The 72,089-nt window shown below is 40.4% G+C and overlaps 1 protein-coding gene across 2 annotated transcripts; it reads left to right on the top strand.

Moving 5' to 3' along the window:
• The first annotated feature begins 36,678 nt into the window (after positions 1-36,678).
• On the top strand, positions 36,679-42,286 carry LOC115421148 (scavenger receptor cysteine-rich type 1 protein M130-like). 2 transcript variants are annotated; one of them, XM_030136875.1, is made up of 5 exons: positions 36,679-37,122; positions 37,192-37,494; positions 38,911-39,231; positions 41,788-41,873; positions 41,973-42,286. In XM_030136875.1, exons 1-5 carry the CDS (start codon positions 36,789-36,791, stop codon positions 42,045-42,047), a joined length of 1,119 nt encoding a protein of 372 aa, XP_029992735.1. In that variant the 5' UTR covers positions 36,679-36,788; the 3' UTR covers positions 42,048-42,286. The 2 variants fall into 2 exon arrangements, with proteins under 2 accessions (XP_029992735.1, XP_029992734.1); XM_030136874.1 differs by having other exon boundaries at positions 41,788-42,286.
• Positions 42,287-72,089: the final 29,803 nt, after the last annotated feature.

Below are 72,089 nucleotides of genomic sequence, written 5' to 3'. Positions count from 1 at the left end.
CACTGGCCGAAACAGCTGTTTTTTGTTTTTGTTTTTTTATACCTCCTTTAGTCAGGTATCTTGTAAAGTAAGAGAGGCCTTCAGGGTCATCACAGACAATGTTAACTCACTTCTCACAGTCAAGAGTCATTCTGTACAAGTGCATGGTACATGAATGAAATTTTTTACTCTGGTCTCAGTAAAAAAGGCAATGTATATTATTGGTAGTAACAGCTGCAGTACTAGTATATTGTGACGGCCCTAGGGCCTCTGTGCTGCCTGTCTGTGTCTCTGTGGATGTGCTACCTATCCTTGCAGTAGCTGCATTGCGTCAGTGTGCGTGAGGCGGAGCCTGGGAATCGGAAACACCTGCGGCTGTGGTTCCCAGTCTATAAAGGATGGCTGTCCAGACCGCTCTCTCTCTCTCTGCCACCAGCTGGATGCTCAGCCCGAGCCACCTTTTATTTTATTGTATTTTGTGTTCTGGTTATGGTTTAGTTGGTACTTATTCATTACTTTGTAAAATAAACCACGTTTAGCATTGGTCCTCCGTCCTCCGTTTGATATTTTTGTTGTGGTCCTCGAGCCAGACCATAACAATATCTACTGTTAGTACCTGTATTTGGAGTACTAAACAGTTATGGGTATTTGTTCTAGTTATCTGGTAGTTATTCTAACAACAGCTGTTGTAGTTTTTAACAGTTGTAGTGTAGTTTGCTGTGCATCATTGTGTCTCCCCCCAATTTCCCCCCTCTTCTCCCACCCTCCCCCCAATCTCTCTGTCTCTCTTTGTGTGCCAGTGCAAGTGAGAGACAACTGGAGTACTTGGAAAAAGCATCATCAGTTTTTTTTTTGTTTTATCACTGAGGTCTCAGACTCACCTTGATTCTTAGTGGAAGGCATGTTCCTCAAAGTTGACAGATTGTTTTCTTTGAAGTCTTTGAAGTTACTGCTTAAAACAGCTATGACATGACATCAGGTGCTTACAAAGATCTGTATATATTCTACTGTCACTGGTTTGATGACCTTAATGACGTCTCTGCAGCCTACAGCATCTCCATTTTGAAGTGTTCATATCTAATACAACAAAAACAATGTAAAGAAGGGTTACCTATGTTTTACTTTCACTGCTGTATCACTACTTATACGTTTACTAGAGTAATTTTTAAAATAGTGGCCCTCATCTCTGTGCTCCTACTAGAGTAAAGTCACTGTTGCTACCTCTGATTAAAGCATGAAGTAAACTAGAAGGGAACTTGTGGTTCACCATCCTCTTGGAATTAATTAACTAATTCATCAACATTTATAGTCTTTTACATTTAACTCTTGTAATCCCTTCAGTTGGTTGTATTATTTATTGAATTTTTGTTCTCAACAGTGAAAATATATGTACCTTTTATAGAGGACAACAAGAAAATACAGCATGTGCATGACCATAGCCTGCTTTTCACTTTGGGAGTAAAAAAAGAAACCTCGGACAGAAATGGATATGTCTTCTTTACTGTTTAAACATCAGTGGTTTGACTCAGTCTTCTTATTGTGGTGAGGAAAAAAAGAAACTAAATTATTCTTTTTTCCTCTCTTTTCTTGGTGAGTGCACCAAAGGAAATGCAACCATTTGTAAAAGTTCCCCTTTGTGAATGTTTCCCAAAGTGACAATAAATGTCTGAACTATGTGAACAGGCATCAAATCCAGCTTCCACCCTGTGACTTTCTTATCCCTTGATTTCATCACATATCGTCACGACATCACCATCACAAAGAGCTCCTGTACTCGTAGTCTATATATCCCAAGGCCTCTAAAACTGTAAGTAGTGTTTCTGCATTACTTCTATTCAGTTCAAGAGTGCAGTTTGTCTTTTTTGAGGCGGTGAATCTTTACCATGTTTCTATAAATTTCAGTTCTCAAAGGACATGTTGTGTTTTTATGCATTTCTATGTTCTTCATCTCCTTTTATTACTTTGATTCCCTCTGGCCTTTTCAGTGCAGATCTTTCTTCCTTTGGCGACTCACACCAGGTGTCTGAAAGGATTCGATATGGTACGACTTCCATTGAAAAGATTCTTTGTATATTGTGCTCTTTCCAGTCTTGTACTAACTCTTCTCACATGCAAAGCTAAGCAGTAAGAAACATCTTTCCTGAGGAAATTATTCACAGTGTGATTTTTAACCAAATTTTTTCTGTTTTCAGAAAAAAATAATCATTACACCAAAACCTACTTCACTGGATAGTTGAAGATGTTAGGTATCAGGGCTGGACTGAGACTCATTTTCAGCCCTGGAGTTTCATACCTCAGACCGGCCCACTTTAGATCACAACCGATTATTATTAAAATCATGGAATTATAACCTTACATGTTAGGTCTACACACTGTTCTGCAAAGCCTTGCAATTCAGTGTATTTTCTAAAATATTTCCAATTCAGCGCAAGTAAAGGTTGCTTCACAATGTGGATTTATTTCAACAGTGAGTGCACATCGACATCTCCAACATTATTATTCCTCACAACACAACAATAACAGAATCTATATTTTTGTTCTTGTAAGTGTTAACATTTTTCAAACCTTGAAAATGTTTGAAATGAAATGAAAGAATACATAAAAATATGAAATAAAAAAATAATTTAAAAAAAAATAAAGCTTGCTGCACTTTCTAATAACTTATTTTTGTATCCTCTGCAACAAAAGATTTCCATCACAACTTACTTGCAGTTTGTTCCATCGTTGCTATTGAAAACTTTTGGTATAGTGATATTAGGGGTTTGATGAGGATGGTAAGAAAAAAATGTATGTATATTCTGTGACTGAGGGCGAGCAAAGCAATCAAAGCTAACAACAGACTCATCTTCATCTGTCTCATTTCTGACTAGTGGTTCAGGGTTGTGCTGCTGAGCTGCTCCTCTGTCATCAGTAGACTCTGCTCTCCCTTTCACACTTCCTCCAGTTTCCCTAGACTCGCCTGCACCTGGATCATAATAAAAAAATATCTACAGACATTTTGACTTACTTAACTAATTAAGATATTTACATTGGTAAAATATGCAGGCTTATTTAATATTATTTTATGCTATTGCCTTTCAGTTGTGGGCTTTGTGTATTTACTGTCTCACTTCTAATAATAAAAAATAAAATAGGTCAGGACTATCGTCTGGGTATAGAAAGTGGTTTTACTGGAACTAATGCTTGTTCACACAGGCTGTTCCAACAGCTCACCTTTTCCTTCCATCCTGACAGGAGCAATCCCTTCATCACTACTGGCTCCTGGCTCTGCTTCTGACACTAAAGCACATTTTCAAAATGGTCATAATTCTCAGCACAAATTTTCTATTTTCAAAGCCTTGGTGGCAGTTTTATTCATGTAGTGCTGAATCCTGGAGCATCTCAGAGCACCTTTCATATTGAACAGGCCTACACCATACTCTTCATTGGAGCCTATTTATTCTAATAATCTTCCCTCTCTGAGCAGTCCTACCTGCCCACTCTGGACTTGTGGGCTCATGGCTGGTGTCTGCTGCTGGATCTGCTTTCTGACTCTGAGGAGCTACAAGACAAAGTTTCCCAGTTATGTGGCGTCGCATCATACTATTATTTAAATTGCATAACGTTATGTTACACGCCACAATGCCACACAATTCATTGACTCGATAATTATATAGTTTGAAAGGTGGTTTACCCGTTTCATCATCCTCATTAGTTGTTTCCAACCGGGAGGTCGTTTTTGTGAAAAAGTTGCCGATTTTGGCACATTTGGCTGCGTTTGATTCAAGAGCTTTCCTCTTTTTAATTCTTGCCTTCTCTGTGCCACCCTTGCTCTTTCTATTATCCATGTTTCAAACAGCAAACACAGCTGACCATCAACATAGCCTACAGAGCACAGATCGTATCTGCTCCACAGCGACAGTACAGAGCTACTAACCGTATGCAAGGACATGTTAGGCCAGGTCACAGTGTGTCCGCAAAAAAACAGGAAGAAAACACACAGTTTGCTAGTAGAGGGGGCGGGGCCCAGGAACAGCGGCTGCAGATTACGTGATCAACTCAGTGCTATGACTGAACACCGGCCCCCCAAAAATAAATAAATAAAATATTAAATACATATTTAAAGTGAACTCCAGCCCTCGCAGCCTAAATATCATACCGGCCCACCGCAAATTGTCCCGGTCCTCCCGATTAGCCAGTCCGGTGTAGCAGTCAGTTTTTACCCCCCTCCCATTCTTACCCCGGGGTAAAAACCAACTAGTTGGTTCTTACCCCTTTGGTTGGTTTCTAGCCCCGGAGGTAAAAATCAACTAGTTGGTTCTTACCCCTCCCTCTAGAAACTGCCACTTAAATGAAAATATATGAAAAGCAGTCTAAAAGTCTATCGTTTGGATTTTGTGAGGAAAATATAGATTGTTTACGGGTTGGATGTGATAAAGCAATGTTTTAGGGAAATTTTACATATGCCTTCCTAGATATGTTTTGAAATAGCTTAGCAATGTATTGCATCCCTATATTTATTGCACCTTGTTTTATTGCTTTATTATGCTATATTGATTTACATTCACATTGAAGGTCAAAGTCAATCAACATCATTTTCAACACAAAATTCGAGGTTGACTAGGTGCATGTTTCCTGCAATTTTGAAATTTCTAGCTTAAATACGTGATGAGTTATATCCCAATGCAAGGAATTAAGAAAATTCTCGATTTTAAGACATTTTCCCAGAAATGACCTTGAAATTCAACATCAACATTATATTTGATACAGATGTACAGGTCTTTAAGCCACATATTTGGCGCAAATTTGATGAACCTAGCTTAAAAATTGAGCGTTTAAGAGCCAAAATTGTGAAAAATAGGTGTGTGGGAAAATTTTTAATTATGCGCATACTTGATGAGCTGCAAAGCTGAATAACGAACTCAGCCTTTGTTTTTAGTTAAGTAACTCATATTCTAAATATGAAATGGATCGGTCAAATACTTTCTAAGTTATCGCTCGGAAAAAATATCCACAGACAGACGAACAGACATGCAGGCTCGTAGCGTAATGCTAAGTGTTTTAACTCACAACAGTTTAATTTCTAATAAGAATGCCTGAGCTTACCTCTTTGTCATCAAACATCAGGATGCCATTGGCCACGTGGTAGGGCTTGGCGGTGTGGCGGAAGTTGGCTTTGGCATTGGCACATTGTTGGGGTGGTAGGTCGTAGATGGCGTCAGGATATCGCCGATCAGTAGCCGAGAAGAAGTTAAGAAGCTGAGTATACAGATCGTCGTCCATGATGGAATGAATGAAGATTATCCAATTTACCTATATATAGGTAAATTGGATAATCTTCACCGGACAGTATATATTTATATATACATACATATATATATATATATATATATATATATGTACTGTCTGGTGAATCCCGGTGAATACGTAAAGGTGTTGTTGTGATCGGATAGCACCTTACTCGAATGAGACTTGATCAAGAAATTTCGTTTGTTTTGAAGAATTTGTGTACTCCATGTATCACTGGATTTGAGCAATATGTGTTGTTGTGAAGTGAGCAAAATTTTTTATTTGCATTCGCATAATTTTAATTTTGGTAAATTTTTTATGTGTTCACATTTTGCACAAACTATTATGTAAACAAAGCCAACTCATTTCCATTACATCGAATTAAAGTTCAAATAAAATATTTCACAAAAAGCCACGTCATTTCACATTCTTTTTTTTACTTATTAAAATCAAAGAGAGTCATATTTCATATAGAGCGCTTGCAATGAAAAAATGAAATATAACCTTGTTTTCTTGTTGTATATTTAAAGTGGTTGTATGTTGGGGGGGGTAAAAACCAACCAGAGGGGGGGTAAAAATCAACTAGTTGGTTTTTATCCCGGGGTAAAAATCAACTGGGGGGTAAAAATCAGCTGTTACACTGGGCCTGTTAGGTATAATAGTACATTGGAATCGTTCAACATGTTGTCATACTTGTGCTGTGAATGTGTGAAACTGGTTAAAATATCTCCAGGCTTCAACATGTTGTGGCTCATATATATATATATATATATATATATATATATATATATATATATATGTGTGTGTGTGTGTGTGTGTGTGTGTGTGTGTGTATAATGGGTGATTCTCTGAATTCAGTGCCCTTTGTGTCCAACAGGCTTACGTTTAGATAAGGTTTTCATATAAACCACAAAATGCATTTCAAAACAAGAAATGGAAATATCCGTGTGTCTTTCCACTATAACTACTACTACTACTACTATTGGGGCTCCTGCGATGGGACGGGTGTCTCGTCCCGGTGTGTTGAGCCGACCAGGTGAACCAGTGTTTTCCATCGCTGGCGGTCTTGTGCCAGCTGCTCTGCGTCCTCCATGGTAACTCCATGTTGTTGGAGGTTGAGCCATCGGGTGCAGGGCTTGCCTCTTGGTCGTTTCCAGTCTGTGGCCTTCGGGTCAAACTGAAGGATGGCTCTCGTTGGATGGTCAGGAGGGAGGCGGAGAACATGACCGAAACAGCGGGTTCAACGTTGCGCGGCCAGGCTGGATGCTTTGGGCTAGCACGTGCGGGCTCGAAGCACCTCATTGGAAACCCGCTAGGGCCACCTGATTTTTTCAATAGTTCTGAGAGCCCTGCTATCAAAGCCATCTATTCTGGCAGCCAGAGTCTTGTTTAAGGGCCATGTTTCTGAGCCATAGAGCAGGATGGAGAGGATGTCAGAGTTGTAAATCCGAAGCTCCAAATTCCATCATAACACACAACCATATTTTAAAAATTATGTTTTGAATAATTTTATGGGTTGCTGAGGCATAGAGGTCAGCCAAATTAGCATGTCCCCACTGACAAAGATACTTTTGAATGGAATATAAAACAAATAAAAACAGTCAGTGACCGCAAGTTTTTTTCAGCTGATATAATCATTTGTCTAACTTAAATAAAAGAAATATGAGAAAAACACATGAATTATTTATAAAATAGCACTATTTATTCATGTCCCCCTGCTTTTTCAACCCCATAACAGCATACCAATCCCCCCTTTTTAAAAAATAATGGTTCAGTCCAACTTCCTCAGCACCCGGGAAGTGACATCACTCAACTTTTCCCACTCATACTGTAAAGAGAGTTAAGAGTTAGCATACTTTCTTACCTATATTTCATTGTTACAGGGTTGAAGGTTTTTACCCACATGGACCCAAACAACTCAATAAGGGCCAATATGTGTGGGGCCACAATAACATTAAAATCCTATTTCTTTTTTTTTTTTTTTTTTTACGTTGGCAGATAGCTCTCAAAAAATGACTTAAGGCCACAAAGTATCAGGAGAATTTTTTTTTTTTTTTTCCCTTTTATCGCTTTTGCTCAACTGAAAGCTTGAAATGACAAACTACACACAGCAGTTAAGCCAGCCAGTCCCTTTTCTCTGAATGTTATGTCATGTTTATTTTCAGATATCAGATGCAGAGAGGCAAAGAGAGTACAGGGCGAGAAGAAATGCAAATTCACAGAGAAAGGCAGAATACTTTAGGAAAGAGTGTGAGCAATAGAAAAGAGATACAGAAGCAGGGAAAAAGAAATCAATCAATGATCTGAGTAAAAGAGAGCTCAAAGACATAAGCGGAAGGAGTGAAAGAAGGCTAAAGAAAGACAGAAAAGGACAGCTGAGGTTGAAAACAGTAGGCCTACCTCTCTAACCCCTCCACATACTCCTGACAGTGAGGTTCAAGATGCAGTGCTAGCCAGACCAGGGTCCTCACGGTGAGGGAAATATGTGGTTAGAAATAGTGCTTGGTTTTAATTATGATAGCTTGTTTAAAAAACACCCATACTGGTTTACATGTTTCATTGTAATCATCACTTGTGGGGATACCCTTTGTAGAGGTTCTACAAGTGTAAAAAAATGTAGGTAAAGTAGTCACTGGTTAGTGAGCCTAAACACACCTTCAAACTTTTGAAAAGTCGATATACAGGTTTCTCCATACTTTATGGGAAATTCCACTAAAACAAGTTAACGTGTTCACAGGGAACAACAATTTTCAGAAATTTGCATACTTCACAATGATTTATACTTTACTAGTAGGGACTTATTTTTATATTTAAATAAAAAATAATGTGGTAAATTCTCCAACCTATTGCACTTAGGATGAGATGAAACCTTATTACAAAGATGGAGTTAAACCACAACACATGTTGAGTTTCACATCTACTGTAGCTGTCTTCTTCTTCGTGTTTTACGGTGGTTGGCATCCAGCTTATTGGTGCATTACCACCACCTTTTGCTCCAGAGTGTGGGTCAGACAATAGATAAACATTCTTTATCCATATAATATAAATAATAAATGATAAAAACAAAACAAGAAAAAAACCCTGCATCTATTCACCTATACTCTTATGCACTCAACCCTCCTTCTGTTTTCCACAGTATAGCCCCAGTGTCCCTCAAATCCTATCATATACCCCTGTGCTCTTTAAAAATTCCATAAGTACCCTAACCTGTGCTCTCTCACCCATTTTTAATACCCCCTTCAGTGTAAATTCATTTACCCCTAACTCTATTATCCTCCTCCTCATCTACTCTCTCTGTGTGTCATATTTACTGCACCTAAGTGTAACATGCTCCACAGACTCCTCCTGACATCCCTAACACAAACCTGTTTGGTGTTTCCCTATTATTTTCATTGTTTTATTTAATGTGCAGTGCCCCAGCCTTAATCGCGTCACTGTAGCTTTCACATCTCTGTCTCTCTTCCCTGTCACTCACTCAGTCAGCCACACCCACCTCATCAGCTCAGCTCTGTTCACCTGCAAACACAGCTGCAGCTCATCAGACTGCCAGTATATACTGACTTCGTATATATCGACTCCTCTGCTCTCAGTTCTTTGCCAATCCAAGAATTGTCAGTCAAAGGAAAGAAATAATTTTCATGTAGGTACCAGCACATGTAGGGATCACAGGAAATGAAAAGGCAGACAGAGCGGCAAAAGAGACTGTTAGGAGACCAGCTGTGGACATTAACATAAAACTTTAAAAATCAGAAGGGAAACACATAATCTGGAGGGAAACCATCAAATAGAGGCAACAGCACTGGAACAACTCAATAAAAGGAAGACATCTATGTTAGGGCTGCACAATATTGTAAAAAACTGTCATTGCAGTTTGTTTTTTTTAACCCCGCGATATATTGCTATATGAAAAAATACTCAGGAGGACATAATAGCTGTGTGGTGCTGACGTAAATGCTCAAACTAATTAGTTGTGTTTCCTCTTGTGTTAATAGGTAGAAGGCACTGTCGACACAGAATCCATGTTTCAGTATCATCCTTCCTGTAGCTGAAATAATTGAAGATAACTGACGTTGCTTTTCTTTTTGGCACCAAGTCTTTATTTACAGTGATTTTCGTGTGTTTGTTGCTCATTTTTCAGTGTTGGTACCAGCAACATACTCTAAACTGATTAAGAACGATTGTAATTGGTGGATTGCTGTGTGGAGTGTGTGTCAGGTACCCAGGATGAAATTAGATGAGAACACATCCAGTTCATTTGTATCCTACTTTGCAGGACCTGCGATGTGACTATTGCGCACATGTACATTGCAATGATGATGCTCAAACGATATATTGTGCAACTATAATCTATATGGAATTGAGGAAAACTAGGATTGATAAAACATCATGGACCGGATCTATTAAAGGTTTGCATGTATTAAAACGTGTGCAAACTCATTGCACACACAACAAAATTTACAAACTGATTTACTAACAGTGCACAATAAGGGTTGCGTCTTTCAAAGGTGCAAAATAGCGTGTCTGCATCCACTTAGTACATTTGACACAACGAATATGCAATATGGGGCGTTTACACACAATTGTGTGTGTGCTGGGAGGAGAAAATGTAAATACATTAATTTAGCACAAGCAAAGTGACTTATCAAACCTGAAAGCAATTCTGCTCATAGAAACTGTGTCTACATTTAACACGTCTCAAAAGAAGGTGCAAATGATTTGGATGCACAATTGCACACACATGGAAGTGGTTAGGAGACATTGAAATGATGAAACGAGATGCAGAGAACGCATTTTTCACTCTGGCATGAACAAACAAGATGGCAACGGTGAGGTTGGGTGCCGTCGTACCTGCTCCGACCTTCTGTTTGTATTTAGTTGTTTTACTTTTTATTTTTAACTTATTAACCTTGCCTGTGCTGTGTCGTTTCACATACGACAAGCAGACACTCCTGAACATAGGAATACAGCACTCCAGTGGTGTTCCTACGAACTTTTCTCCAGACCCAGCCTGGCCCCAGGACATTCTGCGGGGGGGCGACAACAATAACAAAGGAGGATGAGCTGGCTCCAGGTCGCACAAAAGGCCCCGAGGGAAACCAGCGTCTCACCGAGACGTGGCTGACCCCCATGAGGCCGGACCACGCCGTTCAACCAGCGGAGTTCTTTACGGTTCATCGCACGGACAGAACGACTGAGTCTGGCAAAACAAGGGGAGGTGGAGTGTGTCTTCTGGTGCACAGCAAGTGGTGTGACAAGGAGAACATTGTTCCTCTGAGTCACTCTTGTTCCCTTCTTGAGGCTATTACCAGCTACCAGGCTAACCACCGGGATGCAGCCCTCATTGTGGCCGGGGACTTTAACAGCGCTAACCTGAGGAAAGTGATGCCGGAGTTTAAACAACACATCACCTGCCCCATCAGAGGAGAGAGAACTTTAGACCACTGCTACTCTCCTCTCAAGGACAGTTACAAAGCCACACCTCTGCCCCCGTTTGGTAAATCGGACCATGCCGCCATCCTTCTAATGCCAAAATATAAACAACGGCTCAAGCAGGCAGCGCCTGCAGTCAAAGAAGTGACGCGGTGGAGAAGACAATCAGAGGCCGCTCTGCAGGGTGCGTTGGATTCAGCCGACTGGGACATGTTCCAGGACAGCTCGGGCAGTGACATCAACGTGTTTCCAGAAGCCGTTGTGGGATTTATTGGGAAAGTAGTGGAGGATACCACACCTAAAGTGAACATCAGGATGTTTCCCAACCAGAAGCCGTGGGTGGATGCAACCATCTGCGACGCCCTTAGATCCCACACTGCTACCTACAACACAGGGCTTGCAACTGGGGACATGGAGGCATATAAGGCTGCTTCCTACAACGTCCGCAGAGCAGTGAAGGAGGCAAAACAGCGCTGTGGTAAGAAATTGGAGTCACAATTACAGCAGTGTGATTCCAAGGGACTGTGGCAGGGACTACGCACCATTACAGACTATAAAATGCCACACACACCCATGGTGAGGGCTGATGACTCTCTGGCTGATGGACTTAATAACTTTTTTGCGCGTTTTGACTCTGACAACAGGCAAACTGCTGCACTCCCAGCTGGAGGGGCGGAGACACTCACTCTGATGGAGCATGACGTGAGGAGGACGTTTAAGAGTGTAAACACAAGGAAGGCAGCTGGACCAGATGGCATCAGTGGACGTGTCCTTAAGGCCTGCGCTGAACAACTGGCACCTGTGTTTACTACAATATTGAATATCTCCCTCACTCAATGTATGATTCCCAGTTGTTTTAAAAAGTCTGTTATAGTGCCCGTCCCCAAGAAAACTCAGCCCAGTAGTCCCAGAGACTATCACCCCATAGCCCTCACATCCAGGGTGATGAAATGTTTTGAAAAACTAACTAAAACCTTCATCTCCTCCTCCCTACCTGCCACCCTGGACCCATTCCAGTTTGCATATTGCCCAGGTGGATCAACAGATGATGTCATAGCCCTCATGCTCCACAAGACTCTTTCCCACATGGACAATGGGAGAGGGAACTATGTAAGAGTGCTGTTCGTGGATTACAGTGCAGCATTCAACACCATAGTGCCCTCCAGGCTGGTCACTAAGCTGTGTGACCTTGGACTGAACACCTCCTTGTGTAGGTGGGTCCACAGCTTTCTAACTGACAGGTGGTACGTGTGGGTAACCACACATCATCCCCCATCACTCAGCACTGGATCTCCTCAGGGCTGCATGCTGAGCCCTTTGCTGTGCTCACTGTACACAAATGACTGCGTATCCACATCAGACAGTAACATCATTATTAAGTTTGCTGACGACACAGCCGTTGTGGAGCTCTTCTCCCACAATGATGAGCAGGCCTACAGGACGGAGGTCATCCACCTGGAGAACTGGTGCCAGGAGAATAATCTCCTGTTGAATGTCAGCAAAACTTAAGAACTAATTGTGGATATCAGCAGGAAAAAGCAGAGGGTCTTCCATCCACTCCGCATCAGTGGGTCTGAGGTGGAAAGAGTGGACAGTTTTAAATATCTTGGTGTGACAATCACACAAGACCTGTCTTGGTCACTTCACATTCAGACCATTGTGAAGAAGGCCAGACAGCGTCTCTACCACCTCAGATGCCTGAGACTTCAAGCTCCCCTTAACAGTGCTCAGGAACTTTTACACTTGCACCACTGAGAGCATCCTGTGCGGGAGCATCACCATCTGGATGGGCAGCTGTATTAAGCAGGACTTCTCTGCCCTCAAAAGGGTGGTCCATTCAGCTGAGCGGACCATTAGATCCACCCTCCCCAACCTGCAGGACATTTACATCCAGAGATGCAGGTCAAGGGCTGAGAAGATCTTGAAGCAGCCTAGCCATCCTGGAAACTCTTTATTCTCCCTGTTGCCGTCAGGCCGACGCTATCGCTGCATAAAGACTGCAACTGAGAGGATGAGAGAGTTTCTTCCCTCAGGCCATCCGTTTACTCAACTCCAAGCTTTAAACTCTAAACTAGACATTGCACTACACACTGGCACCTTTTTACACATGCACCTTGTATAATGTATAACAGTGTTCCTTCTGCTTATTGGACTGATTATGTATATGTACACATATTTCAGAACCTTATTTTTGTATTGAACCTTCATTTTTATTTTATTTTTTTTTAATTGAACCTTTATTTTTAAATTTTTTCTATTGAAACTGAATGCAGGTACAAAACACATTTCGCTGCGCATTGGACTGTGTATAATTGTGTATGTGACAAATAAAGATTATCTTATCTATTTTTGGAATGACGGAAGAACACACACACACAGAAATACTTTACAGGACTGTTTTCCACTCGTGATGAGGGTGATAAAAAAAATATGCAACGACATTAGGCTACACTGCATGAAAAGTGGGGTTTTAGTCAGTTAACGTCACTGTAAATTGCTTTGGAACTTCAAATTACCACCCATTAGCAGGAATTTACTGTCGGCACTGAAAATTCTCTCCAACTGCCGGGAATTGCTGTGAATTCCCAACCTCTGGTCAGAGAGCCTTGGCAACACCCCCCCCCAACCCCCCAGCTCCTTGGACCGTGTAAGGTTTTCATATGTAAATGAATCTGCTCTGAGGTATACAAATGCAAATTGTGTGCGTGTGTACGTGTGTGGTCACAGATAGAGTAGTTTTCTGTTTGTCATTGATTGTCATCAAGGTGATTTAAAACTAGCTGTAAAATTAATAATTTCTAATTTAATTTTAAATTTGTAATTTAAAACTAGTTTTAAATTATTTTATAGAATCACCATATATGAAAAATATCCAGACTCTTAAAAACCCTTCAAATATACACTTAAATTGTTAAACTTCGCTGTGAAAAGTAAGAAATATACAGCATGTATACCCATTTTTTTTTACCCGCTATTCCAACTTTATATGGTTGTATGATCAACAAGATCCTTGCTAAATTCCACTACAAGTCCACTGTTTATCGTTAACTATGAATAAAATATGAACACAAGAAAAATCTGTTTAAATCTTTAATAATATGAAACAGTTTAAAACAACTAAAACTTTAAAACAATCTGAATAAAACAGGTAGTACTGGTTTATGTGTATCAGTGAAAAAAACAACTGTTTATGAACAAAGGGTTCAGATTATCTGAGAAGAATGCTCAGTTAAAAATATTTACATTCAAGTACAGCTGTGGTAGTTCACCAAAAAATTTCAATTTCTATTCTATAAAGATAAACAAATCTGAATGGTGGTTTTAGTCCATTTCCCTGGACTAGGACACAACACTTATGTCGCGTTTCCTCTGTGTGGTACCGGCTTGACTCGACTCGGCTCAGCCTTTTTGCATTTCCATTATGAAAAAGGACCTGGAATCTGGTACCCGGTACTAGTTTTTTGGTATCACCTCCGCCGAGGTTCCAAGCGATACTAAACTGTGACGTATAACACTGCAGACCACTGATTGGTCAGACAGTTTTCTCTGTGACCCACCATTTTACAAAAACAGATGCGGAAGTTGACAGTACATATAACAGTACATTAATCCACATGATAACAGCCAAAAACTACACCATGGTCAGTCAAGGAGATTCAGTCTTTGGTGGCCAACATAAAAATTCAGATGAGACAACACGCGACGAGCGAGTTTATCAGCAACTCTCTGAACAGACAACATGGAAATAACGTGCCGCATCGCTATGACATCCAGGTACTGTAAAGTCAGTAGTATCCTTCATGGAAACGGTCTCCAGGAATACTGGGTCGAGCCGGTTCCACGTAGTGGAAACATGGCATTACAAACTTTGATCCTAAATTTCAGCCAGTGTACAAAGTGGCATGACTACAGTTACCCTCTCCTGACTGTTGCGTAACTGCACAGCGGTTGTGTTGACTGCACATCTTCCAGCGATGTGCTCAACAGGGAGAAACAATGCTGGATGTGAGATGTCTCATCCCTGCAAACTCCAGACTTCTACTGGTTTTCCATAAAAAAGTCTGTCTGGATGGGGATGAAGCCAGGAAACTTTTGCACCCACATGTTTAAATGCCGTAACTTTTGACATGATGTTTACAATTAAGAACTGCTTAATAATGGCTGGTCTTGGATAGGGGGTCAATGATTGGCACCTCAAAACTGTTAGTGTGTGCACACCACTTAGCATATACCCCTCTGCTCTAGATCCTTCTATGGAGTAAGTTACATTCAGATGTGTCACCCTTTTGCATACTATACCAAAACAGTCAACCTCAATGATACAGTTTTCTGGATAGATCTGATGATACATTTTCAGCATTGCATGTCTGTCCTTCTCATCCAGAATAATTGGGTGGAATGGGGGGAGTGGCACTACAACACAGTTTTCCAAGATGAGCCTTTCTGCTGACCTCAAATGATTGTACTTCACATAAAGCTCATCAGTTGTATTATCGCATGACAAAGTCCCAACCGTTTGTCCTCCCAAGATATTGGCAAATTCAGTTCCATATTCACATGTCCATGGCAAGCTAACCTGTTGACCCTGCTGAAATTGCCTCATAATTTAGATTTCAATAGACCTATTGTTTTTATGAAATTTCCCAAGTATTCCATTGAAATGTTCAAATGAAAAACACCAGAAAGAATAAACTGGTCCATAATCCAAAATACACTCCTTTAAATGAAGATGGAGATACATGTTGGGGGTGCAGTGCAATGTGCCAAACAGTTCAACAAATTTTGCAAGAAACATCTGTAGGTATCTATCAGCTTCTTCCAGTTTCTGAATGGATATGACTGGAGCAGAGTATGATACAGGCCTGCGCAAAGTCAAACCACATGTCATAGTGTCTTTTGCTGATGAGCCCCTTAAGATGAAACAAGGAGTAAATGGTAGTCCAGTTTTTCCATTGATATGCTGTAAAACCAGTAAAGCCAGATGAAATTCGTAAGGGAATTCTTACAACGTCATATGGTACTTTGATGTTTTCCACCCTAGCTTGAAGTTCATCCAGGCTTGTTGTGGTTAAAATCCCACATTCTGTCCAAAGTCGGAATATGTGTCTTGCTGTTCCAAGAAGAAGATTGTGCATTGGATCTATGACGACAAATCTGATAGCATCATAGTAACTCAAGCGGAAAAGTTCAGACCATCTTGCTCCATGCTTGTTCTATTTTTTTGTTTTTCTGCCTTTGTTTTTGCCTGTTTGGATAATCCAGCATAGTGTATGTGGTCTTTCAATGTGTGTGGCTTCCATGAAGACCGGTCACAGCCAGAATAATCTGTTTTGGCTCCGAACTCTTTCTTGCGGAACGTCTTCAGACACTTGTGGCACCCTGTAAGAAAAAAGAAAATTAGTGTCATACAGTCACACTTATTTTGTGTAATCATTCAAGGAAACAGATCAAATTGTGTTGCTTAATTTTTATATTTGCATTTATTAATTTTCAACCTAGTTCTACTAAAAACTGATTAGAGCTAATATTGAATAAGAATATTTATTTCCTTGTTGGTGCAACTCAGCCCTTGTATCCAAACTGTTAGAGCTCCAATAAAAATCTTAGAACAGATATACAAAAAGGCCATGAATACTGTAATTACCAAAATAATATAAAAAAAAAAAACCCATTTTTTTCCATTAAATTATGAAATGCTCTAGTTGAAATTATGACCTTTGTGTTGTTAGTGTTGGTGTTGACCCAGTTATAAAAAATAACATTATAAAGCAATAATTAGAGCCCAAACTGAAACCATAAGTGCACTGTGAGCCAACACACTGACAGCCAGCTCCTCTCCCAATCATGAGCTTTAGGGGATTCTCATTTTGCCTTGTTATTCAGTATACCTGCACAAAACAAAACTAGAAAAGCACTCGGAGAGCGCAGACCTCCGCCAAGTGCAAAAATTCCCCACATAATCGGTGATACAAATCCTACATTTATTTTTTTAAATTATGTATGGTTTCTACTCCATGAAAAAAGCTTGCTATGTGGCCCCCCCCTGGGAGGGAGGGGGTTCTGTCATTGTCAATTACAGTACAGTTACGGTTTGCTTCCTAACTGTTTATTCAATGAAAATGCCAGGCCTTTATAGCTGAGCGCTAAGAAATAATATATTAGACCATGTACATGATCTCATTTGGAAATAAAATGAAAGCGTTGCATCCTACATTTATGGCATTATATTCAAAACAGTAACTGGTATCAGCTCTGAGAAATTCTAGAATAATTGAAATGGTGAGAGAGTGTATGAAAATGTCAGAGATTTACAATTCATTATTTTGCTGACATCACCAGGATTCATGAGGGAGTTACATCAGAAACGTGACAGGAGTCTTTACCATGTTTACCCTGTTTATACAAGTAGTGTTACTTGTTTTTTCTTCATGGTTCTTGATGCCATATCTAGTATTGTAATCGAGTTCATTGACTCTTGTATTTATTTGTTGCCTTTTTTTCTAAATATTGCTTTGTGTTGGTGCATCATCATGTACACAAGTTATTACAGCGATGCTGAACAGCGATGCTGAACATTGGGGTAGGCTGTTTACGCGTATTGTGTTTGTGTAAATTGCACTGAGCAATGTGTCGAATAATGTAACTAGTTCAGAATGTTCTATATGTCCTCAATTGACATATTTATAAAATATTTATAAGTAGATGAAAACATGTTACAAAAGCAAAACAAAACAAAACAAAACAGAATGTAGACAAAAGGAAGTATAAAATATAAATAGATGCATTTATTGCATAAAACAAAATTAATTTCAAATGATGACAATATTATTTTCTCAAAGGAAAACAAAACGATACATGTATTGTATATGCATAAGTAAATACATGTGTATTATTACAATGACAAGTTACAAGATCATTGTAAATATTTACTTTTTTCAAAATTAAACAAGTTACTTTATGTGGAAGAAACTGAAAACTGACATGTGTAAGTGCATACATATTTACTAAATAGTAATATACAGCTTGCCTAGAATTAACTGTGTGAAAAAATAACTACGAACATATATAAATGATAAATCCCTTTGGCAGAGGTAAAATGAACACATTTTCAAACAAACTAACAAGTTGAGAAAACCTTATTTTTGGCAATAGACTACCAGTAAACACAGGCTTATTTACAGTTACAACATAAATATTTACTTTTTCAAAAGTACACAAGATACATTAATGTTAAAGAAACAGAAAACTGACATACGTATGTGCAACATATTTACTAAATAGTAAGTTAAAAATAACTAGATAAATACCAGGTATTAATGCAGACTTATTTACAAGTAGATGCAGACTGTATCGTGGTCGGAGAAATAGCAATCTGCAACTCTGATATCTGTCTGCTGATTGCTCGGTGCATAAACATGGTCCAAAAGAGTGCCGTTATCAGTAGTTGGTCCTGTAACCTGTTGTTGCAAGCCTAATTGTTGCATGAGAGTCAATATTTGGTGTTGTGGGGACTCGAGGAGGTCGATATTGAAGTCTCCCAATATCAGAGATGGAACATTTCTTGGTAGCGATCTCAAAAGTGTCTTCAGTTTGGGGATAAATGCAGCCAGTGCCATGGATGGCGGTCTGTAAACAGTGACCACATTTATCAGAGTTGAGGGTGTCTTGACAGCAACAGCAATACATTCCAGGCCAGACACATTGAGTTCCTGTCGCTGAGGCACCAGATGATTCCTGGCAAGAATCATGACGCCTCCTCCACGCCCAAGTGCAGCTGGCCTGTCCGCTCTAAATACTTTTGAATCGGGGAGAATGGAGACGACTTGTCGTTTTTTCAGAAAAGTTTCAACAAGACAGAAGACATCAACTTCATGAAGAGTAGCATCTGCCTGCATGTCCACCTCGTGTTCTACGTATGATCTTACATTCAGCAGTCTGATTTGCAACTTTCCAGGAGGAGGAGATACAGATGCACTTGACGCGGCAGCAGTCGCTGCTTGTTGTCTCAGACGCTCCATTTCTTGAACAACTGCAGGATTAACACGGATGGCAGTGGCGTCGAAACCCAGCAGGAACAGGCCTTCTAATTTTTTTACTCGGCTCAAGGCTACATAGGCCTCTCCAGGCATGAATGAGCCTTTCCCTTCCATGCAGATGACAATTAGATCCATTGTCTTTCCTTGCACCTTATGGATGGTGCATCCCCATGCTAGTGAGAGTGGAAATTGTGAGCGCTTTGCCTCAACAGATCATCTTCCTCTTCCGGCAAAAAACTGCACATCTTGTCTCTTGATAGGCACTGCCTCAGGATAGGACTGCTTGTATTGGCTGTCAGCTATGGCCTGCTTACCCACACGAGTGCTGTCAAATTTGACAAAAATTATGTGCACGGTACTTCCTGTGTTCTCTATCCCCACCACTGTGCCACAGACTCCATTCTCAAGGCCATCAGAAACGTCAATATTAACAGTCACCATGACTCTGGCACCAACTGCCACTGATATTACTTCCCTCAGGCCTCCAGTGTCAGACGGTTTGGTAGAAATTACCACATCTATGAGGCCTGTCTGGACGTCTTTTTTCTGATCAACAGCTTTGATGTCAAAAACCGGGTTGGGTAGTTTCTTAAGATGTTCCGCATTATGCTGATCAACTTCTTTGTTTGTCTTGAAGACATGTAGGGCATTTGCTGGGTAACTGTTATCACTTTTTTTGACGACTCGCGTCTTGAGGAGAGTTATATCACCCTGTGTGCAGGTCGCCGTCCTTACCCTCATCAAAAGTTGTGCAAAGTGCTGGTCATCTCTTTGCCTCATGCTTTCCGTCAGCTCCATTAATCTGAAATTTTCCTCCCACAGGGAGCCATGGAGGCGAGCGTAGCTGTCTGAAGGCAGGCCAAAGACATGATTTTGGCCAACAGGCTGCAGCTGGTACAAATCACCGACAGCCAAAACACTCACTCCTCCAAAACGGGAGTCTGGGTCTGAGGTCTCACAGATGTCTTGAAGTCGCCGGTGGACATGGTAGAGGAGGTCCGCCCCGACCATAGAGACCTCGTCTATAATGAGCAGTTTTAGCTTACTCAACTGTGATCGGAGGGTGTTGAGCTTTTCGCTGCCTGCAGGTTGGTACTCCTTTTTGTTCTTTGGTCCAGAAGTAAATCCAAGAGATGAATGAAGTGTCATGCCCTCAATGCCGAATGCAGCTGTCCCAGTGAAGGCAGTGAGCAGGACTGTAAGCTCATCTGGTTCAAAGTGTCCGGATAGAGGTTTGAGAAGCCTCATGGTGGCATAGTGGACCAGCTTAATGATGTGGCTCTTCCCTACCCCTCCGGGACCGGAGAGATACACTTTGAACTGTGGCATGGGGCGGTCATGTTTCATGGCGAAGATCGCATCCTTACACCACTTTCGGTGAAACATGACTACTTCCTGTTGTTTGCTGTTTAGAGACCTCATCATGGCCCTGTACTCCTGAGGGCTCATCAGGACCTTGTTCAGGTCAGCTGTAAAACGAGCATGAAGATCAGAGCGGTTGCTCGATGATGCTTCTGGAGCAAGGTCGACATTCTGTAGTCGGTCTTCATCAGGAAGCTGTCTTTCTTCGACCATTCCTTCATCTTGTTGCTGTGCTTGCTGAAATTCAGCATTGGGAGCCAGGTCATCCCACGCATCTTCTGGAGGTCCCATCCTCTGCAGATCCTCAAAGGCTCTGTCCAGCTCATTAGCATTGACGCTGAATTTAGCCTCATTAACCTGGACAGTGTCCTTGACGTTTTCATAGTGCTCTGCAAAGGAGGCAAAGTCACCTTTCAGATCTGCCACTTCATCCTGCCAAGGAAAGTACAGCATGAGGAGGTTCCTGTACAGATCTTCACCCTCTTTTTTTTCGTTGTGGAACCTTATCACACATTCACGTTTGCGCTTTTTCATGAAACCTAGGCCATTGCGCAAAGTAATGGTTGCTGGCAGTGCATTGGAATGGCCCTCATCGTCTGATACGCTTTCTTCATTGTCATTACTGCCCTCTAGCACATCTGGAATGTGGTCAGCTGAATCACCTGGACCATCTGCATATCCTGTTGTATAGGTGGCAGAAAACTCTGCTAGACACATGGTTTCCAGCTGATCCGGCCTGGCAGCATAACGATCTAATGGCGACGTGCAAAAAATGTCCTCGTCATCATTATCCATTTCTTGCAGGACCCTTTGCGGTTTCAACATAGACACTCTTTTGTCTCTGGGTGCTGTGTTTGCAAACACCACCTTTCTGCTGGCCCTCTTCAGTGGCAATGAGAGAATGTGGTAAGCGGCTTCCTGGGCACTGACCTCCCTGTTGTTCAGGAAAGCAGACCCCACCTTCCTCAGTTTAGATCTCAGGTCTTCTCCCCTGCTTTCTTCTGCCATTTTCTTCAGGAGTTCGCTCATGGCCCTCTCACTTTTCATCATGTAACTGGTGATATACATGATGCAGGAGTAAGGGTCCATGATGAACTGGAGGTCCATGTTTGCGCGCCATGTCTTGAGGATCTTGGGGTTATACTAATTGATCCATCTTTCACGGGGTTGACGTTTCAGCACAACTTGTTTCCCAGATTTCATGATTTTGACCAGCTCCTGGTATACCTCTGGATGTACCTCGGCTTTGTTCAGGAGATCGTCGATAGAGATATCCTCAGGAATATCTTTGTTTTCCATGACTTTGGATATTCGTTTGAACATTTCTCCTTTGGTCTTGATGAGACACTCAAAATCATCTGCATCAGGCTGCCGAGCGATGACAGTTTCAACCGAGGGATAGTGTGGAAAGCGAAACCTGCAGGATCCTCCTCTTCTGCATGTCGCATTGTGCACATGTTTCTGGAGAGAAAGGACAAGTTCCCGCAAGTTGCTGTCTTCTTCTGGTATGGCACACGTCTGGTGCTGGTCAATGAATAGAGCAATTTCCTCATCAGTGTTTACATCCAGTTTTGGGGCATCCTTAATCCACAAGATAGTGTGGGCGTGTGGTGAACCTCTTGCCTCAAACTCAATTCGGATCATGTAGTCCACCAGCTCACCAATGGGATGTGCCTTTCCGCCAATGAATTCTTTGAAGAAGATGTCCAAACGGTGTTTGAACTGGCGAGCAGCAGTTACCGGATTGGACCTAAGCCACTTGCACTTTTCTTCCCATGGCATGGACTTGACGTCATCAGCTGTCAGATGTTTTCCATACTGATGGGCTATGCTCTTGATCACTTCTGGCCACTGCATGTCGGCAGCAGATAGAGTGAGGAACCACGTTGGAATTCCCAGCTGCCGAACCATGGCCAGCAGGTCTAGCAAAACCGTATTCCAGTATGCTGGCGAGCCGCGGATATTTTTCATGAACTTGAAGGCAATATCAGTCCGTAGCATGGCCTGAAGGTTGTCAGAAGTTTTCATGAGGCCAGCATTGATCCTGCGGTTTTGAAAGGTTTGACCTCTGGTCTGCCTCAAAGAAATTTGAAGGTCGTCACTGACCTGCTTGGCTTCCACTGCATATTGAGCTGCCAGCAGGTAATCTATGTCACTGGCAAATCTGCCGTCTGCATTCAGCAGCCTCTGGTTGAAGTATTTTCTTGGTGTAATTTTCTTATCCCTCTCCTCTGACAGACCTCCTCGGCCAAAGGGATATTTTGAAGGATTTGCAAGTTCTTCAAAGCTCTTGTCTGTCAGGAATGGGCAGGGTTTCTGATGCTCCCCTGGTGCCAAGGAAAACGTGCCATCATCATCTGCTACCTGTTCTGGCTGCAGCAATGTGTCATAAGGGATGCCACGCAGCTTACTTGTCTGTTCAAAATGGATTCTGTCTTCTTCGTCCTCAAGAGCTTGCCTTTTCTCTCTGGCCTCAGCTTCCTGCCTGCTTTCATTGCCAGCATTGTCCAGCGCCACATAGTGAACCTGGCCCATCAGCCCAATTGTTATGGTGCATTCACTGCTACGTTGTCGCAGTTGAACATTGTGTGGCCATTCTGGGGTTATTGTGTTGAGAACTTCACTGTTCAGATTGAGCATATCTGCAACCCCTTGAACTGCAAGGTTATCTGCCCAGGCACCATTTCTCAACCCATCTATGTATAGGTCATAATGTCTTCTTTGCTGCTGGATGACATTTTCACGTAGTGGTGACTGATGTGGGCTGTTGTCAATTTCGAGGAAGTTGATATAGTAACTCTTTGAGGGTGTGGTCTCCAGATGATCAATTAACTTCTGCCGTATATCAGGGCCACTGATGTTCTGCACTCCAACAGAAGCTAGGGAAGATGACACAGCATGGAAAAAGCAGTCTCCATTCCCAGGAACGTCCTTGATCTTCATGCTGTGCTTTCTTGCCAAATAAGCCAGGAGGAGGTAATCATTTCCTGTGGGCATGGGTGATGCAGGAGCTGGTGGGGCCACCTCGTCAACTTCCATGTCTTCTGGAAAGGCTTTGGAAATTGCTTCCCACAACTCCGGATCATCATCTTCCCACCTGTTTGTAAATAACATATTTTTAAAAATATACATGGAAAGACATGCTACCTGTTTTTTTTTGTATAATGGGAGTCATAAATTTAAGGTAATAAGTGGGGAAAAATATACCAGTGGGGTATTACGTGTATTATGAGATTTGAAATGTCATCTATGAAGAGGCGATTGTAAACCATTTTTGTGTGAAGCTTTTAAAACACTACAGCTAAATATATGTTAAGATACTCAGAATATTTGAAATATATACAGACGCAAATAATCTCAAAACAAATATTACGAATAATATGTATAAGCACATGATCATAAAGCCTGAGATAACACACAAAATATTTCCAATTCTTTTAAACGTGATAACAGATAGTCGTCAAACAATTTTTGGTGGAATGTATTGTGTCCATGTCTAACAAAACTAATGTACTTAGATATATTAATAGATAAAAAATAAATAACTTTTCATGGTACTCACCTGTTTTCCCAGTCCGAACATATATGGATATCCTTATAAAGAGGGTTGTTCTGCTTCAGCCATGTGAGCACCTCCATCACTCTTTTTGGCCGAATGTACTCGTGCATGTAGTGTCCTCTGTAACTCAGCTTCCACTTCAGTTTGAGAGCAACAACTTCTGCTGTCTCTGGAAGTCTTGGCAGCAAGGACACCACTGGTTGGAGCTTAGATGGCACGTTTACTGCGCTTCCATGAATGGCCTTTTGGTAAGCCCACAAGCTTCATAAAAGGTATCCTCTGGCTGATCAGTCTCAGCTCTAGAGGCCTCAGATCAACTAATGCTCCTGGTATGTCATCAAGAGCCAAATCATTGACCCATGACTGGGTGGGTATTTTCCTGCGCTTCATTGATCCATGACATATGTTGCACACCCAGGATTTGTTGTGGGTTACAAACTGCCTGCCTGCAGTGATGATTTTTTCAATGTCTTGGTTTTTCTTGTATTTCTCAGCCTTCATTTCTACCACTGAAGACCGGTAATGTAGTCTATGGCAAGAAGAGCAGGCATAAATTGGTCCTTCCTCTATCTTTGACATAAAGACAACAGCACATTCGTCTATAGTCATGTTTGTTTTCTGTGCTCTATGAACCTGGCTCCTCTTTTTCTCTTTCTGGCGCCTTGTGTCTGCAGCCTGTGGGCTCTCAACATCTCTATGCTGCCTCATACCGTCTCGGACTTTAGCACGGCGATCAGCAGCAGCCTCTGGGCTCTCATTGTCTCTGTGCTGCCGAGTACTGTCTCTGTCTTTAGCACGGCAACCAGCAGCAGCCTGTGCGCTCTCCTCATCTCTATGCTGCCTCATACTGTCTCGGACTTTAGCACGGCGTGTCTCAGCAGCTCCTGGACTCTGATCCTTTCTCTGTTGTTGTTTAGCTGCTCTATCAGCAGCATGGCGAATGGCAGCAGCCCCAGGACTCTCATCTTTTCTCTCTTGCTGTTTAGATCTTCTGTTGGAAGCACGACAAGCTTCAACAGCATCTGGAGACAATCCCTCTCTATGCCGCTGCATTCCTTCTCTTGCTGCAGCACGTCGGGCCTCAGCAGCATCTATGTCATCTCCCTGCCTGTTCTTTCTCATGCGGTCGGCATTCTGTTTTCTCCTCTCTTCCACACTTTTAGACTTTGAGCGAGGCATCACTGGCAACCTTGAGTAGATCCTCTTTTAAATATAAGAAAAATAAATATTTGTCCCATATTTATTTTACCTATATTTTAAGATTCCTTGACCATGAAAACATACCATTAGCAACTGGATTCATAATTATATCCTTATTAGTTCAGTAGTTATTCACGAAAATCACATTTCTCGTAATGGCGGTTTTCTTCTGGATCTAGCTCCTTAAGTATTAAAGCTACATGAAATCCGGTGGCATACTCCCGATGTGGAACTGACTGAGCTACACGATGGTGCTTGTCAGAAATTTCTACCTTTAATATTAAAGGCACAGTAGGCCAAAAAGTAAGGGCACCCCCATTTTTTATATAAATTGAGATAAAATCCACCTTCTGGATCAGATCCGGATCAGCCTTTGAAATGTGATAGAGGACCCCATTGTCAATTCCTGAGTTAAATTTCATGAGTTTTGGTCAATAATTAAGCGAGATATTGGGAAACGAAAATTTTGGCCCCATTTACCACAATGTTAACGAAAATTTCAAAGTGATCCTGCCTAACAAGGTAACCAAGAGATGAGAAACAAATGGGATGATAGATAATTGTTTTTAGTGTATTTTGCAACTGATTTAAGACATGGGTCAAAACCGAACTGTTAACATGAGAGATGGTAACAGAAAGCTAACACAAGAGGAAGGTTAAAGGAAGAAAGAACCAAAAGTAGCTAGAACTAGAAGCACTCGGAGAGCGCAGACCTCCGCCAAGGCTGATCAGTGCCCCCACCCCCCCCCCCCCCCCGTGGCCCCCCCACCCCCGATCACCACCAAAATTTAATCATTTCTTCCTTATCCCATTTCCAACAAACCCTGAAAATTTCATCCAAATCTGTCCATAACTTTTTGAGTTATGTTGCACACTAACAGACAGACAAACAAACAAACAAACAGACAAACAAACAAACAAACAAACCCTGGCAAAAACATAACCTCCTTGGCGGAGGTAACAACAGATCAGATAAGAAAAGAGATCATCCATCCATCCTTATTAGTTCAGACTTTAGTAAACACTCAATTCCCATATTTTAGAGCAGACAGCAATGTACTTTTGTTTTTGTTTTTTTTTACTGCTGATACTGCAGATGACAGATTCATTCTATTAACGTCTGTGAAGAACATATGAAATGATTTTAATGTTAACGTTTATGCCTAATAACGTTTCTTTCCTCTTGTTTTTTTCTTTTTTTTAATGAATTAATTAAAGTACATTTTTTCATAATAATAACAAATATTAGACAAATGTTTGTTGAACTGTATGCAAAGTTTAGAGGACAAGTAGAAAATATATGAAAGCCTAATCTAATGTTTATATTAAAGTATATTGTCATGATTTATGAAAATGACTTGGACAATTAGTTGCCATGTCCTAGGTGACAGCCAAATTAGCATTATTTAGAATCAAATAAAGTATACAGTACTTACAAAACGGTATTTTACACAAGGGACAAGTGATTACCAAGGCAATGGAAGAATTATTTTGAATACGTTTTCGAATTATACTCATACAGGAATCAAATTGACTCATTATGAAGTTGAATTTAAACAACCTCAGTGACAAAGAAATTCTTAATAATGTTTGGGATTTCATGCCTAAGGTGGGAAAATATATTTTCTCAAAGATTCAAATAGTCCTTTATCAGATGCATTGTTCAGAAACACATTTTTTGTGGTATAACACTCTCTGGAAAAAAGTTAAAATGGCAATTTGTACAAAATATTCTTGACAGATATTATCAATATGATAAGTAAAAGAAATGTAGATAAATAAGTGTGCAAAAAATATTGCTGTGTGTAATTATAAACATGTGGATATAAGGTGGACTTAAACAGTCTGATGGGTACAGGCAGTAATGATTTCCTGTGTGGCTGCAATAATTTTGCAGTAATCTCTGACATCTCTGTCTGTGAACAGTCACTGTCATCACACAGTGCTTTTTGGTTAACAATTCTGAACCCGATAGTTTGTTTTCACAGGCTGAGGAAGTGCCTAATCCCTTACTCTCAGTAAAGGTTCCATGAAAATGATAATGTACCTCTCAGTCTGACAGATGCTGGAAGACACTGACTAATGAAACACGTGAAGAGATGCTTATTAAAAAAAAATTGATTAAGACCATTGGTTCCAAGTTTTGATGAACCATGAACCCTTGTGACTCCTGAACAAAAGGATATGACATAGCACGAGCTTACCCGTGTGCAAGCAAGTGATCAGCACAAGTGTTATAGTTGGAAAGACATTGAAATCAGCCTGTGTTGATGTGGTGGGTGATGCTGTGATATCCTGTCATCATAGAAGTCAGTCAGGGTAAGTGGAGAGCAGATAAAACCTCCAGACTGTCCTCAAACCAGTCAGGCTTCCTACTATAATGCACGTTCTGTGTCTGGGGTCCGTCCGATCAATGTCCCAATGTTACAGCACAGGAGGGTGTACGGGTCCCATGCCGCTGTTTCACCACGGGAGGGCGCTATCGTACAATGGCACCACGGGTACAATGTTTTTAACTTGTTGTTTGTTGTTTGCTTGTTGTAGCTTGTATTTCATCAACTTGAGCCACAAACAAACATATCAAATACTCAAAAGCGGTCATACTTTCAAACTTAAAATGCAATGTTTGTAAAGTAAACAAACCATCTCTTTAATCAAAAAAAAAAAAAAAAAAGTTTTTTGTTCGTTTATTTTTTCAATATACTACAAAAAGATACATGCTCTTCAGCCATCCATGAAATTAGATGTGGTGTGCCCCAAGGCTCAATCTTAGGTCTCATACTTTTTAAAGTATATATGCTTCCACTCAGGAATATCATAAGGAGACATCAATTTTCACAGCTATGCTGATGACACACAGCTGTACATGGACATTTCTCCTGAAGACACTCGGCCAATTGACGCCCTTTTTAACCATTTTAAATATTAAAACCTGGATGGCAGAAAACTTCCTGCAGCTCAACCAGGGCAAAACTGAAGTTTTAGTTATCGGTCCTGAAGCTACGACAGAGAAATACTTGCCAAAGCTACAAGCGTATTCTTTTAACCCATCAAAACAAGTAAAAAACCTGGGCGTTATCTTTGACTCTGAGCCCACTTTGATCCCACATATTAGATCCATTGTAAAAACAGGTTTTTATCATCTTAAGAATATAGCTAGAGTCCATCCAGTTCTCTCTCGAGCAAACACAGAGATGCTAATGCATGCTTTTATCTCCAACAAAACTGATGACTGTAATGCCCTGTTTTCTGGTCTTCCCAAAGATAGAATTTCACAACTTCAACTTCCCCAGAACTCAGACACTCCAGTACTGAGGAAAACCAGAAGGCGGGCTCACATTACAGCGGTTTGAAAGTCACTGCATTGGCTCCCCTTGTGTTTCAGGATTGATTTTAAGGTCCTTTTAATGGTTTTTAAATGTCTAAATGGTCTTGCTCCTTCTTATCTTTTAGATCTGCTTTTACCATATGAACCCTGGCGGACCCTGAGGTCCTCTGGCACCGGCCTTTGAACTGTTCCAAAAGCTAACACAAAAACTTACAGTGAGGCAGCTTTCCATCCATTCCTCTTTTACTGTGGATCAGCATTTAAATGACTTTTATCAGATTTGATGGTTTAGTCAAAGAGTTTCTCATACCCAAAAAAATGTTACACTTTTCTTTCACAAATGTGGGAACGGTGGTCTGAAATTGCATAAAAATGTACTAAACAGTGAAATTTCTCCTGCCTGGCCAGCCAGCCCTCTGGGTGCTAAGCACCCCTAAATCTCTGATCCTAGAATTGCCCCTGCTGTGTTGCATTATGGTCTGGACGTTTACTGAACACGCTGGAACATCAGAGATGAATGAATTATTTTGTTTGTTTTTTTTTACCTCCACCAAGAACAGCTGGAGGTTCTGTTTTCATCAGGGTTTGTCTGTTAGCAAGATACCTCAAAAGTTATGGTCGGATTTGGATGAAAATTTCAGGAAATGTTGATACTGGCACAAGGAACAAATGATTACATTTTGGTGGTGATGGGGGGGTACTGATCTGCCTCTGCGAAGGTCAGTGCTCTCTGAGTGCTTTTCTAGTTTCTTGATCCTATTCTAGTGTCTTTCACCCATTTCAATGTTCAGAGACAGTCAGTGATGTGGACCAGGAAACAGGATATGGTCTTCCATCTCTATGCTAACCACACACCACCCAGTTCCTCCTTCTGTCGCCTTTAAAAGCACACAGTGGGTCCAGATGAGCTGTCAGTCAACTTGGGCGGCTCAGAGAAGAGTGTACATGGACCACACACCATATGTCCTGGTTTTCCTTTCCATGTCCATTCAAGGTAGGTGGAATGATGGACGGACACAGAGCTGAATATAGACAGAAATTTGTTTCTTTATTCATCAATTAAAAAGAATGGATTTGCAATCAAAAAAGAGATTTGAGAGCAAAAGACAGTAAGTGGCAATCAAAAAAACATCATTTTGTTTATAAATCAGTCCTCTTTGCTTGTGAGTTAAAAACTTTTGGTTGACACTTCAAAAGTTTTGCTTGCGAATTTAACTGCATTTAATGGGCGGGGCCTATGCTGATGGATGACAGAAGAGTTTCTATAGAGGGTATGCACGTGACTTCACTGCCAGCGGAAGTCACTGTGGTTCCGCCCACTGAGTGGCAGAAAGAGGGAGATGAGTGACAGCTTTGGCTTCAATACTGTCTAAACTTAAGAACAGTATTTAATAAAAAATGAGGAAGAGCTGTTGTGCAATTGATTGTATGAACATGTTTGAAAAGCAGTTGGAGCTATTGTTTAACAGACACCGAAAGACAAACAGCAGTTAACCCTTTCTTCCATGGAGAGACATTTGTTTCTTTATTCATCAATTAAAAAGAATTTATTTGCAACTAAAAAAGAGGTCTAGGTTGGTCCAGTTGGTTCAGGTCTAGGTTCAACAGTTAAACCTGAATAAACTGAAGGACCAGGTTCTTCCATCAGTGGGTTTGTCCTTCCATGAAGACACAGGCATGTTCCAAGAGTCCAGACCTGAACCCCTGAGTCCAGACCTGAACCCCACTGAAGGCTTTGGCCAGTGCTCAGACTCCCTCTTCTTCGATCCCAGATGTGGGTGAAACCTGAATGCAACAGTGGATGAACATGAACCTGGTGACTTTACAGAAGTTCATGGAAACAAAGACACAGTGAATGTGGGGTGTAATCAAAGCTAAAGGTGGTCCAACCAAATACTAGAGTGGGTCAACCTTTTATTCTGGTCTGTCAGTGGATGAGTTTAATAACTACAGATCAGTTCTGGTTTAATGTTTTTTTAATTCAACCATTAAACATAAACTGAACAATAATCAGTTTAAGTCTGGGTTGATTTCAGTCGATTCATTAATGATTCCTCCAGTTTGACTGATACTGATCAACCTAAATGTGTCAGTTTCATCTTGTTGTTCATCTGCTGCTGTTCAATCATGTCAAATATTTGTATTTGAACCTTCATCTGTGTCACATGTGCTGGTTTGGTATTTAGACGACGTTTGTAAAAGTCAAAGCACAGACACAGTTCAGACAGATTTAGATCCAACCTGATCAGCGTCAGTTTCCTGTTCATTCCTAATGTGGACATGTTTTATTTCTAATCACAATATTGTTCTATTTTCATGGATGTCCTTTGTGTTTTTCCTGCAGGGCTCCTGTCTGAAAACAACAACACTTCAACAGGTAAGAAATGCATAAAGGAGGGATCTGAAATGGGTTCAAGCTGAACATCCTGGTTCTGGTGGTTTTCATCTGAACAAACTGGAGCCAATGCAGAGGATTCAGGAATGATGGGTTTACAGAAGCTCCACTGACCACACTCATCTCCTGTTCCTGACATTTGGACAAGTGTGGCTTTAAAGATCCACAACTGAAGGAAACACTGACAAACAGGAGCAGACTGACTGATTCAATTCACTGACTGAATGAATGATGGATGAACTGAGTCCGTTTGGACACAGAAAATATGTCAGTGGGACTGAAAACACTGTTCAGACATGGACCATATGTGGTCAATAATCCAGTCCATGTGGTCCAGATGGTGTGTTGTGGTTCTGGACTGGACTCTGACTGGTCTGTCTTATTTCTACAGAGTCTATCCACTTCAGGTTTGTGGGAGGAGCCAGTCGTTGTCATGGTGACCTGGAGATGAAACGGCAGGATGGAAACTGGAAACCAGTGGAAGGGTATTACTGGTACAGGAAGTTAGGAAACAGAGTGTGTGCTGAACTGGACTGTGGATCTGCAGTTTCAGTGAGAGACAGATGGACTGGTTCATTTATAGATAGTTGGTGGATCAGATCAGACTGTGATGAATCTGCACTGAGTGACTGTTTTAGATCTGATACACATCTCTCTTCATTCCTGAAGCTGAATTGTTCAGGTAAGACCATTAACACTGAACCCTAACTGACAATATGGGCTCCAGACTCTGTGGACTCTCAGATCCTGGTTGGTCCATGACTTCAACTCAGATTTAATGTGAACTCACACAAACTGATCAATACAATCAATCAATCATTCAATCAATCATATCCATGTCCACAACCAAACAGCTGATGAACATCATTTTACACAGAAGAAACAAACACAAACACATATGAATGTGAGTCCACTACAGTCCAGTAAAATCCACTATATAGTCCAAACCCCATACCCCAGTCTACTCCAGTCCACCAGAGTCCCTTAAGAGTCCACTTCAGACTGTAGTTTTATTCCAGTCTTCTTCCATCTTTGTCCACAGACTCTGTCAGACTGGTCCATGGGTCCAGTCTGTGTTCAGGCAGACTGGAGGTCCGGTCTAACCAGTCCAGGTCTTGGTCCTCAGTGTGCGAAGGACACTTGGACCTTCATGGTGCCCAGGTGGTCTGTAGGGAGCTGGGCTGTGGGGCTCCTGGGCTCCTCCAGGGGGTGCTCTGTGGAGAAGCGGAGGCTCCTGTGGTGCAGACGTTCCAGTGTGAAGGCCATGAGTCTGCTCTGCTGGACTGTGGAAGCTCAGGGTCACAGACCTGCTCATCTGGAACAGCTGTGGACCTTAGCTGCACAGGTGGAGCTTTGACTGACACCATCTTCTATGAGTTCACTCACTTTGGTCTCATTTATCTGCCACTTGTATTTGATCAGATCCTGATGATGTCAGACTGGTGAGAGGAGCCAGTCACTGTATCGGAACAGTGCAGCTGAAATATCACAGAAAATGGAGACCCATGGGATATGGTTATTATCATGACCTCTGGACCCTGAAGGCAGCAGATGTCATATGTCGTCGACTGGACTGTGGATCTGCTGTTTCTGGGAGAGGATCTGATTTATCTGGTCCTGTGTGGTCCATCAGCCCCACCTGTCTTCTCTCTACATATACGCTGATGGGCTATGTGAGAACGGATCCTCTGTTCAGTGACTCTGCCCTGTCCCTCACCTGTTCAGGTAAGTCTACTGATAATGGTCCTGATTCTGTCAGAGTTCCTCCATGAGTCCATTCAGGTGTGTTTTATCTGAGCTGTGTCAAACCAAACCCAGTCAGACCAGGTCCACACATTGGACAGTTGGACTGAAACATCAAACACATGGAGCTGAATTCAGTTCCAGTCCATGAACGTGGTCACATGACTCTGCTTTCCAACAGGCATTTGAACAGCTCAGAAGGACTGAGTCCATTTGTTTGAACAGGACTTTGTGTTGGTCCATGTGCTCTTTTTCCAGCTCTATGTGGGTCTGCTGGACTCTGAGGACACCATGGAAACATCACTGACACTAAACCATCTCCTTAAATGCAGATGTTTGACATGAGCCACATGTTTCCAGTTGTCTGCGATGAACCAGTGCACAGGTCACTGATCAAACACACTGCATTATGGTGCATTCACTGACCACTGGGATTCTGTGTGTGCATCAAACCAACTGCCTTTGAAAAGACCCCACTCACACATATTGAATGTTCAGTCTGACTTCAGAATGACTGTGTCTCCACCAGCGCTAACATTAAACTAACTCTAACCTGTGGCTGAGGATCCACAGAATGGACCTGAGGCCTGTTTGAGTCCAGTCTGAATGTAGACAGCGCCCTCTGTTGGAATCCAGGTCAACAACAGGACACACTCACTGTCCTTCACCTCCACATTTATGGAGGTAGATTTGTTTCTTTATTATTTAATCAAAAGAAAAGATGCCTTAACCAAAAAAAAAAAAAAAAAAAAACTCCCAATCAAAAAACAAACAAACATCACTTTAATAAAAAAAACAACATTCTAATCAAAGACAAAGTGTTTCAATGCAAAAAAAACTTGAGACCCAAAAAATTGCATTTGAACACTTTTTTTCATTGATTCAAAAGTTGTTGTGGTTTTTTTTGGATTGAAAGCTAAGTCTTTTTTTTTGATTGAAAATATTTTTTTTTGTTAAGGCAACTTTTCTTTTGATTAAATAATAAAGAAACAAATCTACCTCCATAAATGTGGAGGTTGGACACAGGTCTGAGTGAATGGATGAGGAACAGAGCAGAGTTCAGTTTTTTGATACAATCTGTTTGTCCTGTTGTTGCTGTAGTTATGTCCAACAGTAACTGTTTATAGTTCTGTTCATAAAGTCACCAGTGTGGAATAACTCCAATCATCCTTCGACGTCCAGCCGGACGCATGATATATGTGTGTAAATAATTCAATTCAGTTGAATTTATTGAGCCCAATATCACAACATAGTTCCAGTCTGTAAGGATGCAGTAGGGTGGGGGAACATGCAGACAGCTGAGGGGGTCCATCTAGTCAGATGAGGGTGAGGAGGTCTATCCAGACAGGTGAGGGTAATGGAGGAGGTCCGGGCTCACAGATAGTCTATAATAACTCTTCCTTCAAACCATAATGCTAACAGATGAATGGAAACAGCAGAGGTGTTGTTCTGGGTTAAATAGTGAACACACCCTTCAACGCAAATAGTAAGTTAGTGACGGTTTAGCAAACGCAACGAGCCCAGAAACAGAATTTGCATTCGTTAAGCCTCTGCGTTCACTGAGCCATCGTTAGCTCACTATTTGTGTTGAAGGGTGCTAATGGTGCGCTCACTATTTAACCCAGAAACAAAACTCTAGAGTCCAAAGCACCGAGCCATACAAGGTGCTTCCTGGAAACAGATGGATCTTACACTGTTTATGTTACTTACATCCCACAAAACTGCCTCGGTGTACATTTGAAAAAGCATCTAATGTTGTCTGTTGAATAGAAATGCTGTCATTTGAAGCAGGGCCGGACTGAGACTCATTTTCAGCCCTGGAGTTTCATACCTCAGACTGGCCCACTTTAGATCACGACCCATTATTATTAAAATTATGGAATTATAACCTTACATGTTAGGTCTACACACTGTTCTGCAAAGCCTTGTAATTCAGTGTATTTTCTAAAATATTTCCAATTCAGTGCAAGTAAAGGTTGCTTCACAATGTGGATTTATTTCAACAGTGAGTGAACGTCGACATCTCCAACATTATTATTCCTCACAACACAACAATAACAGAATCTATATTTTTGTTCTTATAAGTGCTAACATTTTTCAAACCTTTAAAATGTTTGAAATGAAATAAAAGAATATATAAAAATATTAAATAAAAAAATAATACAAAAAATAAAGCCTGCTGCACTTTCTAATAACTATCATTTTTGTATCCTCTGCAACAAAAGATTTCCATCACAGCTTACTTGCGGTTTGTTCCATCTTTGCTATTGAAAACTTTTGGTATAGTGATATTAGGGGTTTGATGAGGATGTTAAGAAAAAAATGTATGTATATTCTGTGACTGAGGGCGAGCAAAGCAATCAAAGCTAACAACAGACTCATCTTCATCTGTCTCATTTGTGCCTAGTGGTTCAGGGTTCTGCTGCTGAGCTGCTCCTCTGTCATCAGTAGACTCTGCTCTCCCTTTCACACTTCCTCCAGTTTCTCTAGACTCGCCTGCACCTGTATCACAATAAAAAATAATATCTACAGACATTTTGACTTACTTAACCAATTAAGATATTTACATTGGCAAAATATGCAGGCTTATTTGATATTACTTTATGCTATTGCCTTTCAGTTGTGGGCTTTGTGTATTTACTGTCTCACTTTTAATAATAAAAAATAAAATAGGTCAGGACTATGGTTTGGGTATAGAAAGTGGTTTTACTGGAACTAATGCTTGTTCACACAGTCTGTTCCAACAGCTCACCTTTTCCTTCCATCCTGACAGGAACAATCCCCTCATCACTACTGGCTCCTGGCTCTGCTTCTGACACTAAAGCACATTTTAAAAATGGTCATAATTCTCAGCACAAATCTTCTATTTTCAAAGCCTTGGTGTCAGTTTTATTCATGTAGTGCTGAATCATGGAGCATCTCAGAGCACCTTTCATATTGAACAGGCCTACACCATACTCTTCATTGGAGCCTATTTATTCTAATAATCTTCCCTCTATGAGCAGTCCTACCTGCCCACTCTGGACTTGTGAGCTCATGGCTGGTGTCTGCTGCTGGATCTGCTTTCTGACTCTGAGGAGCTACAAAACAAAGTTTCCCAGTTCTGTGACGTCGCATCATACTATTATTTAAATTGCATAACGTTATGTTACACGCCACAATGCCACACAATTCACTGACTCAATAATTAACTAACTTGAAAGGTGGTTTACCCGTTTCATCGTCCTCATTAGTTGTTTCCAACCGGGAGGTCGTTTTTATGAAAAAGTTGCAGATTTTGGCACATTTGGCTGCGTTTGCTTAAAGAGCTTTCCACTTTTTAATTCTTGCCTTCTCTGTGCCACCCTTGCTCTTTCTATTAAAACAGTAAACACAGCTGACCATCCACAGCCTACAGAGCACAGATCGTATCTGCTCCACAGCTACAGTCTAGAGCTACTAACCGTATGCAAGGACAGATTACAGCAGGTCACGGTGCGTCTGCATCTGCTTGTTAGTACAGGGGGTGCAGCCCAGGAACAGTGGTTGCAGTTTATGTGATCAACCCAGTGCTATGAGTGAACCCCCCCCCCCGCCCAAAAAAAAAAAAATCATATATATTTAAAGTGAACTCCAGCCCTCGCGGCCTAAATATTATACCGGCCCACCGGGAATTGTCCCGGTCCTCCCAATTACCCAGGGCCTGATTTGAAGGGTTTCTGTGTACCAATAGGGTGGAGATGGAAGATGGATTTTCACCTCATACCTGCACTTTGACAAATGGGGACTTCCTCATTCTAAACAGACATTCCTATGTTAAACGTCATTGGTGTAGACACTTGTCACTCAAACATGTTTGACCAATGGGGAAGCATCCGCCCACTGGGGGATGTTTATGTCAAAATGTTTCAATCAACAAAAAAGACTTCAAAACTTTTTTCACTTCAATCAAACAATTTTTTTTTTTTTTTTTTTTTTTTGATCGAAGTGGTATGTTTTTGGGATTGAATAATAAAGACACAAATATCCTACCCTAATATGGCCCAAATACAACAAAGATAACTTCAATAAAAAAATATATATTTTCAATCAAAAAATAACTCACTTCAATAAAAAAAACCTTTTCAATCAAAGAAAACAAGTGTTTAAGTGGAATTTTTTGGATCTCAGTTTTTTTTTTTTCTTTCAAACACGTTTGTCTTTGATTAAAAAGGGTTTTTTTTTTTTTGAAGTGAAGTTATTTTTTTGATTGAGAATATTTTTTTTTTTATGTTTAAGGCAACTTTCCTTTAGTTAACAAAGAAACAAATCTACCTCCATACTCATTCAACACTACAGGGCTTTTTATTGGTGCGTTCTTTGTTCTGCTGTTTTCTCTGAGGACATTGTGGCTCTGGTTGAACTGGTCCATGAGTCCTATTTAGTTCCTGTGTCACTAATGACTGAGGAGGCTTTGAAAGAGTCCAACCTCACACTCCCGTCTGTCCAGGGGCTTTTGTGTCTTTAAACATGTCTCTGTGTTGTTGTGGGTCCACAGACTCTGTCAGACTGGTCCATGGTTACAGTCTGTGTTCAGGCAGACTGGAGGTCCGGTCCAACCAGTCCTGGTCCTTAGTGTGTGAAGAGGATTTGGATCTTAACGATACCCAGGTGGTCTGTTGGGAGCTGGGCTGTGAGGCTCCTTCGCTCCTCCAGGGGGCACTCTATGGAGAGGGGGAGGCTCCAGTCTGGACCAGTGAGCTCCAGTGTGAAGGACATGAGTCTGCTGTCGTAGACTGTAGAAGGTCCAGCTCAGCTGGGAAGACCTGCTTACCAGGAACAGCTGCTGGACTCACCTGTACAGGTACCAAGGGGGCGTGGCTTTCATATGACAGTGTATTTGTTGGACTCATGTGTTTGTGTCTCTGCTCAGATCCAGGTGGTGTCAGGTTGGTGGGACAGCCGAGCCACTGTGCTGGTGCTTTGGAGATCCAACAGCAGGGACAATGGAGATCAGTAGGAGACCTCTATGGAGACTGGGACCTGAAGTCTGGATCTGTGGTGTGTCAACATCTGGACTGTGGATCAGCTGTTTCAGTCAACAACACACGAGCTTCTTCATCCAGACCTGTGTGGTTGGTGTCTGTTCCTTGTCTAAAGCTGAAATCTGGGCTGAAGGACTGTGTTGGACTAGATGGTTTCCATAGTCTCTCTGGAATGGCTGTGGTGTGTTCAGGTACAAATGGACACAAACTGTGTCTTCACTGAATTCTCAGTGACTAGATGGTTCTGACTCTGATGTTTAAAGTTACATCTAATGAATCTTTTCATTTCATCAGTTGAATATTTTGTCTCAATTCATTTTTTTTTTTTTTTTTTGTAAATGTGTCAAATATTGACCTTTGTAATGCCCAGATCCCAAATTGACGCCTTCATTTGGACCAGATGAGGCTGAAAACACAAACATATTTCTCATTAGTCTCATTTAGGACAAAAGGACCAAATGTTCACATGTGAGACTGTTAAACCACCATGTTTGCCATTTTTTACCCATAATGCCTTTGAAGGTCAGCTGTGGTCTAAATCAGTAGTCCCCAACCCCCGGTCCCCGGACCAGTACCAGTCCGTGGATCATTTGGTACCGGGCCGCAAAGAAAAAATTGTGGTTAATATTAAAACAATTTTTTCCATTAGTCTTGCAGAAATTTTATTTTGAAAAGCGACCGTTTCCGCCCTCGTCCAACAACTGCTCTTGACTCTGGTGTGACATTTCCTGAATCAGTAGTAACACAACCTAAAGAAATGAGCCAAAAACTAAATTCACTGGAGAACTTTTTCAGGACGAAACAATGAAACAATGGGGCTGCAGAAGGATCATCGACTGCCTGCAAACAGAAAGCTGCATTTAGAAGGAAATATCCTTATTCCTGCCTAAGTTACAGGTTCATTGCAACAGGTGACATACAAGCGCTACAACTACGATGCGTAATTTGCTGTGACCAACTAGTTAATGAGCATGAAACCCTAAAAACTGCTTTGGCACATAGATCCATGTTTGAGACAACTTCAGACCTCTTTGCATTCTGGATTAAAGTCAAAGCAGAATATGTGGGTCTCGCCACAAAAGCCCTGAAAATCCTTCTTTTTCCAACTTCATATCTTTGTGAGGCTTGGTTTTCTGCGATGACAGTTACCAAGTAGTAGACTGGATATACGGAAAACAACTGGAGTGTGTCTCCCATCAGCCCCAGATGGGACCATCTAGTTGCAGGGAAACAAGTCCAGGGCTCCCATTGGTTCTGCATTAGGGGGAGTTGATATTATACTGTAGAATCATTGGAATTGCCTGATATACAGTGTAAGTGTTTTAGATCACATGCTCTGAACTGAAGGTTTTTGTTATTGGAACCCCCGCACCTCTACCCGGTCTGCGGACAATTTTCACGCATGAAACCGGTCCATAGTACAAAAAAGGTTGGGGACCACTGGTCTAAATGACATATTCCTCCATGTTTTCATTGGTCAGTGTTCATCACATCCCAAACTCATGTGGATCAGATCCATCTGTGTCTCTGAGGAGGATGGATTCTCTGACTGCTTGTTTGTGCTCATGTGTGCTGGTTGGTCCAATCATGTCTCTGTGTGTGGACAGATCTGCTGCCTCAGCCCAACATCTCCCTGTCTGACGGGGTCTTTGAGGTCTACCAGCTGGGCTTCCGGGTGCTCATGGGCTCCGACTTCACCATCACATGCTCCATCCAACCACAGTACCCAGGAGGCTCCTTCCAGCTGATCTCCGACACCAAGGAGCCGCTGGACCTCACACTGCCAGCTGTCAATCACTCCACCCACTTCCTGTTGTCTGCCATGGGCTATGCCCACCGAGGGAACTACACATGTGTTTATCATGTGGACGTTTTCAACCACAGATTTTTGTCATCTCAGAGCCCCGCCCTCTATCTCACTGTTGGAGGTAATGTCAGGACAAACACACACAAAACACCCACAATGCATCAGTAACAGTCACATGACCATGTTCCACAACATTCCCAGTGAGCAGAGTGAATAGGTATGAGGAGAACCACGTTGGTAGAACTGAGATCAGGTAAACTTGGTCCAGTTGAACCTGTCAGAGACTGGGCTGAACCAACAAACACTCCTTTAATCTGAGCTCAGTTCAAACCACAGTTGAGTTTAAACCCAGGTTTAAAACCAGTCCATCGAGTTGAATGTGAAGCCCAGTTAGTGTCCACAGTTAAAGGTGCATCTGTACATGTGTCAGTGTGGTCCACATGTCCAGGGTCTAGAGGGGATCCACTGGTATCAATCAGTCTGTGAGCTGCAGCAGATGGTGGTCTGAAGCAGGGGTCACCAACCCTGGTCCTGGAGGGCTTCTATCCTGCACGTTTCAGATGTTTCCCTCTTCCAACATACCTGATTCAAATGAAAAGCCTATAATCAAGCTCTGCAGAAGCCTGAGAACGACCGTCAGGTGTGCTGGGAGAGGGAAACATCTAAAAAATGCAGGATAGTAGGCCTCCAGGACCAGGGCTGGTGACCCCTGGTCTGGACGAACATAACTGGACACATGCACTGGTGTCAAATCTGTCCAATAGGATGAGTCCACTTCAACAACATCAGCCAACACTTTGAAGTCAACTTCAGCTCAGAACTCAACTCATGGTATCTACAAACCAGTCCGACTAAAACCTGTGTGTCTGAGGGTCCAGAATGTCCACAGATTAAAGTCCAACCTAAATGGGTCTGTATCTGACCAGCTGGAGACATTGGTCCTGTTTTTTCATTCTGTCACGTGTGTCCACAGATGCACTTTCTGTCTGAAAAACACAAACATCTCCACCAGGATTTTATTAGTACTAGTAGTCCATTGGATAATTACTGCACTGACCCACGGGTTTCAGCTGCAACAAGCAATTTAGGCCCAACTGAGGCAACCAGTAACATCTCATATCTTAACCATTAGATAAAACATGTCCTGTGGTTGTGGAACTGATAGAACTGAAACGTATAAAACTGGGATAAACTGTCCATCATGCCTAGTGCCTGCAGTCCCAGCCTGTGGGGTCAGTGTTCTAATATGGGCTTGGTTCAGTGGGTCAGGTCTTGGTTCCATATACTGGTTCCTTCAGATGAGGTCATCACCATTGCCTTACACCCCTGGCAGGGTATAGGCCACATACAAGTGAACTCCACCTTTATCTTGGTCAATCCTTGTGAGCTCCTTCCACCATAACTTCATTGTGCATATGTGGTTTTCTACACATCAGTTCCAGGTTTGGTGTGGTCTTGCCCTGCCTCCTGTTCCCTGTAGGTTCCACTCTAGTGCTTGTCTTGTGATGTTACTGCCTGGGTTTCTGAGGGTCTGTCCAGTCCATCACTATTTCCATAGTTGGATTTCTTCTTCTATTGGATTCTGTCCACTTCTGTCCCACAGTTCTTCATTTGTCACCTTGTCTTGCCATTTAATCTTAAGGATTGTTCTCATGCATCGGTTGATGACAGTGTCTTCCATGTTTCACAGCCACATAACAGAACTGATTTCGCATTTGAATTCAAAGCTGTATCTGTGTGCGTTGTGAGGTCTTTGTGTCTTTTCAAACTTGTGTCCAGTGGCTGAATGCTGTTCTTGCTTTACTGATTCTTACTTTTTTTTATCAGCTTCTGCTCTTCCTTGTTTGTCGATGACGCTCCAAATGTTCAAGTCTTCCAGGGATCTTTTATCCACTGTGACAGGATTACTTGATATTTTGTCTAACTGAAGAACTTTGGACTTTCCTGGATGTATGTGTGGGCTGTAGGTTCAGTACATCTGTCTTTGTTTGCATCTGTACATGTGTATGAGACAGTCGGGCAAGACCGTCCACAAACTCTAGGTCATCCAGTTGTCTCCAGTGTCCATTGGAGTCCTTGTTGTCTTCCTTTTCGTCGGTTCCTTCGTGATCCTATCAACTGCCAGGATGAACAGAATTCTTGTCGTACTCCTTTCTGTACATGGAAAGGTTGTGAGAGTTGTCCTTTCTGTGCAGTTTGTTCCCTGGTCCATGGCCTTCACAACGTTGAATAGTTTATCTGGTATTCCATAGTGTCTCATGAGTTTCCAGAGTGTTGGACTGGTTTATGCTATCAAATGCTTTTTGACAGTCATTGAAGTTGACTAATACAGGCAGGTTCCACTCTACAGACTGTTCTACGGTGACCTGCTGGGTTCTCTTTGATCAACACCTGACCTGTTCTTGTCAAATCCAGCCTGGTTGTCACGGAGCTTGTCCTCTGCTGCTTGTTTCATCCTCTCTGATATAGTTCTAGTGAAAATTGTTCCAGGTGTGGACTAGAGTGTTCTGCCTCTGTAGTCGTTCCCTTTGCTGTGGTCTTCCTTCTTTGGTAACTTGTCCAGGTGTCCTTCTTTCCTTCCTTCCTTCCTTCCTTCCAATTCCTTGGTATTTCTTCGTTGTCTTCAAACACATGTTCCATGGGCGTTGTTTTAAAGGTTGTTTCTATTGCATTTCAGAATCTGTGACAAATCTGATCATCAGGGTAGTGGTCATCGTCCCGGCTCTGCTCATATTTGATATTTGCCTCTTCTTCTACAATAAGGTATGTTCACATCTTTCCTCAGTGGATCCATTGGACTTCAGACTGAGTCACACACACAGGAGTCTGAACTGGACATGTGTGCTGCCATGTTTTTTCCAGGTCTCCGTGAGGCGGATCCGAATGAAGGCGGAGACAACCACAATGAGAGTTCAGGAAGAAACATCCCATTTGTAGAGTCCCAGTTGTTCAGTGTGAGTCCAGCTGATATTTGGATCAGATCAACAGTTTCACAGCTGAAGCAATAAACGCCTTCATTCTGTTCTGATGCTTCATGATCCATCAGCGTCTCAGCTTCTATTCACAGAGTTTATACACATGTAAATACGGCTTCATTCTTATAATATTCTGATTTGTTTTTGAAAATACTTTTTACTTAGAATAGTCCAGAGTTCTTCACTCTATGTATTGATGCTTTTATTAAAACAGCAGAAAAACATTTATACTGAAATATGACTTTTTATGTGTAAAAATGAGACTTTGATTCCCTGGGTGTGATCCTAAACCTCCACCAATGGTTCATTGGAGTTGAATTGTGGGTAAATCTGGAAGATCTCCAAAGCCACATCCAGATGAGGTTCCATCTCATCAGGTCCAACATGAACCAGAGTTTTTGGTGCTTTGAGTGGACCTCAGTTTTCTGTCCTACAGTCATTGTCCAGTCATAGGGCCTGGTTTACGAAGATCGCAAATAACAGGCGCTAATGTGCTTGCTCTCGCTGAAAAAATGTGCGTGCTATTGATTTGCGTGTCACAGGTGATCAACCAAGAATCCTGGACAAAGTACAACAGGCGCAAAGTCTCGGAGACCACCCTATTTAAATGAGGCTTTTGCGTGTGCTCCTGGTTGTCGTCACGGAGACAGTGGACTGTATAAACTGCTGTGGGATCCACCAGCACTAATGAATCTGAAGTTGTTGTTTTTCCACACAGAGGGTGAGCAGGTATTTGTCTGCTGTTGTTTATCAGTGGTGAAGTGTGTTATTAGTCCAATAAACAACTTCTGTCTGTTTGTTGCTCTGTATGGAGAAGGAAAACGAAAAGAAAAAAAACAAACAAACATCCACTTATATAGAAGGTTCAGGAGTGTGTGTGTGTGTGTGTGTGTGTGTGTGTGTGTGTGTGTGTGTGTGTGTGTGCGCAACACTAGAATCTGTCCTGTTCGGTCTCCCCTGAGAGAGGGAGAAAGAGAGAGAAAGACAGAGAGGGGGGAGAGAGAGGGAAAGAGAGAGAGAGACAGAGAGAGTGGGAAAGAGAGAGAGAAAGAGAGAGAGAGGAGGGAAAGAGACGGGGAAGAGAGAGAGGGAAAGAGAGAGACAGACAGACAAAGAGAGAGAGACAGAGAGATGGAAAGAGAGAGGGACAGAGACAGAGGGGGGAAAGAGAGGGGGGGGGGGACAGAGGGAAAGAGAGAGAGGGGGAAAGAGAGAGAGACAGATAGACAGACGTGTCTCTCAGTTGTCAGTCTTGGCCTAAAGTGGGGGGGGCATATGTCTCTGTTTTTCTGTCTTTTTTTCTTCCGTTTTTCCATAAATGTCGCTGTGATCAGATCAGATTAATTCTGTGCGTTACTCCTGGTTGGGCCTAAGCCCCGCCTCCTCAGCCAGTTTATGGTGAAGCTGTTCCAGTTCAAACCTGCCTTTCAGACATCTTAAATATAGACGCGAAACCAGCGACTGCAACCACTTTCAGCTTTGGTCCATTACACTGCACGCACTAAATAAATATTTGCATCTACTCCTGCCAATAATTTTGTGCATTCTGTCGGAAACGCCCATATTTCATATTCATCAGGACAAACACGCTAAATGGGTTGCGTGAGCTATTTTAACCATTTGAGAGACACAACCCTCGGTGTGTGGAGTTAGTAGATAAGCTTCAACGGGTTTTTGCGTCAACAGTCCAGTTTGTGCACATTTTTACACACACAAACCTTTAGTAAATCAGGCCCTTAATGTTTCTTGTGTTTTGTTTGTGCGGTTCATATTAACTCTGCTGTCTGTGAAGAAACTCCTGATTTTTACTGTAGATTGATGCTTCTTGTGTAAATTCCACCATTTGTCCAATTGTGGACTGAACAGAAACGCCACCGTTTGTCCAACGATGGACCGACAGACCGACCTGCTGAGATTAGATCTGATCAATCTGTCACCACTTGGAAATGGAAACGGAGAAAAGCTTGTTTTTGTGTTTGATTGGAATTTTATTGGATCTTTGAGTCAATAAAAGTCTGTAATAAATGAATCTGATTTCAATAAAAACAGACGGTGATTGAACGCTTGGTGTTTGTTTGACACAGTTTTGACATTGATTTGATGGATGGTCATGATAACAGACATCTAAGTCTAAATAATACACAGACTGAAAGGGTCAATGAAATCCAAATCCTTGGAGTAACTTTACACCAGAAGTGAAGTTGGAAGACACATATAAAGCCCATTAAAGACACACCTGTTCAGGGGCCACATTCAGCCCAAGATGATCTGGTGCAGACCAGTAAAATAATAGCAGGATAACTTGTAAATAATGACAAATCCAATTTTTTCTCTTTGCTTAAGTATAAAAAAGTAAAATTACAGTATGAAAATGTTTACATACAAACTCTCCTTTCACAAAAAAATGTGAATAACCTGAACATCAATGAACAACCACAAATTTAGTAAGAAAAAAGCATAATTTTAAAAATATCATGGTTCAGCTTATCATTTACACACAAGTATTACAATTTATAGATTCCAGTGCATCTACAAAGACACAAAACATTTAGTAACAGGCATCTGGAACCTAGAATTTAAATTTAGGATCAATACAACTTGTCAAGACTCAGTGACACCTTTGACTGTTCATATCTTCTGTGTAATTTTTGTACTTTGCAAGTTCATCTGGTGGACCAGACCTGTCCCTTTGAGGGGCCGAATTCGGCCCGTGGGCCACATGTTTGACACCCCTGGTGTAAACATTCATTACAGTAGGTGAAAAAATAAGTCCTTTGAAACAGCACTGACAGCTTTACAGGATCACCAAGCAAGTTCATAGCTTCTACAATTATCACCACAGCACCGTCATTTCCTTCCATTTTCTTCTATTCTTGTCCTCTGACCTCCATGTGACTGATGTTGCATTCCTTACTTTTCACATCAGCCCACTGTAAAGAATGTGATCTGCATGATGAAGCCAAATAGTAGCAAAACATCAGTACAGCATCCACTAAAAAGTACTGATGGGATGGATGTCTCAGATCAGTAGTTAAATATGAAATGTCTTTATTGACAAAGCCCGTATTTGTTAATGACAGCTGTATGCATGAGTCATGTTTAACATTATATATTTATTTGTCTGGAAGAACATCATGTGAGAAGAAATCTAATGACAGTCCTGACCATGTCAGGATATTGTTTCAAGTAGGATATTCTAGAGTTTTTATAATTAATACTATCTCTTCCAAAGTGATCAAAACACCATAAATTTGGCATTATTAATCATTTTGGATACAGGAATTGTTGTACATCTGGTGACACTGGAGCATATATGTGCCACAGTTTGTTTTTTAAAGATGGAGTCAAAAATCATGGTTCTTAACCTTTTTGTGAACTTAAGTAGCAGATAGAGTTTAAAAAAAAAAAAAAGCCATCCCACTGATATAATATAGGAATGATTCCCTCATCTGAAAAAAAAAATCCTGAGTGATTGCATAAAACAACAGAAACCAGGATATCATTACTATTATAAAAGAGACACTTTGGATCTGGATGTTTTTTTTATTAGTCTGTGGTCTAGGTGTTCGTGTGTACTTTCATCTCCATGTTTTACTTCCAGGTACAGTTGGAAATACTTACAAGTCTGTAAAACCACTTTTGTCCACTAGATGATGGTGTAGGCCAGGACAGCAAACACCAGTTCATTGACAAATCCTGCCAAAGAAGTAAAGATACAAACATGCACAAGTTGATTTCACAAGTACAAAATAAGTTCACACAGTTGTCTGTGTTTGTGCCTATTTATGTGACCTGTGAATCCACATAAAGTTCCTCCTGTATGGAGCTGAAAAGGACATCATGATCATACCTTTGTAGAACTAAATGCAATTCACACTCACAAGCATTTTTTTCTTGACTCCAACACTGAAATAAAATCTAAATTGTATATAAGGATTTACATTATTATGGATTCCCATAGTCCATTAGGGCTTCAGTGTTTGTTCCACTCTGTCTCATGGAACCCAAAAACACACAATATTCTCTCACTCATTATTGATTCAGAGTTGGGTCTTTTTCAGGTTTGTAAATATATATATATATATATATATATATATATATATATATATATTGATTCAGAGTTGGGTCTTTTTCAGGTTTGTAAATATATATATATATATATATATATATATATATATATATATATATATATATATATATATATATATATATATATATACATACAGGACAAACATGGTGAAAGCTGAACTTTAATGTAATAATTTTCCCTGTAAATGGCTTTGTGCACCATGATCATTTTTCATTTGTATGGTTTTACTGCTGCTAATCCACAATGCTTGGTATTTAATTACTTCTTACATATAGTTCTATGTTAAATTGTGCATTTATTGCATGTCTACTTTACTATGTTGAATTACAACACGAGTGAGCACATTTTTGTCGCTTATATCCATGATTATTTAGGCAAAGCTCTACCATAAAACTAAGCAACAAAAAAAAAGAGAAAAAGCTCTGACTAAACACTTACTCTATGAAAGACAAAGTAATTACCTCAAATGTTTTTAATGCCAACTGAAAGTTTTGTCATTTGTGTAGTAAATATACTACTGTGTGTATGTTTCAATGGGACATGTTTCACATGGGGTCTGAAATTCCTCCACCAGCAATTTTTGAGCATCAAACATCCAAATTCATGCATAAATTTATGCAATCTTTGTTTATATAAGAAGGCAATTCTAGATTTTCTGCAAAATATCGCAAGATATATCCTGTTTTTCAGGTACTGGATGTAGATTTATCAAAGCCAGATTGGTGATAGATGCCATTTTACATATTAAATCACTGAAGTACTGAAAAATCTGAAGAAAAGTAATTAGACAACAAGCCAAACAATATGTCACTAATTAAACATATAAAATGACTTTTTTTTTCTTCTTGCAATACACGTTAAACTTACTGTACAATATCCGTAGAAAGAGCATCCTGAGTTTAGATGCTATGTATGTCTTATGTTCTGAAGAACTAATCTTTTTATTTGCCTCACCACTATGTGATATAATTATCTAGTTTAACATTCTGGTTTCTATACATTTTAATGGTTTTGTACATGGTATTGGTACACTAAAAACATTTACTTCCACACAGGGTAATAATATGTAATATGTAAATTATTCCACACTCTAAACTCTATCAATGTAAGAATGAGGAAGACAAACAGAAGAACAAAAAGTGAAATAGAAGTTACTATTTTTTGTCAAATAATCTCTCTGGTCAGACTGATAAATGAAGCCAGACTTCATTTATCAGTCTGACCAAAAGATTTCATTCATATCACACGCATTGAATCGAAGTGTAAAGCATTGAGTTTTTATGTTATTATGAGCAATTGAGCAGCATGTTATGAAACTACAGGTTTAGTTTTAAGAACATGCATGTATTTCAATTCACTTAGATACATTGGCTACAAGTTGTAACGGAGCTTCAAGAGTCAGTGTTACTGTTAAACATAGTGGAAAAAAGCTGTAACAGTGTATAATGACATTAGGGTAATGTTCCAGAGATCCACCTGACTGAACCTGATTTCGCAGAACAACCAACACCAGTGCATTGATCCATTCAACTCTGACTAAAACGCATGGATATTCCTAGCATCCTCACGTCAACACGATTCGTTCACCCACTTCTGAAGCTGTAGTTGGGAAACTTTATTATCCCCATAAGAACAAATCCTCTGTTTGTATAGGGTTTCTTTAATCCCTTTCACTCCGTCCAGGCATAGGTCAAGGTTTACAAAGATACATTCCCTGAAAGAACAAGGCAAATCCCTACGCATTTGAGGTCATTACATCTCACTGTAGGAAGATTATTTTAGGTAATCCTGCACTGAGACCCTAGGATTTACACCATGTAGATCCTTGGAGAATTGACCTATTCATAAAAGTAGGCTATTACCTATGTTTCAGGACTACAGCAATGACCCAAATGAGTTTGGGATCATGAGAGACAAACATAAGTAAGAAGAAAAAACTGATTAGTTATTTTTGTTAAGGCTGGGAAAACTGTGGAGCTTTGTTCATTTCTGAAGTTTAACTGCCTCTTAGACAGTTTAAGTCAGGGGTGTCAAACATATGGCCCACGGCCCTAACCTGGCCCACCAAAGGGTCCAATCTGGCCCTTCAGTGCAAAAATTACACTGAAGGTATTAACAGTCAAGGGTGTTGAACTGCTTTTAGTTTAGGGGCCGCATACAGCCCGATGTGATCTCAAGTAAAATAATAGCATAATAACCTATAAATAATGATAACTCCAAACTTTTTTCTTGGTTTAATGTGAAAAAAGTAAGGCTGTCAAAATTAACGCGTTAAAGCAGATTAATGCGTCATTAACCTGATTAAAAATTTGAACGTACTTAACCCATCTGCAGCACAGAATGACTCTGAACGTTTCTAGCAACACATTTCAGGCAGTTTGTCCAGGTAGAGTTAGTGTTGCGCATGTGCAAATGGGCAGTTGATCTGGTAGTGACAGGCAGCAGAACCACCCGATGAAGATGGAAGACACTAATGGCCCTCTGGATGGAAATATGAGGACAAAAAACCCAAGACGGAAAAAATAGATTCAAGTTGTTTTGTTGAAACTGTTGAAGGTGTTTAATAAACATATTTATTATATTTAATGTATAATTTCAATCAGAGTAATCACAGAGTCACAGTGTATTAATTTTGATTAATCATAATTAAATATAATTTATTTTTAATCTATATTAATCACGTTTCATTTTGCATGAGCAAACAGACTCCAGAAAGAAGGGAATATAAATGCACTTAATACATTTACAAACAATTTTTTCACTGTAAAATGTGAATAGCATGAACAAATATGAACAGCCTGAAACCTCTTACGAAAAATAATTTCAAATTTCACAAGATTATGCCTGTTACTAAAGGTTTTGTGAATTTGTAGATCCACTATGGTCTCTAAGTAGTGTTAATAATAAGCAGACATAATATTTTTGAAACAGCATTTATTTTTCTTTATAAATTTTAGGTTGTCCACGGTTGTTCAGGTTATTCATATTGTCTTACTGTAACTTCACTTTTTTCTCACTAAAACAAAGAGAAAATTGTATTATTATCAGTAGGTTATATGCCTTGGATTATTTTACTGGTCCGGCATACTTAAGAGTGGGCAGTATGTGGCCCCAGAACTAAAATGAGTTTGACACACCTGGTTTAAGTGAAAGGAAATCACTTTTTTTCTTTAGTCTCTGGTGTGCTCCCACAAAGTGTCAAGTGAATTTGGAACATGTAAACATTTCAGAAATCATGGGGGAAAAAAAGCATGAGCCTTAAGTTTAATCACATGTGGTTTTACAAAGGAAGACTCTTTGCATTTCATGGGTTTAGAGATGAAATTGAAAATGTAGCATTACTAATACAGTGAGCAAAACTGCTGTGATTATCAGTAGTTTCACAGGATTTTTGCATTTGTCATAAAGTAGTGGATCATGTTCATGAAAATCTAGAGATTCCACAGGAGATTTTTCCCTTCTGCATTTTTAGAGACAGGGCAACCATATTTAATCACATTTCTCCAAGCACTCCTATAACTATAACCATATGGTCAATCAAATTTGTCTGCTATCCTTGCATCATCATCTTTTCATGCAGATCTCAGTTACAAGCAGCCATAATTTTTGAGATTACTATGACCTCTACCTTTGGTTACAGTTCTAACTAATTCTTCTTGGAAATCTGAGGACATTCTGTGGAACTGTGGAGATATTGTTCTTTAAAATATAGTGGTGTTGGACCAAGGGATGGGCACACCTAATGATAAACCATTGAATAATGTGAATTATATGCATTTCAACCACACTGTCCACAGGTGGAACATTTTGTAAACATAACAGAAATGCAAGGTGAACAGACAGAGGAAAGGACCTTGACCTTGATTAACTGACCAGGAATAAAAGGGAGATGAATGGTGTATATATGAAAGTATATTTTTACTTAAACATATTCAAACATAACAGATCCTGGAAGTTCACTTGGTGCCTAAATAAGGTGGACTGTGAGTAAGTCTTTGTGTACAGGCTACATGAATGTGTTGCAGTTAAAATTAGATTATGTTTGTTTGAGCAACTGTGTTCATGTGTGCCCCACCACCACCACCACAGGATCAGATTATGGCGGCCCTAGGGAGTTTTTCAAACACTTCCATGTTTGCATCTGTGTTCTTCTTTATCCATTAGTGTACAGATCATCATTTTATGCCACACTGATACACAGCCATGCTATTATCTGCTGTTGTGTTGTCAGTGCTAATGGAAAGCCTGCAAGAAATCCAAGAGTCACAGGCACACAAAAAACAATTTTGCAAAAATTACTCTATATTACATCACTATACTTGTCGTTGTCTGTCTGATATATGAATCTCTGGTGTTTTGTTTTATTTAATTGCATGAGTGCACTCAAAAAGTCTTCTCCCTTCATGTTTTTACCACACATGCGCAACAAATCATGTATTCACCACGTGAACTGATTGATTCATATGCACACATGCACTTTGCTGACCTATAGTTGGACCCAGAGCACAGTTGCCAACTCTGAATGTGTGTGAGAGCGATTGTCAACACATAACCCCTGAAGCCACACTGAGTCTGACTGACCCAGTTTTCATTAATGTTTTGGCCTTTCAGTTGTCATTTGTTTACATTGAATTCAGTGAACAGAGCGATTTGGAGTAAACCACAAACCACATCTCCAACATGGCACAGCAGTTTCATTAGAACAAGCTGGACCAGAAAGCTTTTCATGCATGACTGCTGGGAACCACAGGACTGGAACTGAAAGTAGCTGTCTATCCATGATTAACAGCGTGTATGCAAAAACAAAAAGCAAAACAGTAACATTGCCTTGAGTTTTGTGGCAAAAACCCCAGTTTCAGCTTCTCTGTGAAATGTATGTTGAACAATCATGTACACTGGCAAAAAATCTGTCGACCACCAAGACGTACTATGATCTCATCACTTGGCGGAGGAAGTCTGGGACTGGTTTGATCACATCATGTGTACTGGACATGCTAATGCATCCCAATGCATCATCAACATGGATATAACTGGAAAATGTGTCATCAAGGATGTGATGGTTGTTGGTTGCAGCCCTACCACGTTAAAACAAAAGGTTAAATGTTTTTGTTTTCATGGCTCATTCATGCAAAGGTTATTACATCAAATCAGAGAAAACTGAAGACAAAATGACTTTTTCTATAATATATATCATTAATAGGATATAAAAAAAAACAAGCAAGCAGTAAAAGGAACACCTCTCGTTTCACAACCAAGGTGCTGTTTTGATGACGTATTGCATGTGCGACCACCGTGCTGGGGGGATTTAAAAATGAGCGCGGGCCGTGTACAGTAAACAAACATATCAACACGACGAGAAAGATGCAGAACTGGGGAGATGCAGAGATCAGTGAGCTGCTGTCAGTTCGGGCACCGGACTCTATCCATGCTAACATTTGTGGAACGGTGAAAGACGGGCCAGCAGCATCGCTACGCTCGGGGTATTTCTGACGTGGATATAATACGTTATACTGTACGCTACGCTGTCACAGCTCCTTTGATTCTGGAACGCAGGTTTGCTGTGTAAAAGTCCAGCCTGTCTCACCTCTGTTACTCTGTGGAAATCGGTCAATGGTGAAAAAAAGGTGGGATCACCATCTTACCTTTTTCCGGGATCTCTGTGTAAAAGTGGCTATTGTTGGAAATGATGTTGTTGTTACAATCACTACAGAGCCTTTGAATATCTAAATAGATCATAACTGACAATAAAAAGCTGAGAAATTGCACTTTACCTGAATTATTTCACTATATTTATAGTGGTAATGGTTAGTTGTAAAAAGTTATTAAACATTTTAGATCTGTAGATGCTTTTGGTCACTGGCAACTGTTGAGATCTATAAGGGATAAAAAAGGTGAAAATGACTAAAAGCCTGGTCAAAGACATCTTTGAAGAGAAAATTATGGCTTCATATTAAAGTGTTGTCACAGTCCAAGACTTTAACACTTTTGACACTGTAACTTTTTTAAATTGTAAAATTATATTTTAAACTCATGGAAATTCCAATGAATAATTTTTTCAGAGAATAAGGCTCCAGGGGCCACATCAGTACTAGGAGGTACTTCACAACTTTAATGACCTTTTCAGCATCCAGGAATAATATCTCAACTCAAGTGAAACTCATACCAAATGTCACCAAAATGCATTTTAAATTAATTTGTTTTAATCTGTTTATTTCTTTGTATTTTATGGATTGTTTGTTTTATCTTGTTGTACAGTGTCCTTGGGTGTCTTGAAAGGCGCTTATACATAAAATGTATTATTATTATTATTATTATTATTATTATTATTATTATTATTATTATTAAAGACAAATGGGAACAGGACTAAATGTCTGCCTGTATCACTTCAGGCTATAATGCAAATGTTCTTAATGCAGGTCTCTTAATTACTGGCACTTACAGCCACAGAGGTGTTTAGTGAAGTTACAAGAACCTTAGACCAACAAAGTCATAACCAAGATCAATTCATCCTTCAGTCCGAATAAGCAAGTAAAAATGGTACATCAAGCGCCTACAATCAAAAAACTGTTGAATGCTAAAGCTGTGGGTTAAATTTTCATGTCACATGTTGCAATCACATGATCATACATCATTCCTCTCACTCTCTCCTTTCACTCAGGTCACACTGATATTTTAAAGGTGGGGTATGAGATATTAGAAAAACAGTTCGAGCAAGCTACATTTTGAAAATTCTCTATTCAAAAGTCCAAACCCCTTTCTTCAGACGTCCCTCCGAAGCCACGCCTCCAGAGTACTGGCACGTGCAATGCTTGTTCCCAAGGGTTCACGAGCACTGCACAGCAACAATTCGCTGGCTGAGGCTCTGCTCCGTCCCCGACTCCAGCCCTGGCTTGGGCTCCAACGCCATCTACGGTCCGGCCCAGCCCCGTCTCCGACACCGGCTGAGGCTCCGACTACAGCCCTGCCTGAGGCTCCGTCCCCGGCTCCAACTATGGCCCCGGCTGAGGCTCCAGCTCGCATATCCATGCATACCTCATTCAGTCTCCTCTAACACCCCCGCTCTTACAGAACAGCCTCAGTTCATACCTGTCATTTCCTACTGGTTTGTGTTAGTGACAAAACAGTTTGCCGGTAAACTTTCCATCCTAATATAACTAATATACCCAGGTTCTTGCTTCGTTTCCAGTTCAAGCGCTTCCAGCCTCTGGGAACGTGCGATTCATGCTCCAAGAGGGGTACATGCGGGGGGGGGGGGGGGGGGGTGCTCAAAATGATTGGATGGTGTTTTTCAGTCCTGTCCATTCCACAGGTGACTAATTCTTTTAATTTTTGTGTTAGAGCATTTAATTAACTAGTTGTAATCAGGGTGTAAATGGGATTTTAAGGAATATAGTAAAAAATGCTCCAGGAAAACATCTCAGATCTCACCTTTAAGTGTTTTTTTTCAGAGAGGTCTGTTGAACAAAGCGGGACTTGAAGGTGTGCTTGTGCTCATGTGGCTTTGTGACTAACACTAATTAGAGATGGATCCACATGCAGGACCATTCATAACCATGGAGACCCATTTTTCATCTAACCTTTGATCTTTTTTTTTCCTTATCACTTATGGCCTGTTTGTGAAATTGCTCTCAAAAGGAAATAAATTGGAGATGTTTATGGAGATAATGTAGTTAAAATAAATGTTACACAAAAATGTCATTATTTAGTTGATTTAAAGTCCTATGAAATAAGATCAAACTACCCACTGTCATATCACGTTGGTAGCTGCTTCTTTTGTATATCAAACATATCACACTGTTGACAATGCCTCCCTTGTTCCCAGTTTTGATATTTAATCATTAGTTTCTGGATGTAATGGTGCAGTCTCATCTCCATGGCCACCTGCAGTACTGCAGCAAAACTAACAGAAAAAAGCTTTTTTTCCTGCTCTGTGTTGCTGAGTGTTAGAGGAGGAAGCTGAGGCTGAGCTCCCACTGTCTCCCCATCGGTTAATAAGTGTGTCAAACTGTATCATTCAGCACATTAACTCCTTGAATCAGTGCTCCACAACTATGTTTCTGTTATGCAGGATTTTAACTATTGGGCTTTTAGAGTCAGAAGAGAATTTATTCAGCACTTCACTGCATTTTTTGTCTCTGCTCCAGTCCCTTTACCCCCTCCTGCTTGTTTCAGTTTCATTGAAAATCTGTCTCTTTTAGTCATCTTTATATCCTCATATTCATTTTCGTTTTTCTCTTTCTGGTGTAGCCTGTATTTTTGAATGAGCTTGTGAGTATGCTGTATCTCCTGTGATGACGGCATACTCCCCCCTTCCTCCCACTTGTGCTCATTTTTTTCACTCTCCGTTCTCCCTCTTTCATCCAGCTGCTGATTTCTGTTTTTTTCTGAATGAGCCATCTACAGACCTCACTGCTGGAATCTCCTCTCCCCAAAACATGGAATAATTGTGATCATGATGGTTGGGGATACAGTTAGATGTAGCAGCAGTCATAAAGCTTGGCTGTTGCTCTGATATAAAGCATTTAGTGGTTCTGCAGACAATGTGCACACTCACGGGGACGCATGGTGCATCGCTGCACTTGCACAGGATTACAGCCCTTAAATCTGCATGGCAACAGCCTCCGCGGTGCTTTAATGCAGAGCTGGGGGTATATAACGCAGAAGCAAAGGAAGAAGAGAGGTGAGATTATAGAACAGGAAATAAGAGGTGCTGAAACTGATGTAGGAAGACACAGCTAGAGAGATTCCCAGAGAAAGAAGAGGCAGGGAGGGAGAGCCAAGATTAAGTATGGCTGCTTGTTCATTCATAATTTCCTCCTCATTCAGATCTTTCTCCAGCCCAGTGGACAGCTGCAATCGACCCGTTACGTAAGCAAGGGAGAGGGGATAAAGATAGGGGAGAGAGGGGGAAGGGCACGACGAGGAGGTGAGGTCGGGTGAAGGAAGGTGGAAATGGAGAATAAAATGGAAATGAAGGAGCGGCACAGCTGAGCGCACTAATCCTCTGCAGCTGGGCTGCTCACCTTCGCAGCACTGTGAGGGTGTGACTTCTGGAGTTAGATGATAATAGCACATCACAATGGATATGGAGCTGCAGGGGGAGGAGGAGATGATGGTGCACTGCGCTTCTTCAGAAATAGGAAAAAAGAAGCTGAATTCATAATGATAAGGAGCCAGATGATGTGTCTACATGTATAATAGTGAGTATATCTGCAGCAGTGGAACTAAGTTGTATTTTAAGCACTGTAAACAAGTGCTAATATGACAAACAAGATAAGACATAACTACAAGGTGTTTTCATAATGTAATTACAATGCACATTTAGATATTTCAGAGAGTGTGCATTACATCAACAGACCTTTGAACCTGTCAAAATTACACCATTACACATTTTCCACCAACATTCCGGGGACTTTTATTACCAGGAATTTATTTACCTGGGAAAAACAATTCCCGGTACTTCCCGAAGTCCCACTGAATTTCTTTTCAGCGTATCAGCATATATCTTCTGTGAGGTCCAGCCTTATCATCCAGAGCATATTCAGGTGAACTCAGATTATTGCTACTCACTTGTATGAGCAAGCCGAATACACTGAAAATGAACATTGTTGTCCGTCCACTTCTCATAGCTTCTCTTCTTTTGCTCAATTTTCCAAGTGGTCAAAATACAACTGTGAAATTTGTAGAAATGGAATAAATTTGTATTTTTTAAAGAGCTTGAAAGACTCTAATATGGAGTTTTTTAGGATTCCAAAATGACCGTGAGGCTGGAGGGCATAATAAATCACAGAACATCATAATATTTTCAAACCATGCCTGTGAATTTGTCCTTCTCATGAAGTCCTTTCTAACCTGGAGATGTGGGGGACAAATGATGATGACTCTCAACCAGAACCGGCACCTACAAGAACAGGGGTGGTGAATATTGATTAGATTATAATATTTCAAAATTGTGTAAAATGTTAAAAAGATGAAGAAAGTTTTGACTCTTATTAAGTGCATTTGGTTTGAATCACTTACCTAACCCTCTGACTTTCTATCACTTCTACAAAGTAGTGATGACCTGATATGTTGGATGTAAGTTCAAAACACACATTTCACTTATCTCATTGCTTTTTTTTTTTTCCATTATTTTTTCCACCTCTTGTTGGCGCCTTCTGTCCCTCAACCTGAAAAAAGAGTGGAATAGAGGGGAGAAGAGTGAAAGAATGAGAAACGGTAAGAGTGAATCATGCCACGATGACTAACATCTTGCATAACGAGTCTGAGACTCTTTCCTGTTGTCAGAGCGCCCACAAAAATGGTGTTTCGTAAGCCTCCCACTGGTTCCTCCTTCAAACCCCATTCTACAGACACACTAACACCATTTATTCCCACTTCAGTAAACACCGCCAGGTCTAACGCCAAATGATGCTCGATTGAGCTGAATGTTGAGGTCAGGATTTTGTTGACATGTTTGGGTTGAACATACAATAAAATGTTGCTTCTGTACTTTTCTGTAAACCATGTAAAAACAAACTGAGCCCAAGTCATGAAGAAGACCAGAGTGTATCGATGAACAAGACGAGAACAAAACTTAAAGATTTTTGAGACCCCGGAGTTAACAATACAATGCCACGAAATGGCAAAGTATACACCCACAACTTTCTACACCTGCGGTGAGGAGAATTTCCAATAGTTCTGACACTTGAATATATTCATTTCAGCCTATTAGAAAGAAATAGTAGTGGATTCAACATCTCCCGGACCCTCATCTGCAGGATGTAGGTCTGATCCAGAATCCATTGGTCCTCTGGGTCTATATCCAGTGTCCAGGAAGATGCATGCACTATGCAAATTGTTTTTGAGTCATATAATGTTTATCATGACAGAAACCTCCCACCATCATGACGGTTTAGCCATTTTGTTGATGCTGTTCCACATATTTTCCTTCACTTAATTATTGTTATTATTTGAACATTTCATATAAACATTTTGACAAGAGATCAACTGGTCTGGGTCCATTGTTGTCGTCACATGACCTCCAATTCAGACAAATGATTGGTTGATGTCTTTACTTGTTAGAAAACATGATCTTGCCCCTAACAATAAAACACTTTGCTGTTTTTTTCCCAGCAAAATATTTTCAACCAGTGTGCAAGTACCAACTTGAAAAAATTTTCAAAAACATTACTGATGTGCAAATTAAGTGCAGAGAAAAACACCAAGCCAGAGCACGACTGAGACCACATGCACAGCGAGGCCATTCTGGGAGGTTTTCAAAATATTATGATTATAGATATTTTACAGTGTGATATGACCAAACCAGTTCTTACCATCACATTGGAATAACAGCAGTCATTTAAGGTGATTCAGGGTGTATTCACACCAGGAAAGTCTGATAGTCCATTTGCTTTGGGCCGGACCAAATGTGGTTTTTCTTTTTTTTTTTGGTGCGGTTTGCTTTCACATTGTACATTTTTATAAGTGGACCAAAATCTGTAAACAAAACCACGTGTGCTGAGGTCGTTCAGCCATTGGACAGAAATGAGCAGTGTCGATTAAAGTGCTCAGTCCAAAGTGAAAGGAGAAATCGTGGAAATTTTGTGTGCTGTTTTTGTTATCGTCATAGCGATATGGTTTTTTCAGATGCAGACATTTGCACAAATGTTTGAGCAGCAAGAGCGTTTGATGCAACCTTAGGTTTCCAATATTGTAGAATTCATTTGTCAACGATGAAGACACAGGGCAAGATGGCTACGGAGGACAGCGTTCCTGTGCACACATTATGCTGTGACTGTCGCTCTTATTCATGCAAGACGTAACAGGTATGTCGTATATCAAAAGACGGTTATCAAAAGCATTAGTGCTATGTACTGCTTACCTATGTGTAGCTATCCTATATCACCGTTAAGTTTAGCCAGGGACAGAATTCCTTAACGCAGGTAAAGTTTGCTGTGGGTGATGAAGTCGTTTATTATTTTTCTTTTCCAGCACAACAGACCAATCTAACTGGAGTTCTGAAAATGAAATGTTCGCATGTTACTGTTTTGCACTGAATCCAACCCATATCCACACTGAAGTTCAGTTACTGGGAACAGAAACCAAAATGATAGTGGCTTTGACCTCTGCCTTTCTGCAGTGCGAATATGAACTAATAATGCACCATTTACACAATAGTAAAAAACCAACTGTGTCGGATCGGGTCCGGGCTGCTTTCACACCTCAAACGAACCGCACCGGGGTTTGTATGGTACCACGCCGAGACCACCTCTTCAGCTGGGTCTCAGTTCACTTGTTTGGTCCGGAACAGAGTTCTGTGGTTTTAAGGGTGTATTCACACCTGCCTTGTTTGGTCCGTTTAAAACCGACCAGAGTTCGTTTGCTCTCTTGGTTCGGACCTTTTGGGCTGGTGTGAATAAAAACCACCGAACTCTGTTCCGGACCAAACAAGCGAACTGAGACCCAGTTGAAGAGGCGGCCTCGGCACGGTTCCATACGAACCCTGGTGCGGTTTGTTTGAGGTGTGAAAGCAGCCCGGACCCGATCTGACACAGTTGGGGTTTTTTGTACCTAACGAGCTCCCGTCGTGTGTTGAGCATTATGGACAACAGAGGTTTACCAGAGAACCGCTCAGAGTGAGAATAGGCTACGTAGCTGAAAATGAGCCATGGTCAAACTTGGAGCTTGGAAGAGACACGCTGCCTTTTAGACATCTGGGCAGAAGTCCATATAACACAACTGCTAGAAAGGACAAATAAAAACTCCGACATTTTCAGCTTGTTCATCGAGAGAATGATTAGGATGACGGTTAGATTTGTCTGTTGTGCTTGAAATAAAAAATAATAAACGACTTCATCACCACCAGCAAACTTTACCTGCGTTAAGGAATTCTGTACCTGGCCAAACTTAACGGTGATATAGGATAGATACATGTAGGTAAGCAGTACGTAGCACTAATGCTTTTTGATAACAATGTTTGCATATACTTCATACCTGTTATGTCTTGCGTGAATAAGACCAACAGTTGCAATATGATGTGCACACATGAGCGCTGTCCTCCATAGCTGTCTGGCCCTGTGTCTTCGTCATTGAGAAATGAATTCTACAATATTGTAAACCTGACGTTGCATCAAACGCTCTTGCTGCTCAAACACTTGTGCAAACACCTGCATCTGTAAAAACCGCTATGACAATAACAAAAACAACATGCAAAATTTCCATGATTCTCTCCTTTCACTTTGGACTGAGCGCTTTAATGGACACTGCTCATTTCTGTCCAGTGGATGAACGACCTCAGCACACGTGGTTTTGTTTACAGATTTTGGTCCCCTTACAAAAATGTACAATGTGAATGCGAACTGCACCAAAAAAAAACAAAAAAAAAAACATTTGGTCCGGACCACAGCAAGTGAACTATCGGACTTTCCTGGTGTGAATACACCCTTATTCACACCAGCCCAAAAAGGTCCAAACCAAGGGAGCAAACGAACTCTGGTCCGTTTTAAACGGACCAAACAAGGCAGGTGTGAATACACCCTAAATAACTGACAGGGTTAAGTCTGTGCTTTATTTGTTTCCCATTAAAGTGGGACTTGATAAAATGTTTTACACTCAAAAGAAATGACAGCAATTGTCAACACATAATTGTCTACTGTCAGTGCAGGGTCTTTTTAGTGATATCCTTGTAGTTCTTTGTTCAGAACCAAAACTCAACATTAATTAAACATTAATTAAGCATTAACTGAGACAAAGGGTACATGTAGGTGATTTTATATACTGCTAATTTTCAGTATTGTCACACACTATGAAGAACTTGAACTTTTAGTTGAAATCAGCTTCAAACTCTGCTGTTGATCATGTCGTACACAGCTCCACACTGACATCTATTGCAAAGCTGTCACAAAGTGTAAAGTGTTTGTTGGCTACACACAGTTTTATTACATGTCCATGTGAGTTCAGCTGAGTTCAGTCACTGTCCTACATGAGCAGGAAGTACAGTGTAAAGACCCAGTTAGAAATGGGCCATTATGCAGGAACACATGACTGCGGGGGAGTATAACCCACAGGGAATGAAGCCAGTAAATACAGTAGGCTGGATGAAGACCTATGTTTATGTGTTCTGTTTCTGCATGAAAATAAGGGATAACTTTATAAAATAGACACAAACTGGGTTAATCAATAAAAACAAATACTACTGACCATTTACCAATGTAGACACATCAGGTTATGTTGGGCTGTGACTAATTCCTGAAGTGTTTCTTTCTGTGGTCTGGTGTCCCTTCTTCCTCACTGGCCTACTTGTGCTTGTGACTCTCCCTCCATAATCGCCCCTCCCCATCACAGACATCCCTTTTACGTCATCCTGCAGCGAGATCGAAACTTCCCTCATGGATTTTCTTCTTCCATCCAAGCATAATAAATAGCCTACGGGAGTGGATGAATCAGAGCCCCCCACCTCCACAAAACTGTCCTCCCGCTACAGTTCTTCCTCTGTCTCTATAGTTTGTGAAGTAGGAGGTTTTCTGATGGGTGTCTCCTCCCGTCTCCCTTCATTTCAGGCTTTTCTTTCTCCACTCATCCTCTCCTCCTTCTCCATTGTTCCAACAAGCTTTACTCATGACTTGTCACTCATAAGAAGAAGATATAGCCCATCATTCAGATCAGTCACATTCACTATTTTAACCACCCACTAGAAGTCACTTTAAACTGGAACTCCCTTATTAAATCATGTTATAAATTAAGGAAGGTATTGTATACTTTCCATCATGGTTCAGCGTGACTATTTTAAGTATTGCACTTCTACTTCCAATCCCAGAAAAATGACTCCTCCTGACCCATCCTGTTCCTTTGCTGTGTTGCATTTTTAAAGCACCTTTAAATAATGCAAGTTTTCCTGACTTCTTACATTTGTTTTTTGGATGTATTTCAAATTATTACTTGCTTATTTGTGTAAATGATGATAATATTTGTTGGTATCATTACTATGGTGACCAGTGTTGGGAATAACAGCATTTAAAATAACAGCATTACTAACGCCGTTATTGTTTTCCAGTAACAGGTAATCTAATGAATTACTATTTGAAATGTTACAACACTGTTACTGTTACCGGCAGTGAAATGTGGCATGTCACTATGCACTGATATCTAACAGCTGTTACCTGTCCTGGCTCGATCAGCCAGGCACCAGAGATGTGATGTTCACAGACGAGTCGAGTCTTTTGAACGGCTCTTTCAGTGAATGATAAGAACGTTCGTTGCAAGCCGTTCATTTACGAGCCATTCTTATATTCAAATTGCCCACACTGCCTTCATGCTTCACCTGTGTGTCCATGAGTCTGAGTTGTCCACGCTGCCTTCACCTGAACAACTAATGACATGTCCGAGTTTGAGCTGTCTGCAGCACACCCCATTCACTTGAACACAGCTATGTGCGCAGCTAATTTAGGGGAGGACTTATCAGTGAGTCCAACTAACTGGACTGAAGACATTTACTGCTGTATTAAAGAGGAGTGACTTAAAAAAGTGGGGATGCTGGATTAACTGGAGGAGCGTCTTCTTCCTGTAAATGCAGATATGCACTTATGTGGTGGAAAAGCCGGGCCCTGGTGGACCCCAGCCTCACCACAGTTACGGTATGAAGTACCTGTCTGCTGTTCTACTCTATGCAACTGGCCCGTGAAACACGCTCAAAAATCAGTTTCCTTTTACATATTTGAATGTTTTTCAAAAAAGTAACGCAATAATTACTTTCCCTGGTAACTAATTACATGTATGGAGAAATTCTGTTACTAATTCAATTACTTTTTTGGGCAAGTAACTAGGAACTATAATTAATTACTTTTTAACAGTAATTTGCCCAACACTGATGGTGACACTAGTATATGAGTAGGTATACATATTTATATTTATGCTCATATTCATGCATGCTATATTAATTAATAGATGACTGAGTATGTACTTATTAACAGGAAGCTGAATTAATCTCTGACTACAGAATATAGGCTAATGGAAAGGGGGTGGGACTACATAAATTTTTACTTCTTCCATCTCCTTTTTGGTCAAATAACACAAAATACAAAACAAATCAGGTGCATGATATGCATGATTATATATGCAAAGTTGCAGGTGTTCAAATGATAAATTATATGTATTTATATATAAATTTCCACATATGTATGAGTGTAGATCTATGTATGCGGGTGTATATTCTGCTTCCAATCCCATTCGCTCTTGTTGACTTTTTCTCTTATCATAGTCATGTTATAAATCCCAACATTGACTCCCATCTCAAAATATTAACTCTAAATTTACTTGATGGTTTTCAGTAGATCAGATGGATGAAAATATCATGGCTATAAATTACACCTACTCTTGGACCTGTAACAGTTTAGATTATTGGTGGATTTATTATTTTAACTAATTAAATTTACTCTTAAACCATGTGGGTTTTTTTTATTGCGTTTTCTTTAAATAAAATTTAATGGCATTTCAAGGTGAAACTCCACAGCAAAATGTAAACATGAATGAATCTGAAGCTCAGTCACATTCCGATGATGTTGATGTTGAACATAATGAAAATCCTTGGCCACCAATTCAATCCAAGGCAAATAAAGCCCACAGCTTCATACTGAGGTGTAAGCTTTGTTTGTTAAAAACTGTCACTGGATTCACTCAAGCTCAAATGTACTTATTCCACTGTTAATTTTGTCAAGTTGAGGAACATAGTTTGAGTTTTCCCTTAATGTTCCATTAGAAATTCATCATTTGTTGTAAAGAGAAAAACATCTGAACCTTTGAAAAAACACAGAAAAGGGAATATTTACTATACATATTAAAATAAACATTTAATGGTAAACTATGTAAGAAATGGCCAAACCTTGCAAAAAAGTTGACGAGACTGACTGAACAGATGACTCCACATCTACAGAATCTTTTTACAATGAAGTATCAGGACCTTTTAAGACTGTTCACACCACTTTCTGCACCTTAAAGGTACGTTCTATGTAACTGTCAGATTAGTATAACTATTGATATTTAACCCTGAGAGCCCAGAGAGGTCTTTCCTAACCACCAAAAGGGCATCATCTGTACAGTTAATGTCACAATGTTTTTCAGACAGTTATTTTGGTATTTCATGAACTTGAGCCATAAATAAAAATACCAAATATTCAATAACTATAATAACTCTATTTTTTAACCCTTTAAATGCCATGTAAACAAATAATATTTATTATGCAAAAAAAGACAAAAATCTTAATAAACTACATTAAAAATTTTATATTTTTTGTCCTTGGTCAAATGTTAAATACTAAAATGTGTCAATGCTCATTTTTTACTCACTTCGGACAAGGGTGCTAGTGTGGTCATTTTCCATTGTTTACGATGTGCTGCTTTTAGTGGCTGGGTTAAATTTATTGAAATCATGCAAAAATCAACAACTTTTGAATTCTGGCTGAATACAAATTGGGAAAAATAACATAACCTTTATAACATGAAGTGCATAGTGTGCATAATTTGCAAACCTGGACAGGTGCGCCTGCAGAGTGAAATTGTGAGGTATGCATGGACTGGTATGTGTGTGTGAATAATTCGTAAATTGGGAGGGGGGTGAATAGATTGTGAAACGGGTGGTGGTGGGGTGGGGGTGTACCTTACCTACCTCTCTCTCTCAAACGTCACTCAGTACACACAGTACTGCAGTTGTATGGACATACAACTGCAGGTGCCAATGCACCTGGATACTCGAAGGTTAAATAAAAGCTCCTTCCTAAAGACCATGGTGACCTTTTGGTGACAGATGTATTTAAGTTTTCCTATTACTGGAACTGCATGACTCAGCGTTAACCAGACTTTTCTCTGTGCAATGAACCCAAGCAGCTCCAAGTGACTGAGTCTGCAAGTTGATCGCCAGGTAAACATTGCAGTCAGGTGTGGATACAGACCCATGCCAGACTCTGGTCCTGGTAAACAAGACCAGGAAGCCAAGCTGGCTGCAGAAGGCTTTAGAAGTGGTTTTTCTTTCCGTCTGTCGTGTCATGAAGGGATGAGGTGTTTGTCTTTGGCTGTTGTGTGCTACTGGCACACTCAGGAAACTTTCCTGGAAAAGCACTGGGAGGATCCACCGGTTTATGAGGTACATACATGAATTAATATAATTTATCTCTGGATTTGACATTTGCTATAAAGTAGTGGTTGTTTTTCATGAAAATGACCATTGGAGACATTTCTTTCCTTGTATTTTCTGAAGACAGACCTTCAAATCAAGTTTTCTTCAACACTTTGATAATCAGAATCCTGTCAGAACCATGTCAAATGTGTTCTCATCAAAGTCTATTCATGTTGTTCTCTCAATGACTTTTGAAACATTTATGGTTACCTTGACCTTTGGCTACCAAAATTTATTCAGATTATTAGTGAACGTTTGGAGTAAAGATGTTCCTGACATATTGGATTTGCAAAGGATAGATTTGGGCTCACAGTGAACCTGACCTCTGGCCTCCACCATATCAAAAGCATTTCATTTATTGCAAGTGGTGCCAGGCACAACAAATCCTGCCCCTTGCACAAATTATAGCTTTTTTTTGGCATCGATCCAGCTGATGCCATCATGTCTATGTGTGCTGATGTCAGCATAGCATTTGCCTCTATGTGGCACATTTGAAGTAAATTTAAACAAAATTGATGTTTTTATAGAGATATGAAATTCCGCCCATTATACGTAAATGGTACAAACAAAACAAAACAAAACAAAACAAAAAAAAAGATTTAAAAAATTCATAAGAAATTTGAACTTTGACCTACTTTTCCCAAAATGTAATGAGATCTATTCTGGGTCACTGGCAATCTATAAACCCAATCTGGTATGAATTCAACCAAAAGTTTTGCTGCTAAAGTGTTAACTAACAAACAAACAAATCGAACCAAATCGTGTGTCCGGCTGGATGTCCAAGGATGGTCAGTGTTATTCCACACTGGTGACTTTATTAACAGAATTCTAAATGGTTACCATTGGCCGTAACCACACCGAACAACAGGACAAAGAGATTGTACAGAAAAACTGAACTCTCCTCCATTCCCTCATCCATTCACTCATACCTCTTTACGCGCACACATACATATACACACACATGCGCCAGTGTGTGTGGCATCGGTTCACTGGCTCTGCCCCCATACCACTCTCATTCATTCATTAATCTTCAAAGCCACACACACTCTGTCCCTTGTTGTACTTTGTAATGAAGTAATCTATGACTATCCATAAATCGATGCAGAGGATAAAATTCCCTGGGCAGATCAATCCTCACACATTAAATTCATTTTTGTTGGTGCAAAATGTCCAGGGGAAAATATCTGATATCATCAAAGATATTGTCAAACTTCTGTTAAAAATCTTCTTTTTCAAATGTAAATAATATTTCAAAAGAAATCCATGACAGAAATAGAAAGTGAAATGAAGCTACAGGAATATATCCTCATTCTAACACAGACCTCTGAGGTCTGCATTAAAATCAGCTCTGTGACGCGGAACTGGGCGAGTGCAGACTTTTAACTGACTAGCCCAGAAACAGGATAGCGCAAAATGGAAGAAATGGACACATTTTGCGTTGTGCTAGGCTTAACGATTTAACAAGCCAGTGCAGAAACGAGCCCCTAGTTGGTAACAGATGCATAGTTTAACTTGAGATCTGAATATTTCTTGACTTGACAGTTTAATTTAACCCACTATGAGCAGCAGAGGCAAATAAAAGTGAGCAGAATCTTCTCAGTCCACAAATAAGAAAATACACAAAGATGGAAATGATGGGAAATCATCTTAATGCATGACAGACCAAAACAGTGTCAGATTTATGTTACAGCTGACCACAGTGCTACACTTGCACTGAAGTGGCAGCACCTTACCGCCTCCTCAATTTCATGACCTCTCACTAGAAATCACATTTAACGGTGAAGTGACAGGCGGGCAGGTGGTAGCGCCTTTTCACAAAGCTCACCACAAAAAAGCACGGCAGGAACGCTGACAAGGGAGGCTAAGAATAACACATCACACCTCCAGCACCATCTCACACTAATCTGGAGCTGTGAAGGGAGGAAAATGAAAGCTTCTCTCCCACATACATACTGTACACTGTTGGTCTGCCTGCCTTATTTTTGAGCCTTTTAGCCTCCAGACTGTTCAGAAGTCTGTGGGGTTTATTAGTTTTCATCTCACCTCATCTGTTTGTAGCTATCTGATTTCCTCTTTCAGTTCCAGTGTGATAAACAGAAACCAGGATAGATTTTAACCGTTAAATTAAAAGCCTGAAATCCTAAATCTTTGGTAGAGTAAATGTAGCCACCAGTCAGTGATCATTAACAAAACATCCATGCCTATAATACCTGACAGTCTGTGCTCATATGCTGCTGGTCAATAATTAGCTCTCCCACTGACAGAGAGGAATATACACACCAAATGAGATGCACACTGAAGTATTCATGAGAAAAGAGATGATAAATATTGATACTGAACTTTAAACACGTCACAGTCTCAACAGAGACTCAAGGCAAGCCACCGTCTGTTGGCTTATTCTGAAATCTTACGTCTACATGAAATCATGATTACATAGTTAAAGCTATTACAGTCATTCATTCTGAGGTCAGAGCATAGCAATGAGAATTCTGGGAACAAAATCTCCACAACACCAGAGAAAGGTTAATCAAAGGTGAGAGCTTCTACATGTTACATATGTTACTGTTTAACATGTGCCAAAGTTATGGTCTTTACACAATGGAAGCGAACAAATAAAAGAAAATGCATGACATTATCTTGCATGAAAATCTGTCAGCGCAAATTTATGTATTTAAGTATTGTTTATTTAAATGAGTAATATTTTGCTTTTTGAAATGGAATTACGCATTTGAAAACATTTCCCTGTGGTCTACATAAACTGTAAATGCTATGCTTGGGTCTGAATTCTTCGAGGTTTGGTAAAAATATAAAAAATATGACTATCTTTGAATGCATGTACGTATACATCATCTGTTCTCATCTTATAAATTTAAACTCAGCAAAGTTATGCTTAATTGTTTTTTTATATTTATGCTTTTTTAAAAGTTAGCCATCAACAACCACACTGAGATATTTAACATGTTGGGCGACCTACCCCTCTGCCCTTGAACAAAAATTTCAGGTAGAGGTGAGGCACTTCGGCTTGCCACACTGGTGACATTTGTTCAATTAAAGCACCACATATATTTAACACCTGCTCATTTTTCATAAATATTAATGGATTTAGCAACATGTCAGGTCTGTAATCAGTAGTCTCTGTATCCAGCCTGTCTGCTGCAGTTCCATTAGGTCTGTGTCCAGTGTCCAGGTAAAAACACTTGCGTAACACTATTCAGCACTGACTTTAAAACTGGAAGAAAAATACCTGTTTGAAATCAAAAATATGTCCAGATTGTCTTGAATTTCAGCTGTGTGTGACTCGCTTTGTAGTCATTAGCAGTGTATCACACCAGTAGTTCCATAAATTTTGGGTAAAATTCATTCAATTGTTGTTCACTTGGTTTTTGTGTGGCCTTTTTTTGTTTCCTTAACGTCCATGATCTTGTGATTACTTTTTGATCTGTGACAACATATAGGCTGTGTTTTCAAACAATTACTTATCTATTTTGTTGTATTTAACCCTTATTTGACCAGGAAGGGCCTTGGAGGATAAAAGCTCTTTTTCAATATATATTGTCCCAGGTAAATAATACATAATAATTAGTAATTAAAGTTGCAGCCGGCTTTGAAAGGCCCTCGCCATGGGCACATCCAGTACAAGTATGTCCATCATTCAGCAGGTGGCACTCTAACACCAAATTTTAATGTCTTCTGATAAATGGGTGTAGGCCTGGGAGATTGACAACAGATTCAAATTTGAGCCAAATCAGTGTTGATATGTCCGAACTGTTGCAATTTTCACAAAGGTAAATTTGTAGGAGGCGCTATAGTGCAAAATTTCAATGTCTTCTGACAAATGAGTGTAGGCTGGGGAGACTGACAACTGATTTAAATTTGAGCCACATAGGTGATTGTATGTCCGAACTGAATCAATTTTAATAAAATTATATTTGCAGGGGGCGCTATGGAGCCAAAATTCAAATTTTTCTGATGAATGTGTGTACGCCTGGGAGATTGACAACTGTCTCGAATTTGAGCTAAATTGGTGTTTGTATGTCTGAACTGAAACAATTTTTGTAAAGGTAAATTTCCAAAAAAAACCTCCTTGCACAAAAACAGTGACACCTATCCCAAAAATTTATCTGCCCCACTTCCCTAGATAATGTACACCGATTTTGAGCTCATTCGGCCAAACGCCCAAGGAGAAGATAGGACAGATAGGATACGACGCCAGTGAAAACGCTGACTCAGAGTGCAGACAGTGACTGAGCGTCGCCCACTGACTCCCATTCATTCCAAGCAGATGTAAATATGCGGTTTGTGTACAAGACATGTACATGCTCGGAGAGGTCTCACTGCCATGAATGTGAATGATTGAGAGTGGCGACAGTGGCCAAAGGCAACCGCATCAATGGCATTTTCGTTCTTGCGCCGGCATTACTCGGCATACATTTGCTTGTATGTCCAGCATTTTGCACTCAATACAAAACTGTTCCAATTGTTATTAAGAGATTATTTTTGCACTCAGTCTAAAAAACAAAACAAAACAGTGTCACCAGTTTGTCCAAAGGTCGACTACATCATTCCTTTCCTGCTGACATGTTCAGAATAATGTTAGAAATGTGCTAAAGCATGATGCCGGTGTATAGGGAACCTCCAAGCTGATAATTATATACAGTGACATGACTGTTGGACCTTGTGTTGTGTGTGGGAACCCAAATTTTACTGCTCAGTTCAGTTCAAATTTATTTATAGAGCCCAATATCACAACAAAGTTGCCTCACAGGGCTTTACAGAAATTGTTGAATTGATTAAAAAAAAAAAAAAAAAACACAACGAAAATAACAGTCAAGTAATCCAATAATAAACAGTTGGTGAAGCAAATGGATCAGTGTCCCGAGTATCCCCCGTCCTTAGACCCTCCTTCTCAGCACGGAAAAACTCCAAAAAACCTGGTGGGAAAGAGAGGAACCTCAAGGAAAACCACAACGAAGGGGAGATCCACTGCCATGAACAGACAGGCTGACGATGAGACCAGGACCGACGGACATCCATTTGCTGATGTAATTTTAGTCTGTAGGGATGCAGTGGGGTGGGGGTACATGCAGACTGCGGAGGGGGTGCTGCTATCACCCTCAGCACTGAATCACGTCCCTGCCATGATCTTTTTCTTAATTAACTCTGATTCTTAGAAAATGCATCTTCCTCCTATTTATATTAGTGCAGGGATAAAATAATTGTGTTAATGCAGTGATTATAATTCTATCATGACTTACAGTCACAGAAAAAATTATTAGACCACCCTTGTTTTCTTCAATTTCTTGTTCATTTTAATGCCTGGTACAACTAAAGGTACATTTGTTTCGACAAATATAATGATAACAACATCAATAGTTCATAAGAGTTTAATTTCAGAGCTGATATCTAGACATTTCCCATGGTTTTCTTAATAATAACCAAAATCACTTCAGTTCTTACATCAATAACTATGGCATCCTACTGCCAAAAACAGTGCTTTTAGGCATTCCATGTTTTCTTTTCTGTCTGTTTTAGTCACATGACACACACAGGAGTTATTACTTGATTGCATAACCATTGTTTCTGATGACTTTTGATGGTCTAATAAATTTTCCCTTAGCTTTTTTTTTTTACTATGATACTGACAGTTCATTGTGTAATTTGATCTGTTGTGAGAATATGTACACTGCTGGAAAGATTAAACCAGTGGTTCTCAATCTTTTTCTGTCGGGCCCCCCTTTGGAGCACGAAAAATCTCCAAGCCCCCCTCAACCCCAACAACACTGTACCTGTGGTGCAATTATAACTTTTATTGAAAAAAACATCAATATCGTTAGAATACTTTTTGCTTTTCCTTGACTAATGTGTTGTGCAAATTAAAAATAACTTCAATTTTTGATTGAACAATATAAATGACCTGAACAAAACTGCTCCCTGAGACATTAGTTTTCCAATTAAAAATAGGAAATGTGTAATTGTCTTACAACTATGACAATAAGGTAAATTTTTTTGTAGAACAACAAACAAATTTTGGTAACAAAGATGAATATTTTAACAATATCAGTGGCTGCAGTGAGCCTGTTTCCGTTGCACATCTCAGAACATTAAAGTGCAATCTGTACAAACTGTGCAAAACCAGAAACATTGCACCTTTTTCTTTTCCAGTCCAATCCTTGTCCATTGTCCAAACCTAAACTCTCGGTCTAGTCTAGTGACAGATCACTATGGCAGTAGATTTGTTTGTTGTATGTCCCTAAAATGAGTTCGGGGTGCTCCAACGCTAAAACATTAGTTCCACCTGATACATGTTCTAACCTGAAGAAAAAAAAAAACAAAACACCTAGGAATGATCCCATGCCCCCCCTGGAAAGCCTTCGTGCCCCCCCAGGGGGGCCCGCCCCACAGTTTGAGAAACACTGGATTAAACCATCCTAGAATTCCTGACAGCTGCAGCCTCACAGCCTCTTCCTCTGACAAACAAAGAGCAATTATGTGAAAGATGAGAAATTCAGATAATTACAGGTGTAACAAAGAAGGTTGCAGGAAGTTTGAAGTCACTAATTGTCCCTAAATTGCCGCCGACAGACAACACAGGGACGGCAGGGAACAGCTGAGGCCTGACTCATACACGGGACACACAAACACGCCAACACATCTGACAGTACACGAGCTCGGACACATTTGTTTCCCTTCTTCTCCCTTCAGGTGTGTTAAAGCAGCTGGAGGTTTTTCTGCATTTGTACACACTCCCGTTTAGTGCATGACCTCGGCACTGAATCATTAAAAAAACATTTCCTGTTTTCTTAACAAACTGTTGTTAGAAGTGCAGACCTGACCTCACCATGAACTAAATAATGTATGGATGCTTGGAGATGACTTCATTTGTTCTCTTGAGGAGCTCACGTCATCACTGTTTCTTTGTGCTGACATTCACAATGAAACATACAAAATACCAGCAGAGGAAAGAAATATACATTTTAAGTATATTTTACTCAAGTGTTGTGTTTAAGTACAAATTTGATGTTATTTTATTTTATGCTTTATCAGTAATATTGTAAACTACTCTGCGTTATGGTGTCACACTGCTTGGTCTGTGTAATATGGGTATATGCTTAACATCAGTGTAGATGATCCTCTAGAAGTTTGTTTAAAAAATCTATGAGCCTCCTTTCCAGTGTTTAGTTAGATACATATGTGCTTAATGATTTCTTCGAGCTACTGTCTGTTCATGGCTGTAACACAAGGTCTATAGCAGGGATGCCACACTTTTTCAGCTTGCAGGATACTTTAGAGATAACCAAGATGATCTGCGTACACTAAAATTTGCTAAAAATATACTTAGCATTTCAGTAGTAGGCCATCAGGGCCAGCAAAGCCTTCTCTGCTGGCTTAAACATCATCAGAAACACTGACCCACATTTACAACCTAAATTCTAACATTTGTTCAATGAAATTGCATTAATTTATTCCCAAAAGACTATTCTCTTCATTTCTTAGCATTTCTCTTGGCTGCACTGCTTCCAGTACATGTGTGGATGGATATTTTGTCCAATCAGATTTCAGTCTCTGTGTGTTGCCGGGGTTAATCTACTCTGCCCTGGGCCTTCAGAATGAATAGTGAAGGCTCATGTAACTTAAACTATATACCATTGGAATCTGTGTATCATTTGTTCTTTTCACATTCAATTGAGAATCCACAATCGAAAAAATGAGTCGTTATTTCATTATTAATACACAAATCAAAAAACAAATTGTTTTACAACAACAGT

Source organism: Sphaeramia orbicularis, chromosome 6 (assembly GCF_902148855.1).
Source record: "Sphaeramia orbicularis chromosome 6, fSphaOr1.1, whole genome shotgun sequence".
Taxonomy (NCBI): domain Eukaryota; kingdom Metazoa; phylum Chordata; class Actinopteri; order Kurtiformes; family Apogonidae; genus Sphaeramia; species Sphaeramia orbicularis.
The sequence above is the reverse complement of the archived record's forward strand: the minus strand, read 5'-3'. Positions and strand labels throughout refer to the sequence as shown.

Excerpts from the sequence above, each read along its gene's own strand:
- LOC115421148 (XM_030136874.1), top strand. The coding sequence starts at position 36,789 with ATGTCTCTGTGTTGTTGTGGGTCCACAGACTCTGTCAGACTGGTCCAT. Across the intron at positions 37,123-37,191 it reads TGCTGGACTCACCTGTACAG|ATCCAGGTGGTGTCAGGTTG; the intron begins GTACCAAGGGGG and ends GTCTCTGCTCAG. Across the intron at positions 37,495-38,910 it reads AATGGCTGTGGTGTGTTCAG|ATCTGCTGCCTCAGCCCAAC; the intron begins GTACAAATGGAC and ends GTGTGTGGACAG.